We start from the raw sequence: 72,089 nt of genomic DNA on the forward strand, positions 1-72,089 counted from the left end.
TATACCACCCGAGAGTATTTCAGTTCATCTCATAGAGGAGTGCTCTGGTAGTCTGCATATTTGTTGTGTGGATCCTAGAGCTTTAAAATGCACTTCTTTGAGAGGGAAAGTAAAATGAAGGCAGCAAGGAGCAGAGGAGGTAGAGATGTAGTGATTTACCAAAGAATTCTGGATCCTTTTGGAGAGGAGGAGAGAAAGGACTGTCTGCATTCTTTATAGCTGCATGTATATCTAACTAATGGCAGAATGCCCAGTGCTTTTGGAAAACACTTACATACTCAAAGAAATAATTCATTCTACAGTAGATCCCTAGCAAAGAGTCTGTTATCTTTGTCAGAATTTAGCTTGATTTCTGCCTACATTTTATGATGTGATACATATTTTAAGCCAAGATCAATGGGACAAAAAACAGTTTTGTAGATCTACATCTGGTTATACATACTACATCTTGAGCCTGTAAAATTAATCCTCTACAATTGTGTAGCATGCTTTTGGTGTGTCCCAGGTTTATTTACCAGAAGATTATGCTCACTCTTATCTCTGGTGCAATTAGATTTCAGAGATGTCCAGCAAATATTATAAAGGTCCTCTATGCCTTCAAAATCTATTTTGAAGTCAATGAGTAACTCTGTATGATAGGTTAACTATTTCTACAGCAAGATGGTGTGACAGACTGAAAAATCTATTCTTTTTCCAAATTAAAAGAAAAATAAATACAGAACCATAAATAAGGTGGTGAAGCATAACCACTTAGTGCATTAATGTATACTAAGCAGCACTTGATGGAAATGTTTTACAATTCCTTTCCTGAGAGCATTACTGACCTGTGTAATTTTAAGTATGCAGTAAAACAAAGACCTCCTAGACGGATCTGGCAATATCGGCTCACAGAATGCACTGTGGAACACCTGGATAATTGAAAAAACAGCTGTAATTATTTCTACAGGTTGCTTTTCAGATGTATTTTCTGAAAGTTTGAATTTTTATTTCCACTAAGAGGACATGTAGATATTTGAAGAAAACCCTGTTTTATCAGAAGCTGGAAAACTCCTTTCAGTTTTCCTTTCAGAATGATGGTGCAATTTTGTCAGCATTTTCTGAGAAATGACAAGCAAAAATGTTGCTTCACTGAACTTGAACTTTACTTTTCTAGCCATCGTTGTCATGTAGTCATCATCTTTAAGGGTTCTTCTCTACCAATCACTGGTGTTCAAGGCCTTTCTTCTTTAGAATGTGGGCCATTTCTGCACAGTCTATCAAATCTCTCTAATTTCTAACAATGTTTAAGTGTCTTCTAACAAAGAGGCAAATAATCATAAAAGCTGACTTTCTTGCACTGGTATGATGACTCTTCATTGAATTAATTATTCATCACTGTTGGGCTTATTACTAGAGTTACTATCAGAGTTATTATTAGTCTTTCAGATAGTCAGGCTTAGGAAAGGCAATCAGAGCCTATTGGCACCCTTGGCAAGGCAAAAGGACGTGAGCTCCTGCTGTGGACATCCCTTGCTCACAGCTGCAATGAACAATAGGAGACTACTCTTTTTTTAATATTTTGTTTTAAACTCTGAGTTTTTCTGGTAATATCTGAATAGAGATGTTGACGTTTTGGCATTTCTGAAAATATCTGTCTCACCTTTGCATCTGCAGCAAATCTCAGCTCTAGTAAAAATTTGTCTGCAGGTCTGTATATAAGGCATACATAAGGCAACTTCCATTGTGGATAGCAAGAGCTCTGCTGTTAATTTATGCAAGCTGTGTTATTTCATCTACTGTTCTTCTTTCTGTTAGGCAAATTCTCTGTTTATTATATCTATCATGGTAATGTTTATAGGTCTTAGTCAAGAACTTGGGCCTCTAGTAACTGCAAAAAATAATTACTACTTATTTCCTTTTTTAGCTTGCTTTCTTAAGGAAACACGGGTTATGCTGTCATGCTGTTTGTCTGGCAGCCTGCTTCAAATATCTTTGGAATCTTTTAATTAATTTAGACCAAAGTTTACTGTGGGAGTTCTACCAATTTTGTGGAAACTGGCTACTGGCAATAGGAGAAGGTCATGCAAATTAGGATTTCTGCTGCAAGGAAGACTGTGTTGTGAGCTCAAGTTATTTAGTTTCTGGGAGCAGGCATGTGCTGGCTGGCCAAGCAGCATAAATATAGCTCTTATGATGCCTCTTCCCTATTCAGTAATTAGGAAATACAAGAGGGAGGTGGCTGCACTCTGTCCTCATTTTGAACAAGAACACAAGAGTGGAGGGAGGTTGCAAATAGCATAGAGGTAGACTTGGATATATTGAGTGGGGATTTGGGAAACCGTCTTCATTAGCTCTGCTGCTCTCAGATTAACTAGATTTATTTTTTAGTGTACTTTGGAGTGCAGATATTCACTAGGATTTTAATGGGAGTCTTCCTAAGGAGGACTAGGAAAATCCATGGGAAATCCTAGAAGTGATGATGATGACATTCAGGACTTGTGTTGGCAATATCATTTTCGTATGATGTACAAGTAGATCATTCAAATTTGTGCATATTTTACAGTTCTGATATATATTTCTCAGAACTAGTGGTGTTTAGCAGCCATTGGTGTCCATTTGCATTAGTTTTTGGAGAGATTTTTTAGTATGTGTAAATACTCATCTCCTTAATTTTATTCTGGAATTAATTTAATCATTTACAAAGTCATCTGAAACTATGTCAAAGCTAGATAACTTTTCCAAATTTGTAATAAAACTCATGAGCATCATATGTTTAACTAGGATATTATCATGAAAAATGCACCCCAGAGAACTTCTATAATATGTTTCCTTTTCTCTGTCTTTGGATCCCAGTGAAACCCAGGTTGGAAATCATAGAGGTTTTACACTGACATTGTAAAAGGGTAAAATGGCCAAGAAGTAAGAAACTCTTTTTTGATTTGGATTCTATTTAGTTAATTTATTTATTTACTTATTTAGCAATTTAATGTTAAACTAGTGTCCTGGCTGAACTCCAGCACCTGGACAAATTCCAGCTCAAGTAATTGCATTCTAGCTAATGAAATGCCCTGTCTGGCATTAATTGAAAAAGCTATTTTTCAGTTCCTGTCCTAACCTGGTCTATAATGTTGTGTGTTATAGGTTACTATGATCAATCTTGGAAATGGCTGCCTGGTAAATAAATACATGCACACTTGTGAGTTTAGGAACAAAGCAGTTAGTCAGATATGTCCAACAGCCATCTTTTGTGATGCCCTACCTGGAATATATGAGTACTGTCCTCTCAAGATAAAATTATTCTTAATCAAGAATTTGTAATTACACTTTTATATGATGATTGAAAACCTGAAAAATAAAGGAGATATATAGGTTGATTATACTAATGGTATTAGAAATATTCATTTTATCTGGTGTATCAAAGATGCAGAATGAAATGCTCCAGATTTAATACAAAATGTCTTAGGGAGACTGTACAGGAAGTGTATGTAAATGTGCAACTGGCCTTTTTTGTTATTACAACTTTTGGGAGAAAGACGAAACCTTACACAAAATAAATTGAGAATTCTTTGCTACTGTTTTTGCAAATATAAATTAAATTTCACTAATCTCAAGTCATATTTACAATATAATTTTCCTATATATATCAGCCTCAGCATCCAGTATAACTAAAACTAGAAAACCTGCTTCTGTTACTGTTTACACACTCTCATAAAGTCTTGTGATTTTTTGGCCATATTGGCCTCATTTTCTGAATATGTCTTTCATGAGCTACATGTTGAATTTAAATATGCAACTTTCATTATTGAGAGCATTTTCTTCAAATATCTTTTCTAAGGTATTCAGACTTCTACATATGAGGAAACTGAAGAAAATTGATTTAGGAATGTTACACTCAGTTAAAATCTGCAAGGTGTGGGACCATTTTCTTGAATGTACAAGGGCTGTTCCAAAAGTAATATGGTCTGTGACTTCAGAGATGGATGTTGGTGCTACAGCAGTAGAAATTGAACCTTTCCACCAGTATTCTGTTACATTTTGTTGTTGTGTGACAAGCAGCAGAAGGGCAGTTTGACTAAATGGTGACTGACATGGAAGTGCAAATGAAGCAAAGGTGTGTCATTGAATTCCTCCATGTGGAAAAAATGCACCCTTTGGTGTACATGGATGCTTGCTGAACGCTTATGGAAACAAAACAGTGGATGAGCGCACAGTGAGGCAATAGGTGGAGGTGTTTCAACACTGGAGACATTGAAATGAAAGGCAAGACAAGTTCCAGAAAGCCGTGCACAGCTGACACACCACAAAATGAAAAGCATATTGACTAGCTCATCCGTGTGAAATGGCTAATGGTGGTGACTATGCTGAAAAATAGCGTTTTATAGATGATAATTCTCTCTGTTAAATAGTGTTATTGTGCTCTTTGCATCTGTTGAAGTCTGCATGGAAGTAAATAGGAGGCAGTATTTACATGATTATACACAGATATACAAGATTATACATAGTAGTATAATCTTTCAACTTTCCCAACATCTTTCATTGTTATTGCTGCAGGTCAGGAGGCTAGTATATGAAAAAATAGTTAATTATTTCATATGTGTGCACGTTACATTTCACAGACATTTTGAGAAATGAGATTTGATTATCACCCACAGTTCTCAAAGCCTCACTTGATCTTCTGCCATCATGGTAAAGTCATTTTGGGCTAGAGACCCAAAGTCTGATTTAGAGACTTTCATGTCACAGATGAATATACTACAAACCTACTCTCCTACTAACTATTCGCTCTATTGTTAAGAATATGCACTTTATTTCTATGTTGTATTGGTATTGCTTTATATTTTAACCACGCTGTTTTATTACACCACATTCTTGCTGTCTATCAAGATGATCTAACATCTGAAATTTATTTCCCACACTAAGCCTTCTAGATCAATATATTCCTCACAGTAAGGGAAGTACACAACTGCCTTGCCTAAAGATGAAGGTTATCGAAACTGATAATCACTTTACCTCTCAATAGGTCTTCTGCAGTCATATAATTAAACTAGACCTCTGGCTTAAGGTCTTTAAATCTAAAAAGCTGCAAAATCCAAAGATTTGACAATTCAAAAGTTCCAGAGTGACTGAAGAGAGTGCCAAGTTAATGGAATCTGTACTTTCAAACAGCTCTTGAGGAGCTTTTGAAAGAAGGTTTGATCTTCTAACTCACTTCGACACATTTAGTATGTTGCTCCAAGTTGTAGTTTTATTATTACGCAGCAAATTATTTCTGTGTGCTTGAAGTATGAATCATGAAAAGTCCAGGAGCTCTAGAAATGAGCTAAGACTGAAATCTAGCTAATTTTTTTTTTTTTTCCCCACTCAAAATGCTCTATAGACACTGAGTTATGAGGAGCATATACTTCTTATTAAAGAATTAGAAAATAGAGGCTGTTTACTGCTCACTGAGATGGGAATGAATCGGGACTGAGTACTAGCATGCTTCCTAGTCACTTCCATATCAATTGGGAAAATTTAAATTTATATTTAATGACATAGAATCAAACAAATAAAAATATATGTATACCTTGTTCAAAAATATCTGGAAAGTTGTCATTCAGCCTTGAGAATAGACTGTTATGGAATACTAAATGTATAATTAAAGTGCAGTCTTAAAATTTTGCTAAGTTAAACAGCAAGACTAACCCTCAAACAGACTTGCTTAATCACGGCTAATTTTGTGCACAGTACATACTCTGCTTGTATAAGTTGGCTGACTGTAGATCAAAACTGGAGTTTTTACTGATTGAAGTATCTCAACACTAAGAATTAAAAACATATGCCTTAACTCATTTATCTAGTTGAAAGATATAGGTTCCTATTACTTGCTGAAATAAGAGAATGTCAGCTACATGAAGTTCTTTACATGAGGACAACATGACTAGAAGCTCCTTTGAAAATTTATCTTATTGTCTTGAAGAAGTCCAGTCAGTTTGTGAGCTGAACTACTGCATCCAGGTACTCTCTTCTCCTTCCCTCTGATGGATATTGAGCTGGTTCTGCACCACTGAGCAGGTTTTTCCTTTTTTTTTCCTTTTCATTTTTTAAACTACTGTTTTGTTTTACCTTATTTTGTTTTCATTTGCTAATAAAATTGTTTCTTTTCTTTTTTTTTTTAAATTGCGTTCTTCACTTAAAACACTCTAATCATTAAGAAGACATTTGGATTTCTATATAACACAGAATTTGAGTACAGCAGCATGAGAGCTGAGTGAAGCATTAGTATGTTCTGTGGGAGACTACTTAGAAGATGTCAAATAGCGCAGACTCACTTAATTTTTACTGAACACAAAACAATTCTGTTAGCCCTAATTGACTTAATGAAAGTAGCCCTCCTCTATCTTTTCAAACATCATAATTTTTTTAATGAATTGTTGGCAGTGTACAAGCTACTTTTCCTGCCACAGACTAACTACTATAACCTACTCATTTCTCTGAGTAGACAATTGCAATTCTGTTTCTGCGAGGACTTACAATTCTAATATTTTCTCTTATGTTCAGGGTCTGTAGAAGACAGTATTCTCTATTCCCTGAATTCTTCTATTTAGTGTGACTGATATGGAGAAATAAAACTTGTCTTTAAGAGTTGGTTTGGATTCCAGGATTCAGACTGGATTTCTGGCAGTAAACCGAACAGTGTCTGGTCAGAAAACCAATTAATAGAAAGATTTCAAAATGTGATTAGCTGTTATTATTTTGCAATCCATCCCAAATTTTGTTAGAAATTTGTTAAACCTTTTCATGTTTCAGTTGTGTTTCAGTTTCAACAAAGTTACATTCTAATGTAATAATATTTCTCAGCTTGTTTTGTTTTGTTTTGTTTTTTCTCCCTCTTTTTTTAGCATCAAAACCTATTTACAGAGTTAATCAGTAATAAGGCATTGCATCTCTTACTGAGTTTTGTATCACTTTTTGACCTATTGGATTTTGTTCACTTTGGCTTTACACTTTATTGCTGATGAGAAAATTCATATATGGCAGGATTTTGTTTCTTCTGTCATTTGAACTTTTTTATGTTCTAAATGTTCTAACAGTCACAGTATGCTATACAAGCTTTACGGAAATAATCTGAGAAGGTGTAAGTGTTGTAGCCATTGTGCTTTCAATCTTTAGCACAGGGCTGGAAGTCAAAACCACTATGTAATACAGATTCAGAGTGACCAGCTTCTTGTTTCACTCACAGACTGAACTCTTGAGAGGAAGACAGCACAGTCACACATAAACACTATTAAATTATGCCCAAGATCTGAATTTCTCACAAACAGAGATTGTATTGGTTTCTTCCAGTATATTTTATTCATATTCTATAAAGGAGTGCTCAGGATGACTAATAATGTCCTTGTGTATGTTTTAAATAATGTGTTGATGATTTATGATCCTGTTGTGCTTGCTACTAATAAGTGTACTTCAGAAAAACTATCCTAGTATATACAATGGGATGGGCTTTGGGTCCCTGTAGAACTTGAATGAAGACTCAGTAAAACTTTCTGTGTTATTAAGTTTGTGGTCTTCATTTAGCAGCATTTAGTAGCAACCTATGCTACTGTTTTTCCCAATACAGTATTCTGCTCAGCCAAGCATTGTCCAAAAGAGTTAAGCCAGGAGACAAAATACAGTGTAAATATTCATTTTGAATTCTTATGATTAATGTCATTGATTTGTGAAGGGGTGAAATTATATTGCAAAGTTAATCATTAGGTAAAATAAGTGCCTAGAGGATGTAAGCTTAATATATTGGGCTTTTCTTTTCACTGAGTCAATATAGATTGACAAGCCATCTTTTCCATTCAAAGAGATGTTAAATGTGTTTACAGATTTCATGAAAGACTCAGAAGACAACATCACTTTAACAACATTTTCTGTCAAAGACTAGAATAATAATCTGATTTCTCCTCTCAGTCATTCTGGAGCAACTGTCAGAAATGAAAAATAAATTGCTTAACTGCAGTAAAATTTGGCCCAGCCATCAAGTAGTGCTGCAAAAAATATTTAGAAATCTACAGATAGAATCACAGAATGGCTTAGGTTGGAAGGGACCTTAAAGATCATCCAGTTTCAACTCCCTGCCACGGCTAGGGTTCCCAGCCACCATATCAGGCTGCCCAGTGCCCAATGCAACCTGGGATGGTTGCACCCACTCCAGGGATGCAGCACCCACTGCTTCTTTGGACAACTGTGCCAGTGTCTCACCCTCTGAGTAAAACATTTCTTCCTATTCTTTTTTGTCCTATCAGTATCTGCCCACATAAAATGTCTGTCTGTCATGCTTATATCTCCCCTCAAGAACTGGAAGGCTGCAGTGAGGTCTTGAAGCTAAACAAGCCAAGCTGCCTCAACTAGTCTTCATAAGAAAGATACACCAGCTCTGAGATTTTGTTCCTGGCTTCCCCAGAGCCATTCCAACATCTCCATGTCTTTCTGCTGCTAGAGAAGCCAAACCTGTATGCAGCAGTCTAGATGGAGTCTCAGGAGGACAGAGTAGAAGGGAATAATCAACTCCCTCACTCTTCTAGCCACTTCTCTGTTGTGGTTTAACCTAGTAAAGTGACTGAGTACCACAAAGTCTTTTGCTCACTCTGCCCCTTCCCAGTGGGGTGGGGCAGAGAATAGAAAAAACCGATTGAGAGAAAACTATCTATTAAGATAGAGAAAAGGTAAAGGAAAATAGTTATGACTATATATTTTGATGCATATAAATGTATGTAACAAGTGATGTACATATGGTGATGATGTCATATTATATGGAATGGAATATGGAATATCCCTTTGGCAGTTTAAGTCCCCTTCCAGCTCCCTGTTAGCCCTTTGCAGATAATGGACCGGTCTCTATTCAACACTGTTTATCAGGCAACTATAAATATCAACATTGTTTTTCTCCTAGAACCAAAAACATAGCATCACACCAGACACTCTGAAGAAAATAATTTAATCTCACCTGAAACTAAGACACCCTCTTTTGGTGCAGCCTAGGGTACAACTGGCCTTCTGGGTTGCAAACTCACACTGGACACTTCATGTCCAACTTTTTGTTCCCCAAGACCCTCCCCAAGTCACTCTCTAAAGGGCTGCACTCAGTGAGTTCTTCTCCCAGTCTGTAGACATATATGGGATTGTCTTGACCCAATTGCAACACCTTGCACTTGATCTTTTGAATCTCATTAGGTTCAGATGGCCGCAATTTTAAGCCTGTCCAGATTCCCCGGATGGCATCCTTTCCTTCTGTCATATCATCTGAACCCCTCAGCTAGTTGTCACCAGAAAACTTGCTGAGTGTACACGTGATCCCACTGTATATGTCATTGTAAAGATGTTGAAAAGCACAGGTTCCAAGACAGACCACTGAGAGACATCATCTGTGACTGGCCTCCATTGGAACATAAATCCATTGACCACAACTCTCTGGCTGCAACCATGCAGTGCATTCTTCATCCCTTGAACAGCCCACACTTTGAATCCATCTCTCTTCAATTTAGAGAGAATGTTCTGGTGTGAGACCATGTCAATGAGCTTGCGCAATTACAGGTAGATAATATCAGTTACCCTTCCTATGTCCACCAATGCTGTCACTCCATTGTAGAAGGCTACCAGATTGGTCAGACACAATGATGAAGGCATGCTGGCTATCTCAGATCACGTTTTGCATGTGCCTTAACGTATCTTCCAGGAGAATACGCTCCGTGATCTGAGGTAGACATTATTTAGATCTGCCTGTTCTCATAGCTTCTCCAGGAGGGCATGCTGCGACATGAACAAATCACTGCATGGAGCAGAAATATCACTAAAATGTGCTAATGCTTTTGGCACAGCATTATTTTACTGCAAATGCTATTGCACCTCTTTGATGTTGCAGGGTTTGTAAGAGACCTCTGAAGGCCATGTTGTCCAACTCCCCTGCATTGAACAGGGACTTTCACAGCTAGGTCTTGTTGCCCATCACCTGATCCAGCATCAACCACATCACTGGGCAACTTGTTCCAGTGCCTCACCACCCTCACTGTAAAAGATTTTTTCCTTATATCTAATCTAAATCCTCTCTCTTTTTTCTTATTATTATTTATACTAGACCTGTGCTTATTTATATGACGTCTACTGCTTAATGTTTTCTGGGTTGCCTGTGTTGAGTAATAAGATTTTCGTTTCAAAATAAGCATACTTTGATTGCTTGTTTTCTATTCCTCATTTTGAGCAGAAGCAGAAGTAAAGTATTAAAGAAAATGATAATTTAGTACACATACGTTGTTTTTATTATTGTTGTTGTTGTTGCTATTGTCATATATGTAACCATTAGGAAAAAAATCAAAATATCTCTGTTAAGTTTTGAGTAATTAAATGAAGTCTGTAATACTTTGGCACTAGGGATTATTGTTTGCTCATGTGCTTCAGGGCCAGGTTTGAATGTGGAGAACAAACTTTATTGGAAATAGATTCTATATGCTTAAAAGAAAGCTCTATATCTGACAAGAAGCAATTTACTACCAAGTAAAATCAGCTGTCTGGAATAGCTCCATCTGGTGAGTCACTGTAGAAAGCAAAGCCTACGTCTTCTGTCTCGTTAGTTCATTGACACTAATCTGGATCTGCAGAGAAGCCATCACCTCATGCTTCTGTCATGTGGAGATCTTATTCTAAAAACATGAATTATTTGTGAGCATTGCGTTGACCTGAAGGACCATTTTTTTGATGTTTCTTGAGGTTATTTTTCTAAATTTATTCTCCTCTCTTAATGAGGAAAAACAAAAACAAATCAAAACAGAAAAAATTACTTTATTGTATTGTATTCCCCGGCCAAAACAAATTGAATTATATCTTGAAATATATAATCAGATCTTTGAGATCCCAGAGCTTCTCAATAGAGAGCACTTCTAAGTGTAGATGCTACACCAACCCAATGAAGATGTTTATTGACTTAGATTTGTCAATGTTTAATTAAGCACTATTACAGAACTGTATTATGTGAATTAAAGAGAGGAATGTATGAACAAAAAAATATTTGCTTCAGAGGAACTGCACGCAGAGCAAAGCTTTCAGCTCTGGTTTTTAAAATGGAACAATTTTACTTTAATTGTAAGAAATTTTGCTTACAAAAAGAGTACAAATTTGTTTAGAATGAAGAAATCACACATTCAGGAGCACAGATTCTTGCGTTCTGTGCCCAGAAATCTGCCTACATAGAAATGTACACATATCCACTCAGTAAATATTATCAATTCCAAGTATGAGTGTGAATAAACACCTGAAATAGTTCTTAGCCAAAGGAAAATGTATTGAGGATGACTTGAACCTGAAGTGACCTGGCTCCCATTGATGTGACACTACACTGCTGACATAGGACTCTTCTGGGACTGAATTAACTTGAGAGAAGCCCCAAAACAGGGGCTCGGCATATAATCAAGTGTTTAAAAATACAAGAGAAAAGAGAAGTAGCTCATGGTATTAATTTTCTGGCATATACAGAATTTCTGTTTATTCACAACCATAAGAAAGTATATAGCTGACGGTGGAGACTGCCAAAATCCACATATATCAAGTTCACTTTTTCTCAATAGTATGCAGTATCTTCTTTCGATTGAATTTCCAAGCATTCATCTCAGTACTACAATCTTAGAAAATTGTAGAATCTTAATAATAGAAAGTGCATCTTTTTTATAAGAATTGCTTCTGTCTCCAAAATGTATGTTATGAACAGTAGAAGCTTCAAGACCTTCTAAAAAACCACACCACTATTAAGTCTTGCAAGCAGGGTCTGAAGATATGACTGGGGAAGATAAGGGTAGCAAGGTTGCTTCCCACAACAGCTGTGGATCAGGCTGTGTGAGCCTGATCTGGTTTTGTATGAGTGCTGTGTAGGACCTCCAAAGGGCTGAAAACTTCTCTTACTGTGGGTGTGTGTTACAGGTCTCCATTTCTCTGTGGCACTCCTTATTTTCTATTTAATCTTTTGTTGACGTTTAATAGGAGAGATAAACCCTAGCTGTAGTATGCAGATCTGAAGACAAGCATCCTTAAATTACTAATGTATAATTTATCTTTGGCTTTAATAATGGAATAAAAAGGAGGCTAACACTTTGAAAACCTTGTCAGAGCTCCAGTTAGTCAATGGGTATCCAATCTTTTCTCTTGCCTGGGACATACTCAGTAAGAAAATTTTTCTTGGGCCACATATAAAATATATAATAAAGTTAACACGTAAGTGACAGAATATAAGTGACAGAACTTCTTTTTTAAGAGATTGTTTATTAAAGCATAAAAAAAAGGGCAACAAAATATAAAACTAAGGATTGAACATGCATGTTAGTTAACGCTGTTGACTTGCTTCTTCTAAAAAATTACAAATTTAGTGATTGAAATTTCAAAAATTATGGGAGAAAGTTGTCTTACATTTGATCATTTTATTTTTTTGCAAGCCATTGTTCTGCTGATATATTACAGTCAACCCATTTGGTGCATCATTGAGATATTTTATTGTAATACATTAACACAGCAATGGTCATTGATTGATAACAGGGGAGCAAAAGATCTTTCTGTATGCTTTGCTTAAAATAAAATATATAAAAAATATTACAAAACCAATACCACTTCATTGACATCTGCGGAGTATCTCCAGAAGTCAGGTGATATGTCTAAGAACTGAATTTGTCTTGCATTTGTACTAACATCCAATCAATATCCTCTTTTCCAGGCACATATTCTAATCTTAGAAGCTTTGTTTGTTTTTAAATGGGAATTAGATATACAAGCATAATTTGGGCGTATAGAATGATCTTCATAGTTTTCAAATAGTTTGCTTTTAAACATGTTCACATATGTATATAATTCTTTGAATACTGAATGAGTAAAGCACATAATTCACTTCCTGGAAAAAAAGTTCTTATTCAGAAATTATTTTGCTTATTTTTAAAATATATTTTTATGAGGAATGGTTTTGTTTCAGAAAGACCCATTTCCATAATAATTTTATCTCATTTATGATCTGAAGGATCAATTTCCACATGAAATAGAAAAGTTGCTTAGTCTTTAGATTAATTGAATCATTGTTCTCTCTGCCAAGGTATGGCATGTGACCTTCATGGTCATTTCATTCAAACCACTACAGGGTAGAATCTCTCTAATCTGAACCCAGTGGGACTTTTCTACTCCCTACATTAGCTACAGTTCATGCTACTGCAGTGTTGATTGTATGCATTCTGGAAGTTCATGGTTCAAGATTTTTTACATGATAGAACTACATCAAAGCCTGTGTACAAATGCATGTTGCATTGCGGAGGCTGGAGTGGCACTGGCAGATCTTCTTCTGACCAAAGCATTTGGGACTGTGTGGTCTGGGCTTCCATACGTGGATGAATGCACTGGAAAATATGTACAGTATTGTTTAACAAGTGTGAAATCAAATTTTTGTTATGTGAGTTAGGAATTAAAACTTAAAATGCAATAATGATAAAATATTTATTCTGTTAAGTGACACTGAAGTCCTAGATTAGACCATACCTAAATTGTGGAAGTTGGTTATTTTAATTATTCTGTATAAAAATCTGCATCTGCATTAGTGCATTGTTCACATTAATTTACATATCCATGCTAACTCTCAGTTCTCTGAAGATTTTTTAATTCTTTCATTTTCTGTTATGAATATATGGTTGGTTTTACATTGTCTTTTAGAAACTTTTTGTTTGTTTGTTTGTTTTAGACTTCATTATATGTTTGAACCACAGGGCTGTGTTAATTTTAGAGGGCATAAGAACAATAAAGAAGGTATTAGAACCACTTCAGTGTAATTCAAAATAGTCCTCAAAGAAACACTTTTTTAAAAAAGCCACTCTTCATAAGACATCACAACCTACGTTCAATTTCTTTAAAGGAAATGATCGGTGGTAGAGGAACTTCGATGCTGTTACCCCTTCCTTTGGAAAGATCCTGTCTTTTCAGTAGTTAAATATACATTAAAAAATAAGTGATTTGAAAGCAAGTGATGAAACTAGCTAGAACCAAAATTCCCCTCTTTATTTCAGGGGAAAACATTTCAGCTGAAGAAGATGTAATCTATTTAGTTCCATATAGTTTCTAGAACAATTGTAGTTCTGATTCATCATACCCCAGTTTTAAAGTGAAATACTCTTCTATCCATGTTCAAGAAACTACATCTTATATGGCATGTAACATAGCCTTTCTTTTGGAAAAGAATTATAAAGACTAAAGAGTTTGGAATGTACAATCACATACACAAATCATATTAGATTAAAAAAATGCTTGAAAGATGTCCTGCACAATCAATAACGAGTGGCATCATATTAAAATACAAGTGTGTGGGTATTAATATATATATGTACATATATATTTATAGTTATTTGTTTTCTAAATTTAAAAGAGTTGTTTTTCATAGAAAACTGCAGCTTACTGCAGGGGGAAATAGCTTAGCCTAGATTTATATTTTGGCCTTGTCTATTCCTTAGCTGTAGTTGAAATCTGTGCTTTCAGACTTTTACTTATGACATTGTATTTTATATTGCCTGTTTACAGAGAAGAGAAGGTTGTTGGTTATTTTTAAGTAAACTATCACTTCCTAACTTATTAGTTCGTGCTAAATTGGTTTTGGTTTGAGTTTTAGCAGGGTGCAGTTGTCTTAGTGCTTGGAAACATGCTTCACTGAATCATCAATCACTGTCTTCACTATGATGGTGGTTTTATTTATACAGCTTCATGAAATGTTCACTGTGAAATATTAGACCATATTAAGGTCTTGTGGTTTTGTGCTTAGTTTCATATTCTGTCTGAATTTGCTGAAAAGTTACACTGTCGTTCATAAAGCTTTAAGTACACTTTGTCTTCTTTTTGAGTTAACCTAGACTAATTTGGGGAAGATTGAAATAGTTGTGTTTTCAGTAGGTTAACTGAATGGATTTAATTTCTCTTTTTCAGAGCTTGCTTGTAAATGGCATAGACTTTAGCAATATATTTGCTACTCAAAATTACTAGCATTTACTCGATTGATAAATTCTTGCCTTTGTTTCATTACAGATTGAAAGTAGTATTTCTTACTTTAGTTTTTGTTCTAATTGATGGCTCATTTTCTTCCTATATATTTAATCCTTGATTTGATGAAATTACCATTACAGAAGACTAAATCGAGTAAATACAGACACATCTTTTAGAAAAAGGTAAGTGGGGCTCAAGTAATTGAATTAGGATACATTAACCTATTTTTATAAATTACCTAGCAGTTTCCATTCTAGCAATGTTCACAAAAACAATTTAAAAAAAAATGTTTTTACTTTCTTCTTACTGAGAGATCATGATGTAAACTGCTGAATGTTAGAATTTTTTTTGCTGCTTACAGCAAATGTTTACATTTAATTTTCTCTTGCTACATTGATGTCACAGAATAATGCATGTGATACTACTTCTGAAAAATTCAGTTAGGTTTCTGAATAGGTATTGTTTCTGTGCTGAATGCAGCTATGACTGTACTGAGCGGCCTGAAGTGCACTGACATAAAGCTACCCATTTGCCAATTTCAAATTAATAAATTTGAATTAGTGGGAGGTATCTGTCCTGAGCCTTCAGATTTCTGTGAGCAGAGCTATTTTTACATTTACACAATTATGTAGGGACTATTTACAACAGTACATAGTTCTTCCAGCACGTATACTGTTCAGATGTGAATATCCATTATTGCCCATCAATTCAAGCAAGCTCCCCAAATTTCAGCCATTACAATTCACAGGGAAATGAATAAGGAAAAGAATTAGAATAGAATCCAACTTCAAAGTTGGTGTAATCTCTCGCTATTTGCACAGCTGCAATCATGAGACATTCATATTTTTTTGTGAATATTTGAATCTCAATATCAAAGTGAAACTTGCAGAATGCCACCCTGTTGCCCAACATAATAGAAAATATTAGTACAAATCTTTCAAAGCCTAATACTTGAGCAGACATGAATAATGTCTTATTGAAAATAATCCTTGTTCAAAGCCACAGTGATTTCTGAAATGTATGGAGCAATCAAATCAATGGAGCCAGGCTTGCATACACTAATAGTAATTTGACACATAATGCAAATTCTTTTATTGGTAGTTTTTAAAATGGAAATTAATTTCCAAGTATCTTTATTGTAGTAACATGATCAGGTCCCTGTACTAGGTATGTGTGTTTTGTCCTAATCAATCAAGAAACTTTCCAAGCTCTGTTGTTGTTATCCATTGTAAAAACAATGATATTGAAATAGTTGCCTTGGTGTAATATCCCTATAGAGAACAGCTATAGGTAATTTTGCAGTGTACAAGACTTCCAACAATCTTATATACCTGCAGTCTGCTTTCACTAGTTACCTACAGTGAAGTTAAAAAAATTACTCAAAAATATTTCCAGAAATCTTTCATCCCCTGTAATACTTTTCTATCAGTGGAAATTTTCCTGTTTCCTTGTGTGAAGAATTGGCACTGATTAACACATGAAAATCTGTTTGGAAAAATCCAGTCAGAAATACAGCAAAACCAGAGAAGTCATACTTGACTCAAAATGTTGTGTAAAAACAATGGCTTTTTTTTCCATCAAATATTTATCGATGTTGTAATTCAGCATTTCACAGAGAGATGAAAAAGAAATAAATCACTGCCTGAAGGAAACTGAGGATAATGACCATCAGTGTACATTATATTTAAAATCCTGAAAATAAAATAGGAAAAAGAGATAAAAATTAGAACACCTAAGTATTAAGATTGGTATAAAAGATTTGTATCCATTCACCACCTGTCCTAATAAAAGAAAGATTTACTTTAGAATCTTGATATGAAAACCCTATAAAACACATTGAAGAGGTAGGAAATTAAAATATTAGAAGGAGAACAGAGGATTTTATAATGCATGCCTAGATGCCAGATGAGAATAACTGTTGGTCCTGAGAACTAATAACATCATTCTTCACAGGTCAGGTCCTAAGTTTGGGACAACTGGAAGAATTTTCAGTATACCACTGTATTTTGATGTTACTACCCATCATGCCATGAAATTTTTTTTCAACCTTTCTTAATTGGAAATGATAGGGATTACAAAGATTGCTAAGTAAAGCAAAAGAGTTGAGAAACAAAATCTATGGACAACAGAATTGCCAAAGTGACTGTAAAATATGTCTAAAATAAATTAAAACCTACAAATTAATCATTGTCTGTCTGTATACTACCTGATACTAACAGAACCACAAAAGCTATGTATTTAAACCTACATTTTACAAAAGCTCACTGGCAAAAATCAATAGAAAGCTTTAGTGGGCAGAATGTGTGTAATAGTAACAAGTAGAAAGGTTAGTGTAGAAGTTAATGGTTCTATCAAGAATAAAACAGTTAAAGTGTGAAGGAAAGATCTACCACAAGTGGTTCATTAACCTTTGAGAACTCTGGTGTATCTTCAAGGTAAAGATTACAACAAACCTGACTGAATCACTAGTAGTACTTGTTAGCTCTTTGCTTCAGAAATCAACAGCTTTTTCATTTGCATTATGAAATTATCATCACAAAACTTGCATTTCACTAAGATGACTGACCCTACAATTAGATTAATTAATCCAAATTACATGGAACAGTGGGCAGGATGGTGAAGACTTGTCTAAACTCCACAGCTACACAGTCAAGTAGCTAGGAATTTCATAGTAAAGTGATCAATAGTGAACAATATTCATAATTCAATGACATTACAATACTTGACACCTAATACTGCACTAATGTGACTAGAGTTCATTTTGATCTACTCATCTGTTTATCATTGCAGTCTTCCTAAAAGAAGTAAGAATGATCAGAATTTTTCTGCTTTCAGTCACACTTCTATATGTATGTTGGACAAGAGGCCCAATATGAACCTCCATGTGTCTTTTCCTCAGCAGCAATCACTACTGGTGGCAGCAGTTCTTTGTCCTCATCCTCCTACAGCTCTTCCACATCTCTTTCCTAGCCATCTGATTACCACTCAGTTTTCCTGGCACAAATATTTGTGATGCTTCATAGTTAACTGAATTACTGAAATGATCTTGAACAAATAGAAAAGTTGTACTTCCAGTGGGGTTGAAATCTGTAATTTAGCCCATATGTTTCTGCCTGTATGACGTGAATATGAACTGGAAGATAGAACTCTGTAAATCACTGCTCTGTCCAAGCAAACAAAACATTTATAGAAGTTCATAAATAGGTGTGTGTAACAATAGTTTCCAAATCAGTAAAATATCTTATATTTCTGTGTTGTACACTGGAAGTAAGCACAAATAAGTTCTTTCTGAAACTGCAATTAGTGGAGTCTTGTTTGAACTTTTGGAAAAGAGGCTTAAAATTAAGTCAAACTATAATTTTACGCTGGAATATCCAGACAGGAAATTTCAATGGAAAATGCTGTAAAAATTAGAGTTCCCACTTTGCATAATATGTCTTGAAAATTATGGTGCTTATTTGGGTCACATTTTTGAAGTTCAGTCTAAGCTTCTGCTGACATTTTTCTGATTAAGGAACTCTCCAAAGTCAGTGCACTTAGCTTCACATCTCATATCAATCTGTAATGATGCATGTATCTAAAATCAAATTCGCTTACTGATATGCTTGGCGTGGTTTGACATGGCAATAAAGAACTTTTCATAGAAATTCAGTTTCATATTTTACTTTGGATAGACCTTTTCCAGGTAAACTATTTTCAGGATGAAATGATAGGGTGTGCACCCTATCAGATAACTTTTTTCCACTTTCCATTGTAATAGAATAACAATTCATTTAACTATGGCCATAGTTGCAAAACTACATTCAATTTGCTATGACAAAAACTACAGGGAAAGTTGGTAACTGTCAGATGCATTATGCTGTAATGACCCAAAAATAAAAATGATGGCAGCCAAGGGGACAGTTGGGACCAAGAACCATTAGCTACACATTGACTATTCAAATGCATTTGTACAGTAGCCAGTTTATTTCATTCTGCAGCCATTCTATTTTTTTCTCATTTCACTCTTTCCATCTTCCCTTACCTACTGCTGTAACTTTTCTTCCAGCAAGTTTTAGGGTAGAAGTTTAAATGAGCATCTGCCACAGCACCAATGCCAATGCTAGCTGGCCATCCACCAGCAGGGTACTCTTGCATGGGATGCCTGGCTCCCCTTCAGAGACTGCACTTAACCTTTATGACATACTCAGATTCCACCAGCTTGGTACCTCAAATCCCACATTCCTTTTTCTCTCCAAATTTTCCAGTTGGTAACTTATCCTGATGGGGAGACACGCCTCTCTGCCCTTCATTTTCCTTCGCATTTCCTTTCAAGTGAAAACTAAAAGTTATAATTTTATTTCACAATATTATTGCATTCGTTTTTGCATTAAAAATAGCTACGAGAGTGGGGAGGATTCAGTTTATAATTAGGGGAGGAGCTGTTTTTGGACTCAGTCCCCAACATGAAATCTGTTATAAATGAATTCTGCCAAATTGCTGAACAGAGTGCAAATTTGTAATGTGCCAGTTTTTTAATAGGTTTAGTTCTTTGGGCTCCCTTTGCAAGTCCAACCCTTGTGTCATTTCACTGACACTTTGTCCTTGAAAATCTTGTTCTGCAACCTCCTTTTAAAACAATGTGATGCGCATGCTTCCAATCTTTCCAAGCTGTGACAGCTGAGGACAAAAAATTCAGGCTAGGTTTTGGCACACCTATGGTCTTCTTAAAGTAATCTCATTTGTGCTTGTCCTAGAAATGTTCTTATTAGTCAACATCCTTATCTCATAGCCCCAGATGATGATGGCATTGTGGGTTCCCAAAGCGTGGTTACTAGACTGGCTAAATGGACATCCAGATCTTAGTTACAGCAGACACCATTTTGGAATCAACTTCGATGCAAATATTGTTGAAGCCCTTCATCTGTTCTGTTTCCTTTGCTTGAATGATGGGTTAAACAGGCATACTTAAGAGTACAATAGCTTCAGCCATTTGAAATGCTAATTTTCATCTTGGCAACAATATGTTGAGCATATCAATTCCTTTTATACCTTATTGGTTATGAAGATAATGAGATTCTTTTAAAAGAACTGAATAAAATTTGTGATATCCGGTACTCAGATTTCCTCCAAATCATTCTCATGCATTCAAGGACTAAGATATGAAGCACAATTTATTAAGATATTCAAGCACAAATATATGAAAATATTGTTTAGAAGTATAGCAGACTGTTAAACATTAGTACTATTATTGCTGTAGCATTAGCATATCTAGAAGCATATCTTCACACTGTATAGAAGCAAAAACAGTAAACACTGAAATGTGTTCCTTTCTTAGAAGGCCTCTGTTGAACTTTCTAAAATGTTTTTCTTGGAATTAGATCTAATGAACTGAGAATATATATACTTGCCATATTTTCAGACTAGTAGAAGAAGAAGATATCACGGAACAACCTTTTTGGAAGACCAGTTAAACAATAAAAACAAACATGTTGTTCATCCAGAATGTTTGCTGTTGACTCAATCTGTGCTTTGTATTTTCCCGACTCTAGTGTAAATGTTTCCAGGGATGGATGTTGAGACAGCTTTCAAAACATCTGATTCTAGTTCCAATCATTTCCAATGATACTTTTGAAAACAGAGATATACTGAACATACTTTTTTTAGGCAGATGTTTTTGTTCATATAATATTCATGCAATATACTGACCAATACAGCAAAAAATTTATTTCTATACTGATAAGCAGTTATTATTTCAATACTTGAATATACATGCTGATGAGGGTTGCAGCAGAAAAAAAATATGGTTTTAAATTTTCAGATACCTGTCTGAGTTGACAAAAATATTGGCAGTTTATAAGGTTATAAAAACATTTTCAATGGAAATGAGTGAGAATGAAAAAATATTGTCATGAAATACCAAATGTAATCTTTTAAGCTTTATTTCTGCATTTTTAGACCTTCTAAAGATCTAAAAGATATCTTCTGATATAAACTGAAATGGAAATGAGTGAGAATGAAAAAATATTGTCATGAAATACCAAATGTAATCTTTTAAGCTTTATTTCTGCATTTTTAGACCTTCTAAAGATCTAAAAGATATCTTCTGATATAAACTGAAATTTCAGATCTGAATTTCAGCTCAAGTAGGCATTATTGGAAGTATTTTAGATAAAGACTTGAATATTCATATTTGCTGAAAAATGTTTCAGAATTTTTTATTTAAATAAAGATAAAAGGTAAAAATGATGCTTTAAAATTGTCTTTTGTAAAGAAAAAAAATGTTTACCTCAAGATTTCAGTTATGCCAGATCTCTCAAAGAACTACTCTAACAGAATAATAGAATTGATCAGGTTGGAAAAGAGCTTAAAGACCATTGAGTCCAACCACAATCTAACTGTGCTAACCTAACTCTAACAACCCTCTGCTAAATCATGTCCCTGAGCACCACATCCAAGTGGTTTTTAAACACATCCAGGGATGGTGACTCAAACATCTCTCTGGGGAGCCTATTCCAGTGCTTAACAACCCTTTCTGTAAAGGAGTATATCCAACCTAAACTTAACCTGGTGCAACTTGAGGCCATTTCCCCTCGTCCTGTCACCTGTCACCAGTGAGAAGAGATCAGTCCCACTCTCACTGTAAGCACCTTTCAGATATTGGAAGAGAGCAATAAAGTCTCCTTTCAGCTTCCTCTTCCCCAGACTAAAACGCCTCAGTTCCTTCAGCCTCTCCTGGTAGCACCTATTCTCCAAGCCTTCCACAAGTCTTGTTGCTCTTGTTTGGACCTGCTCCAGCACCTCAATGTCCTTTCTGTACTGAGGTGCCCAAAACTGAACACAGTATTTGAGGTGAGTCCTCACCAGTGCCGAGTACAGGGGCAGGATTACTTCCCTAGTCCTGCTCACCACAGCATTCCTGATACAAGCCAGGATTCCATTGGCCTTCTTGGCCACCTTGGCACACTGTTGGTTACTATTCAACTGACTTTCCATCCGTACACCAAGGTCCCTTTCCATCAGGCAGCTTACCAGCCACACTTCCCCAAGCCTGTAGGGTTGCCTGAGGGTTGTTGTGACCAAAATTCAGGACCAGACACTTGGACCTATTGAAACTCATGCAGTTTGCCTTGGCCCATCGATCCAGTCTATCCAGGTCCCTCTGTAGTGCCTTTCTCCCCTCAAACAGATCAACACTTCCTCCCAACTTGGTGTTGTATGCAAAGTTACTGAGGGTGCACTCAATCCCCTCATCAAGATCATTAATAAAGATATTAAATAGAAGTGGCCCCAGTACCAAGCCCTGGGGGACACTGCTCGTGACTGGCCGCCAACTGGATTTAACTCCACTGACCACAGCTCTTTGGGGCCGGCCATCCAGCTAGTGTTTCACCCATCCAAACCATGGGCAGCCAGCTTCTCCATGAGAATGCCGTGGGGGACAGTGTCAAAGGCCTTACTGAAATCCAGGTAGACCACATCAACAGCTTTACCTTCATCCACTAAGCAGGACACCTTGTCATAGAATGAAATCAGGTTTGTCAAATGGGATCTACCATTTGTAAACCCATGCTGACCGGGCCTGATCCCCTGGTTGACCTTTAATTGGTCCTTGATGGCTCCCAAGACTATCCATTCCATAACCTTCCCCTTAGTACGGAGAAGTACAAAATGTGGCCATAAATTGTTTAAGAAAAGTCATGTTTATATTGGAAATTAATTAATTGTTATAGCAGGTGGTCTTTTTTAAGTCTTAAGTCTTTTCTTCCTGACTCCCTGTAATATAGACATCCATATTTCTCACATTTGTAACATCATGTAATATTCCACTTAGAGCCTGTAAAGAGAAGAATTGGCAAATTCACAAAAGAAATTATTGTCAAAAAAAGTATGGTGTTTAGCACAGACCTATTCACAGTCACTGCAGTTAATTCTCAAAACTTTTCATGTGTAACTTAGACTGCCCAACCTGGCAGTAGAGAATGTCTGTGGCAAATGGTGAATATATAGATAGACAGATAGATAGACAGAAAGATTTAGAGTACATAGTTCGCATTGGAAAAACAACTTCGGAAAGACATTATAATTGACTATTGCATATAAGAAAGTTATTCTTCAAATATGAGTGACAAATGAGTTAAATAAGTCAGCATTATTTTGTTTGCCCTAAAATATGGGCGGCTAGGAGGAGGTGCTCTGGAGGAGATTTTATGTAGTCTTTCCAGAATTAATGAATTGCAGTAGTGGGTACAAACTCTATCTCAGAGTATTTTTCAGTAATGAAATTACTATCTACATTTAATGGAGGATAGAGACTACTTTTCCATAGTATATAAACTTTGAGCTGGTGCAGGTTTTAGTAAGAACCATGACTCTCAGTTGCCAAGGGCACTTTCTGGCTGAGGGAGGTTGTTAAAGCTGGATTCCCCGGGTTCTGGGAAAATACTAATCCCTCCCCTCACCCGCACTTCTGGTCTTCACTCAATATGTTTGTCATCACATCACCTTGTAATGATTTTTTTAAACACTGATAGTTCTCTCTTTGTATCAGTACAGGACAGAGTTCTGGTGCTGTTTTATTTTTAATCCTTTTTTTTTATTATTATTATTTTTATTTTTTTTATGTTAACGGGGTCTCTGCAGGAAACTTTAAGCAATATTTACCTTCTACTATCTCACAGTGAGTTGAAAAAGAAATATTAAAATTAGCTTTTGTGTGTTAATCATTTGATTATTTATGGAAAAGTTTGTATGTGCACCTTAGAAGCTGTATGCTAATCTAGAGCACTGTGAAGGTGCCAGAGTGAACTGGCTAGTTAAACTGCATTTACAGATGCTTTGCATTGGCAAAGCAATACAAAGCAGCTGGGTAGTATGCCTTAGTTTTCCCTTTACCTTCTGTCCTCCAGGTTCAAGCTGTTTCTTGGACCTCCTTCCTGTTCCTCTCTCTTCATCTACAGCTTCCCTGTGCTTACTTACACTTGTGTATTCACACGTTTGCCAGGCTTCTCTTTCTGGTTCTTCTCATATTTCCCTTTTCCTACACTGTAGTCATATGTTTAAATCAGAAATATATTTAGGAATTGTGATTTTGGCCATGAATTTTCACGAGCCAATAGAAACTCTCTTCTCCTTCAAGTTCCTCTCACCCTCAGAAGGGCTAATTACTTTCACAGTTATAAGCAGGATTAAACTTGTAATTTCTGTCTTTAAAATAAAGAAAGAAAGAAGGAAGCCCTTTCAGTATCTTGTGAGAGTAGTGTCAGTGTTGATTTTAGCTACAGGATTTTACAGACATAATTCAATGAGAAACAGTAGAAGATTTATGTTCTTCCAAAAATGGTCTCCAAATTTTTAGTGAAACAGGAGCTAGTACAATCATGAGAAGCAGAAAATCAGTCATTTGGAGCAGACTTCAAATTTATCATAAAATCTCCACGAGTCCAGCACTGACCTTGCAACATCACTAAGCTAAATAACTTGAAACAAGGAAGTTTTCTATTAAACACACACAAAAAATATTTTGTTTCAGTGTTTGGATCTTGCTTTTTTCAACTGTTATTTTATTCTGAAAGAGTACATCACATTTTTAGTTCTCTTTTAACAAGTCACAAATGTTTAAAATGCATTACTCACTAAATTAAAGATGATTTTCTTCACAGTCATGTGAGTCCTGGAGGTCATGAAATGTACAGAAAGAAATAGAAAGAAATGTTTGTACATAATTTGGAGGATAATTTCTTTGTTCCTACTGGCAACTTATTTATAAAGTTGAGTAAAGCTCAGTGTAAACACATTTCAAGACCTAATTAATTAAAATAAAATTACTAAAATCCAGAATTTTAATGGAAGGTAGAGGTTTTCTTGATTTTTTTTCTAGTGGATAAAATAAAATGGGTTTCTTGCTGCTGTAATGAAATAAAATGCTAAAAGTAATAGAACTAAGAAAATGAAAATATGGCATTTCATCTAAAGAAACTGGTGAAACTGTTTCCAACTGAAGAATGTTTTTGATCAATTTGAAGCATTTATTTAGTAAGCATCTTAGTTTGTCAATTCTTCAATATGCAAAATGTAAATGAATAAAGGTATATACAAATGCTGAATATCATCTTTCTTCTTATGTACATATAAATTAACTCTGTCAGCATACTGCTTTTCATGTAGTTGCATGCATTGGCCTTTTCTTTTTCGCTGAAAAAAAATTTATCAGAAAACCATTTAGCTATGAAAAGAAGGATCTAATTATACTTATATCTCAGAAAAGCAGAATAACTTTATGAAATTACTTTTATTTTTCAGATTAATTCTGTCTAACAGATATCTTCCAACAGCAGCCAGTTGCCAGTGGCTCTGACTTTGTAAAGGAGAGCTGGAATTTGTCCTACTGTGGCACACCACTATGCTCCTACTGAAGCCAGAGTCCCTATTTTCTAGGTTGGGTCAGAGATCTTAAACCAAGGAAGTCACGTCCATCCTGACAAGGAAAGGAAAAGTCCAGGTGTTAAGTTCATATTTAATTTTATCTTCTTTATTCATAAGTTCCTTTCAGATGAATTGCATGTACAAAGATCAGAACTAAATTTTATGGTCTCCTGTATTCTTAGGATACAGTGTCCAAATACCCATAATCTGCATATACATTCACTATCTTAACTAGAGATCTATAAGTATCAGTAACATAATGAGTATAATGTAGGAAATGGAATGGAAGTATCACTTAGTAATGTACACACTGAATTCAAACTTTTAGAAAAATAGCTTTAGGAAGCCTGATATTTGAAGATACAACATGTTTAACCAAGGTGTCATTGAGTAATAAGGCAAAGGGACAAATTTCAAGATCTATACTAACATAAAGTCAATAAATGCATGTGCAGTCCAAAGATGTGACAGACAGATATACTGTACAAAAAGGATTTCTTGGACAGATTCTGTCAATATAAATATATTCTGTCGACATACATGTGCCTTGTCGTGCAGCCTTGTCATAATTGCAGTCTCAAGAGCTTTAATTATCTCCTTAAACCATCGGTATTTACATTTGGTTTGTCTCATGGTCCTTCATTGCTAATGTGTCACAATTTTTTCTCCCATGTGAGGATGACAACTGGTCACTCTTCATTAATGAAATGACAAGTCTCTTATCAATGTTGTACTTGCAGCAGCCTTTAGAAAGTTAAACTTTACGAGATTAAATTCCCTCTGTGGGTATTCTACAGAACACACATTTCAACATAAAGTGTCTATAAATCATTGTTTTTCTTCTGCCAAGACTAAACTCTGTTTTCCAAGGCTGAGTATAGTTGAGATGAAAACAAGAATATGACTCTCAGAATTCTGTAGTGAAACAGTGACATTTATGTTCAATCTTTATAAACTGTAATGTGATGATGAGAAATACATTCCTGGGAACCTTATCAGTCACTTTGCTAATGTGATAAGTATAAAAAGTGTTCTATGACATTATATTTTAGAGACTGCTTATGAAATCTAGTAAATTAAGCATCTGTAGTGAAATCCAGCATTATCCCTAACTTTGCAGGAAGATTGAAGCTGGAAGGAATCTCCAGAGATCATTTTGTCCAAGCCTCATGCTCAAGAAAGGTTACTTGCTACTGGTTGCCCAAGCCATGTTGAAACAAATCTGGAGTATCAATAAGGACAGAGATTCATCTGTGTCACACTTCTGTGTCCACATAGGGAGGACGGTGTTTCTTCATTTCATTAAAATCTGTGACAGTTAAAGATTCATAGTACTTAGAAATGAGGGACCTTCATGACATTGTAACCAAAATAAAATTAAGCACAGTGTCAATTTAGGGTTCCCCAGTCTCTTTCACATGGGTGTGTTTCTTTTCCCTCCTGAGTTGAATTCACTGTATGATGAATTGTGAACTACTGGTTTCAGTTTACCTTAAGCCTGTGATTCTGGACACCCACTTTACATCTGATGAGAGCAATGATTCTGTCTCTAAGTGAGTTTCCATAAATTTAAATTGTAAGCTACCTTAGACAGTGGCTATAGTCTTCCTGAACATACCATCATTCAAAACTTAAAGAAGTAGAAAGACTGTCACTGATCTGCAAGAGTTAAACTGTTAATTTAAAGGGGAATCATAGAAAGCAGATGGTGTTTTCAAAATACAGAAACACAAATCCTATTTATGGCCACACCTGGAACATGAGATTATTTAAGTTCAAGCTTTGTGAACAAAGTTTTTCACTTTGTGAAACAAGAGACCAAATGGATTTGTGCAATCACGGTTGTTGCATAGGCCAAAGTTAGAGAGGGATTACATATAGCTGTGGCACATACAACCTTTCCGTTGAAAGCAGGTGATGTTAAGAGTGAACTTGGTTTCAGCAAACCTCAAAAGCCCTACTTTGGTTCTCTTGTAAGTATACCCTTGAAGTACTTAGCTTAACTTAACCAAGTGAAGTAATATAAGTAGTGAAGATATAACATTGGAGAGAGCTGAGCCAGCCTCCCTGGGAACCCTGGGCCAGTAGATGCAGATCAGCTGCCCCAAAGGACATGCCATAGAACTGCAGATCCTTTGCAAATATTTTCCAGTAAATTAATCAGGCTCACTGCTCTCTTTCCTAGTAGAACTTCACATCAGTCCTATAAGACCACAGTTTGTGTGGCTGCAGACATTTTTTGGCTGCTTTCCCTTCTTGTCCTTTGCTAGATCTAAATCTCTTCATGACTTCTCTTGCATGGGGCAGGTCAGCTTATGTCTCTGAAATGTGCACACACACTGGATCACACAGTTTTCTCTGAATGTTTGACTGTGTAAGTTGATAAGTATTATTCATGAGGTTAAGAATTCCTGTATTTTGGTAAGATAATGGGAATAGCTAGGCATATGACTCTGCAAGTCATAAAGCAGCATCTTCTTTCAGAGTCTGTCTTCTTGACCACTGTAGAGTGACTTGGCCTGGCAGGTACAAGATGATAACCAGTTCTCAAGCCACGCCATTATGGTTATGCAGTTGCTAGTGCACGAGTTAGGTGTTTAGAAGGCTAGTTTGAGTTTTCCTACAGTACACTGCAGTGACTGCAGCCTAAGTGTTGCACAAGGCAATGAACTACTCTGGCAAATTTTATTCTTCTTAAATGACTCTCCACAGAAATGGGGTGTTTAGGCCTAAAATGAGGATATGTATGGAAGAAAACTATCACCTCTGTCCAGTGGGACGAGTTAGAATGAGGATTAGTCATAAAACTTAACAAATGCTGAAGACATTTACAACTCTCTGCTAATGTAATGGCACCTATACCAAATACTTATATTAAATTGCAAATTTTATGTACCATAATACTATGCACAATAAATTAGCAAAGCCTGTATCAATCTCAATGTCAATATGAAGACATAAGAGAAAAATCATGTTTATTGTTAAGGATAAATAAAGTAAAACACTTTACTACTCAGTGACAAAAGATTATAAAATACTTTAAAAAAACAGTCACGTTGCAGTTCGTATGAACAAAAGGATTGTCTGATTATGGAAAAGACCTAAAATTCAGTGGGAAGGGAAAAGATGAGGTTTAATGGTATTATTTGGTATTAAATCTTATCTTATTCCAATGAGAACACAATAAAAATGTTAAGAAATCAATTACTAGATTAAAAAAAAGTTCTTTTTGAAGGTTACTAGTGCTGTAGTGAAAATTGGTGGCTTATTTTGTAGGAAAACATAGGATTTAAGTTTCAGTATTTCAGTTTATTTTCACAAATGATGGGATAATAAATCCCACTTTCTATTCTCCTTTTTTACTTATGTAATGAAAAAAACCAATCTTTATTATTGGAAGAAATGAAATAAGAAGCAAAACACTTTACAATTATATTGAACTTTTCATTCTGATTGATCAGCTGGGGGCATTACTAAACACAGAAGAAAAATCATTTAGATTTGGTTGTGCTGCCTTCAGGCAGCATGGCAATGCAAGAAAGTACGTATAGTGAAGTTGGTCATGCAAAAGCATGATAGGTATACTTTGCCAGCATTTACTATATGTATCACTGATTTGACCTTGGGCAAGTGTATTAGGCTTTTATCTCTAAACTGAGATATGTCAAAGCAAAGTGTATGTGCTTAAGTACCTCACTGGAGAATGCAGTACCTCTTACTATATTTTATGATACCTCTATAGGTACAAGAAGGCCCCAGTCTTATTTGCAGTCTCTATGCACTACTGTAGCAAATTAATGAAACCTTTCTCCCCATGTTTTGAACTGACTTGCATATTTAATATAAAGATGTATGTATCTTTCTTATTCATGTATTCTTAACTACAGGGGGGGAAGGCCTACACACCCTTAAAGCAGAATGTGGTTGGGGTTTATGTTTTGAGCGCTTTCTGATGCCACAGATGTGAGTAAATATAGCTTTAGTTAATTTTCATAATCTTTTAAATATTTAGCAATTTTCTACTAAAAATAGAAACAGGGAAATTGTGCTTTGGAATCTTACATAATTCAATTTTGTAAAGATTAACCAACCCTGAAGTTGTATAATAAATGGAAGAGATGTTTGGTATACAAATGCATGACCTCTGAAAAGAAAGAAAGAAAAAAAGAAAGAAAAAGAAAGAAAGAAAGAAAGAAAGAAAGAAAGAAAGAAAGAAAGAAAGAAAGAAAGAAAGAAAGAAAGAAAGAAAGAAAGAAAGAAAAGAAAGAACAGGAGAAAGAAAGAAAGAAAGAAAGAAAGAAAGAAAGAAAGAAAGAAAGAAAGAAAGAAAGAAAGAAAGAAAGAAAGAAAGAAAGAAAGAAAGAAAAAAAGAAAGAAAAAATAAAGAAAAGAAAGAAAGAAAGAAAGACATGGGGTTGTACTTTGTTGTTTACTGTGGCTAGATTTTCATTGGAAATAGTAGAACATTGATTCAATAAAATATTCAGCAAACTGTCCTTTTTCAGCAAAGCACATAAATATTTGTCTAAGTTGTTTAAATCACACTGAGTTCAGTTCTACGCTGAATCAGGTATTATGGAAAATGATGCTTGAAAGGAAGGGATAAATTTAAGCCATCTGATCTTCTCTACAATTTGTTTCTTTCTCCCACTACTTTTGCCACTACCTTAAATCCATCTCTAGCTGTTATCAACTGAATATCTACTCTTTTTAATATAAAAATTATTTCTATCCTCTAATACAACAGATATAGTCGTATGTGATGAGGTACACATCTACACATATAGACTGTCTGTTAGTAGGTTGGAACTTTATGCCGAGCAGAGAGGAAAAATAGAAAAAGTCAATTCAAATAAGTTAAATCACAGTCATTACCCTTTGCTTCATTCACACGATGGATTCTTATTTAACATTAATTTGTTCTAGCTTCTTTTCTGGCATATCTTTGATCTCTAGGCATGGTGTCATGGGGACTGCAATGAATGTCTTTGCTTCAGTGGAAACTTCACAGCAGCTCCTACCTGGATTTGTTCCTTGGGTTGACCTTAGTATCCAACAGGTTGGTTAGCAGCAATTCTGTCTCAAATAGATACAGCTGGTTATATGAAAGCCAAATAGATACTAGTAAGATTATGAACAACACGCATAAATTTGCTCATAAATCCAGCTGGAGGAGGGCTGCAGCAGATGCAATACTTCTGAATTTGCAGAGAGGACAATAGTCAGTTGGAAAGGCATATGTGACTATTGCTTTGGTGTACTTCTGCATAAGAAAGAAATAATGTTTGAGTTACATTTTTATTTCCAAGAGTCTTAATCTGAAAACAGCCTTTTGTTTCTGTTTCTCAGTTCTGATCACTTTCACTGTTAACTGGCAATTATATTAAAATAAATACAACCATGGAAAAGTATAGTCTAAGTCATTTATTTGTTGTCATAAGAGAACTGTAATTGGTGATTGGGTTATATTAGATCTAGAATTAGTTTTCAGAAGTGGTTCACTCTTTGGTGATTAGCTATTTTCTGGAAACTGGGTAGTTTATACAAAATAAATATGAAAGCACTTGAGAAACCTTTTAATAGCAATCAAATTCTAAAAAGGAGAAGCTCTGGAAATTAATGATTCTTTTTACAGAGAACAACACGGAAAGAAGTGAAGAGGGAGGGCCAGGAGGAATTATGAAGATAAAACGTTAGAACTTTTTTTAACATCAAAGTATAAACTTATTTTCAATGGTATTAGAATATAAATACTGATAACTACTGTATTTCAAAATGGTGATCCAGACTATGACTGCCTAAAATACAAAATGGTAGATACTGTTTCTATGTGTACAGAATAATCACCACATGATAGCATCCTTTATCAAAAAGCTACACAGACTTTCATGGTTAAAGAAGCAAATGCCTCTGAAGGTTAATAACTCATTAAAAAAATTAACCAAAAAAGTAAGTTTAGTGAGTCTTTTATGTCCTACCATAGCAAAAGTGAGGAAATAAAAGTTTTGAAACTTTGTCTGAAGATATTGCAATAACATAATCTCATGAATTTGAGGCAATTGCTCTAACAAGAACAGGAATAGAACTTCTGAGATATTCATCTGATGCACTGCAAGTACTTCTTAGGCAAAAGCAGAATAACCATAGCACAGGGTTTAATGATAATGGAGGTTCAACAATGGGAAAATGGAGAGATACCTTCTGATCATGAAGATCCCTCCCCTTTGAACATAAAATGCATAAAATATCTGAAATATTAATATAATTGTACAAGGTCCTGAAAATCACAATGAAAATATTTTATGAGTATCCTTAGTGTGCCTGTGACCTATAAAGATCATTAATTTAAAGCCTAATAGCCTACCTGATTTTGTACAACTTCCACAACCTGATTTGGCAAGAGTGTATTATATGTGTAATACTGTTAATAATGTAAAACATAATAGAATGCCACATAATATTATAGAAAACAGTAGGAGTAGATAATTATTGGTATTATGATATGCTAGTAAGAGATCAAAGACTATAAATGTTATATGGACAAATGAAAGGCTGATGATGCAGTAATTTCCTTTTAAAGGAAAGATTACACCATTAGAAAAAAATGGACACAGTTCCAATAGCTTTTGTCTTTATTAAAAAAAAAAAAAAAAAAGTGGAAACTCAGTGCAGTAGATTTTTCTCATTTAAAAATATAATTTTAATGATTAGAAAGCACTGTAATTTTTTCAGATCAAGGATACTTGATTGTCCTTATCTTCTGTACTTTTTCTACATCCCAGCCTGATATACCTCCTTATCACTTAACTAGCTAATCAATCACTAGACTTTCCCCTACATTTTAAGCACTGAAAGAGTGTCTTTCTAGAGTATGAAAGGTGGCGATGTGCTGCACTTATTCTGAGTCACCCTTGTTCATTTCAACACCTACATCCTAAAGTTTAAAATAAAGTGATTATATATATATATATATATATTCAATGGGGACTTTAAGAATTGCAGAAGCAATATTTATTAAATGTTCACTTTATTAGAATTAAGATTGCATGTATATGTAGAAAAAAAATGATTTGAAAATGATATATTATAGTGGTCTGCATAGGCAAAGCATGCAACTAATCGGTCAGGGCTTTGCTTACAATGCACAGAGCAGAAGTGCAGAGAAAAACTATGAAATCCTTGTCCAACTCACTTCGGAGAAACGAAACATGTCTGTCTTAACATGCTGGTACAACCTTATACCATCATTTGAGACAGAGTGCTGTGACACCAAGTATCTCAAAAGGCAAAAATAATTCCTAATTTTTCAGCACCCTCAACCACTTCCCTTTTTCCTACTCTGCACATCAGAAGAACATTATTAAGTACCAACTAGTTTGCTGCCCCTCAAGATAAGAGGCTTGTATATTTCAGAGAGAAAAGATGACTGTATAGGAAGATCAAATAATATGATGAAACCACCATGACTTTCGTTCTGTTCTTTTTCCACCAAGAGATCCTATTTCTAAATGAAATTGTACACGTGGTAGGTTTTTATCAGGAAAAATATTGTTGCTTTCTTAAATTTCTATTGATGTGAAGTAAAATTTACTAATTCAATTTAGATTCAAAATCATACACACACACACACACACACACACACACACAAAGGATGGTGAACTGCATTCTGCATTTTCAGGATGAATTTTTATTGTTAAATCACAAAATGACAGAATTTTAGGGGCTGGAAAGGATCTCTAGAGATCATCTAGTCCAACTCCCTAGCCAAAGCAGGCTCCCTAGACCAGGTTACAAAGGTAAGTATACAGGCAGGTCTTGAACATTTCATGAGAAGGAGATTCCACAACCTCCCTGGGCAGCCTGTTCCAGTGCTCCATCACCCTTAAATGGACAACTGATGCCCTGCTCAACATTCAACATTCCACCACCCACAGACCAATGTCCAGGTGTTCCCCAAGCAGCAGGCTTAACTGGCTCTCCAAGGCTTTTTAGTCTTCTGCATGATGTCAGATGAATAACCTCTTGCCTAATTCGGGCCAGCTGTCCTGGCTCTTGCTGCCAAGCCATAAAGGCACTGGCTCTTACTTGCTGAATAGCTTGAGTACTCTCATCACTCAGCAACAACTAAAACATTGTCTCAACTGAAATCAGGACGCTGATGCTGAAAACACATTGCTGAAAATTTTGCATAAGCAAAATGAGGAGTCTCAGTTATAGACTCAGGGTTGGCTGAAGGCTGAAAGTTGATCAAAGTATTCAGTCTGACAGTCAACATGTTCTTTAAGAATGGTAAGAATAAAAAGTATTTAGCATACTTCTTTGGAACTTACATGTCTTTTCTTTCTTACTACATACTTGTAATTATGAAGTTATGAGTGCCCTATCAGAACTGAGCCAAAAATATCTCTACTATATTCTGCTTATACACTCGTAAACGTTAGAGCTGGCACTGAAGTTTGTGCAATTCTGACCTTGTAAAATGTTCTGTGAAATTACTGAGTGAGATCTCTATGAACCACTACATATTCCTTAAGACAACCTCTTACCTTTCTTTTTCTGTTGCTTTCTTATTCTACTGCTGCTTATTCTGAAATAATAGAAAATTTCATAGTTTTCCATGACTATGGTATAGCAAGAAGCAACTGTATTTTTTGACATGGAGCTATTATATCTGCTTGTATTCATATTCACACAAGCTCAGAGTAAAGCACTTGATGTGACATATAATTATGAAACAAATTTATTTGATATCATATTTTGAACAATAAACTTAGCATGCATAGATTATCTTTTTCTTCTGTGTAGGCATAATGCTTGGAACAGCTGAGTCATTGCTTCTCTTCCTATGACAGTAATATAAACAAATATATATTATATCAGCATCATAGAATGACTTGGGTTGAAAGGGATTTTAAAGATGATCTAGTTCCAATCCCATGCAGTGGGCAGGGTTGCCACCCACCAGATCAGGCTGTCCAGGGCTCCATCCAACCTGGCCTTGAATGCCTTCAGGGACAAGGCATCCACAACTTTCCTGGGAAACCTGTTCCAACACCTCACCACTTCCTCAGTAAAAATATTCCCCCTAACATCTAATTTAATCTCCCCCTGCTTCAGTTTAAAACCATTCTACCTTGTCCTGTCACTAACAGATTGTGTAAAAATCCAGTCTTCTGATAATAAGCTCAAGTACTGGAAGTCTCCTCAGAGTTTTCTCTTCTCCAAGTTGAATCAAGCCCAGCTCCTGCAGCTTTTCTTTATAGGAGAGGTGCTCCAGCTCTCTGATCATCTTTGTGGCCTTCCTCTGGATCAGCAGCTCTGCATGCTCTTGTACTGCCCAAGACTTGGATGCAGTACTCATGATGAAGCCTCATAAGGATAGAGAGGGACAGTCACCTTCCTTACCCCATTGGCCACCCCTCTTTTGATGCAGCCCAGCGTATAGTTGGCCTTCTGGTCTGCAAGCACACCCTGCTGGTTTGCATCAGTCAGTTCATCCACCAGTACTCCCAAGTCCTTATGGCAATGCTGCTCTCATTAAGTTGTTCTCCCAATCTGTATGCCTGTCTGGGACTCCCTCGACCTAAGTACACCACCTCAAATTTGGCCTTGTTGAATCTGATTAAATCCACACAGGCCCAATTTTCAGCCCTGTTCAGGTCCCTTCCTTCTATGGTGTCACCTGTAGAGGCCCTTCAGAAGGATCTAGATAAGCTGGATTGCTGGGCTGAGGTGAATGGGATAAGGCTCAACAAGGCCAAGTGCTGGGTCTTGCACTTCGGTCACACCAACTGCATGCAGCACTGTAGGCTTGGGGATGAGTGTTTGGATGAGTGTGAAGAGGAAAGGGACCTGGGAATGTTGGTTGATGCTCGGCTGAACATGAACTGACAGTGTGCCCAGGTGGCCAAGAGGGCCAATGCCATCCTGACCTGAATTAGAAATAGTGTGGCCAGCAGGAGCAGGGAGGTGATCATCCCCCTGTACTCAGCACTGGTGAGGCCGCACCTCGAATATTGTGTTCAGTTTTGGGCCCCTCACTACAAAAAAGACATTGATGCCCTGGAACGTGTCCAGAGAAGGGCAACGGCACTGGTGAGGGGTCTGGAGCACAAGTCTTACATGTGTGGCTGGGAGAGCTGGAATTGTTTAGTCTGGAGGAGGCTCAGAGGAGATCTCATTGCACTCTACAACTTCCTGAAGAGAGGTTGTGACAAGGAGGGGTTTGGCCTCTTCTCCCAGACAACAAACAGGACCCGAGGAAGTGGCCACAAATTGCACCAGGCAAGATTTAGATTAGACATAAAGAAGAACTTTTTCTCTAAGAGACTGGGCAGGTTCTGGAATGGCCTGCGCAGGGAGGTGGTGGAGTCACCGTCCCTGGCAGTGTTCAAGAGGCGTCTCGATGAGGAGCTATGATATATGGTTTAGTAGCTTATGGTAGTAATGGTGATGGGAGGACAGTTGGACTAGATGATCTTGTAGGTCCTTTCCAACCTCGTGATTGTATGATTCTGTACCACTCATCTTGGTGTCATCAGCAACACTTAATCCCACTGTCTATGTCTTTGATAAAGATGTACTTTCTTCCACAAGAGCTAGATACTCTTTTTTCTCCTGGAGCCTCAGGAGAGATATAAATAGAGGCAGGGAGATATAAAGTGTCTTATCTTAAGTCACAAACAAATCACTGGCTGACAATAGATTGCTGTTTACTTAACTAAGTTGCCTTCCCACTGATGCTGGAATAAAGAAACACTAAGTCTTTTCCTGCAGTGCACATGGTTATTCATATCTGACCCAAACAAAAAATCAGTAGTGGTTAAAAGGCTAAGCTGAGCTTGAGGTGTCAAGGAACTTCACTGCATCTCTTTGACCTTCAGAACAGAAAGACCAGTATGAAACTGAAAATATCAAAACTGTTTCTTTCATAAGGACTGTGGTAGAAATGATTTCTGTACCTCTTAATCTATGTTAACTGGTTGTGGAAAGTTATTCCTGATGCTACTTGATGAGTAAGACATGCATAATTTGATATGATTTAGTCAGACTTAGTTTCCTTCTATATTTGTTCCTCAAGGCTGAGAGAACTGGTTCTCTTCTTAATTTCTAGCTGATCTCTTGACCTTTAAAGTGAGAAATGATTTAAGAGTTTACCTTTTGTTATAATTTCTTCACATTAGCTGAGTGAATTTTCAAAATGAGGTTCCTTTTCTAAACTCAGTATCTTAATATTTCAAAATCTATCAGTCATGAATTGTTTGTTATTCACAGGCCTTCTATTTACTTTCATGGAAACTACAACAGAAGGAAAACAATAACCCTATTTGATAGAACAAATTCTCAGCTACAATACACTCATTTTCAATTGTGTCATGACCATTAGCTATGCACTTTCACCATCAATGAACAAGAGCCTGTATACCATGCTCATAAGAGTCTGCATGGTTGTCCAGAATGTCACTTGTCTTTCATGTCACTGTCACCACTGCTGAAAAACACCACTCACCACCTCACTGTGCTTGCATCCACTGTTCGGTCGCTATCAGTGTTCAGCAAGCATCAACAAATGTCAGTGGGTACAAATTTTTCGGTTACAAATTCAGTTACAAATCTTTGTATCAACCTTACTTCCATATCAGACATCATTTTGTCAAACTTCTCCTCTGCTGCCATCTGTCATTCGGCAATAAAATGTGATGGAACATTGGTGGGAAGGTTAAACCTCTACTGCCGTACCACTGCCTCTGATGCCATGAACCAACATACTAAAATAGGAGGCATTATTTTCAGAGCAACCTCATAAAGTAGAAGGCCTTTCTTTTGGATCAGACCTCGAATATAATTATCTTCGAAGAACATACCTTCTCGGTTGCTCTCTACTGTGAACAGATGTGAAGTTTCCTCTGTAAAGAATTTATAAGAAATAAAGCCCTATCTGCAGGTTCAACCAAATTAGTTTCCCACCTTCAAAACCAATTAAAAAAGTATTCTTTTCCCTCAGACAGATCAGCACTGAGCTACTCCAATAATGCACATTGCTTGTTCATTTGTAATCAACACTCAATGTCTAATAGAGAATTAGTTACAAAATTAACAAAAATTATTGAATAAGATAGTCTATTGTACCTGACAAATATAAAATACTACAATCTAAAATATACCAATTTAATGAAGACTTAAATGACGACAGCATTCAGTAGAAATCAGGAAACTTTAAGGGGAACACTGAAAAATCGTATATGTTCATATTCTGATTATTTAGATGTTTTCATAGGCTCCCATGCTTTGTACATAAGGCAATATGATCTAAAAGTTACAAATGATGATTTTTCTATTTTTATCTACTAATATCCTATACGTTAGTACACCAAACTTAATGGTAATATTTTATCTACAGAGGTTATCAGTTGCTAATTACTTTCCTTCATGCTATCAGTAGCATAATGGAGAGCACTATATTTGACATTCTGGCAATTTCTATTTTAATTTCAGATTTAGCCTTTCATTATTATCTTTATGCTCTTTTTAAATTATCTTAGTTCTCTTTTATATCCAATTATATCATAGTGATCAAAAATTTACCTAATGATGTGGAATAACAGAAAATTGAGGGAGATTTATATTTCTAGTTTCAACAAAACTTCAGCTAGGCAAACCAACTCATTTTAAGATCAGTCCAGCCAACAGCTTGTCTGTTTTATCTACTATTTTATGTAATTGTTAAGTATTTTTTGTTCAAATTCTGTAAATGAAAATATTTATATTATGTTTAATCAGTGAGATCCAGTATGTTCTTAGCCTTAAACACAATTTACTGTTTCCTAGAAGGCTTCTCATTGTTGTCTTTTCAAAAGTATTACTTCCTCCTTTGTTCTTGTCACAAAGATTTTTAGTAACTGTTTGCTTTTGTCTCTGTATTCTGAAATTGTCACTTGGGATGTGCATGGAAAAGATATGTATTACTGTCCTTACTCTGGTATTGACCTCATAAGCTCTCAGGTGCTGCTCTTTCCCTTTAATTCAAGAAAAATAGCAATTGACAATAAATCTTGTCTCCATAATATAAATACATAAGGAAATGTTTTCTATGATAGTATCAGTTTTTACAGTCTCAAAATGTAGGCTTAGATAATTATGGTTGCAATATCCCATCAATATTTGTGGAACAGACATAGTTCATATTTTCATATAGGTATAGATTTACCTATCTAAATGATGTGGTATGTATATGCAAGTTATCATGGCTAAAGCACTGAGCCTGCAGAAACTAAGTCATTCATTACGACTGAATTGAAAATACCTTTTATGGGATAATTTCTGTACTTGCTAACATTGTTCATCACATTTTTGCATGCACTTGCATGATTTGATCCAAGGATAGATTTTTCCTAAACATTTATTTTCTTACAGTACTTGCAGTATTTGAACTGACAGCTACCTCACACCAGCTACAGATTGGACCTCTTGACTTGTAGAAGTTAGAGATGGAAAAGATCTATTATGTCCTTTACTCCATTCCTCTGCTCAAGTGAAATTGTTCTGTGCAATCTTTTTGAGAAGATACTGCGAAGTATAATCCTGCCTAGGCAGAGGGATGGACAGATGACCTAACAGGTCCTTCCCATCTGAAATATCTCTTGTGCTATGACTAACTTCACGCTCCTTGTTATCTCCCACTTATAAAATTCAAGGACTAGACATCTTCATGGGAACTGCTCAGGACATAGGCTCTCAGTGCGGCAGTTGTTGCTCTCTCTTTCAAGCTTCTTCAAGCGTGAATTTCATTTTGCACAATATTTTGAAGCTTCTATCTGTTGTAGGTGTATAGTGAAGTGTGACTTATATCACTGAGGCGATGTATTTTGCTGGTTATAGCCATTTCTACTTGGTAAAGACTTCCTTTTTTCTTCTGCTGTCATATACTCTCAGAGCTGTAACAAAGCAATGCATGATAACTTTCATCCTGAGTCATACAGATAATATCAATGAAAGGATGTTAAGTCATCTACATAATTAAACAGCAATTGGCCTTAGCCATTACTCATTATGGTGTAGCTTTTTGTCATTCTGTTTGCTGCTAAAGGATGTTCAGCTGCTTGTAATTGATAGAGAGGTTTAATCTGCAGTGGTTTCACTGTAATGAGCCAAGCATGAAACTATTTTTGATTTTAAAAAGGCAAAGAGACCCTTGTTTGGGTCTAAGCATAGGAATAATACTTGGGGTTCCTCAAATCCCAAATACAGGAAGATTTTCCTTTATATTAGTTGTTTTTCATAAAGTGCTAGTTGAGGAGAGATTGCTTTTTCTTCAGATGTAAAAATGCAGACCTATTCGCAACAATTGAACCACACTGAATCTATTGGAATAATGTGTACTAATCTAAGCACTCCAAATAGCTGAGCGATAGAAAGAAGTGATGAGAATTTTGCCAGAAATGAGTCAGGAAAAGAGTTTTCCTTACTTCTAAAGATACTACAAATCTATAATGAGGCTGCTAAATTTTTTAAGACAAAATGAATGGAATGTATTTGAATAGCAATGAGTATTATGCAATTGGTTTTGGGGAATGCTAAGGAATATTCATAAATACCAACTTTGAGGGGAAGTTCAAAAAAGAGTTTCAGTTATTGGTTTTGTTTTGATTTTTATAGTAATGTCTCTAGCAAAGCAATGACCATAGCTTGTAGTACTATTATGATTCATTTTACCTTAGCTAAGTCAGCAGCAGAAACATCTAGCTCAATTTACTGAAGGGTTTTGATTAGCTGTTTTTGAATGAATATTTGCAGTGGTTTAATATATTAACCAACTGTTCGAAACAAACCTATTACTGATAATTTTTGCCTCTTTCTCAAGGGCAGCAAAAATAGATGACATTTAGTTACAACTCAGATGTTCCAATAAAGTGTAAGTATGAATTCATTTTATCTGTGGTTTGAGTTTTAGTGTTTTAGTAGCTAAGGCATAAGCACACACTTTGTTTTGCCAGATCTGAAAAAGAGCCAATAAACTATGGCTGAGGAGTAAATAGGACAACTGGGACATAACTACACCAGCAACAGCTAGTCAGTATGCCCTAAAAAAATAAAAGACAGAAGAACTTTTAATCCAATATCAATGATTATCAGATATCTAGTACAAAGAATAGACACTAGGCACTCCTTTTCCACCTTTCCAAATTACTCCTTATCAATGAGGAAGAACTATTCTGAGAGGAATAAGTCAAGACAATGGGAGACAGAAAGTGTAAGAGATACTAGGAGCAAAGAAGGACCTGAGAGGAAAACAACAGAATACACTGCAGAGAAAGCAAGCTGCTTGCTCCTAAGTATTACAGAGTCGCAGAATGGTCAGGGTTGGAAGGGACCTCAAGGATCATGAATCTCCAACCCCCTGCCACATGCAGGGCCATCAACCTCCCCATTTAATTCTAGACCAGGCTGCCCAGGGCCCCATCCAAGCTGGCCTTGAACACCTCTAGGGACAGGGCACCCACAACCTCTCTGGGCAGCCTGTTCCAGCACCTCACCACACTCTTGGTAAAGAACTTCCCACTGACATCCAACCTAAATCTCCCCTCCCTCAACTTAAAACCATTTCCCCTTGTCCTGCAGTTATCAACCCTTTCAAAGAGTTGATTCTCTTCCTGTTTGTAGGCTCCCTTTCGGTACTGAAAGGCTGCAATGAGGTCACCCCACAGCCTTCTTTTCTCCAGGAGTAAACAGACTGATCAGAAAAACATTACACAGAAATCATCTCTTCCAGAATGTGGCTGCTCTTATTGCCATGTATAATGGAGACAGAATAAAAAGACCAAGAAAATGAAACTAGAAACCCATACATTGATAATTATAAGCATATGATATGGAAAAAAATCATGCCCTCAAAGCATGGGTTGCTGTGCCTATGGAGGAACTGTTTATGGCAGCAGAAATTGATTGTAATGTAGAGATGCATTCTTAAGCTTAGGAGAGCTATTTGATAGACTTAAATGAAAGAAGACTATGGAGAAAAATACTTTGGAAATCAAGAAAGTTATTTTGGTTTTGTGCATAAAATCAACATGAATATGCCTTGCTTGTGGTGGTTAAAAGTTTTGAATTGATGATGACTAAGTCTTAATGTAGAAGAGAATTTGTTGCAGGAAGAGATTTTAAAATGTTCTGAGACTGTGTAGACTTTCAAATGACTGCAAAAGTGGGAAACAAATGTTTAGCTCCATGGAAAAAAACTAGAAAGATTGATTATGTTTTTAAACATTTTATTAAGGAAGAAAAGCTCAAAAGAGCAATGCACTGATATTAAAACAGAAAGAACAATAGGGCTTCTTCAGCAACATAAAGGGGAAAACATTACTGTCATTTAATATATTACATAAAGTTGTGCTTTATTCTGATTTTCAGATAGAACTTTGATCCTAAAATAATCATAATCATGAAATAAAAGGCAACACAATTGTTGTCAAATAGTGTCACTGGAAATGAGCAAATTTTCATTCCCTGAGAAAATTCTGGTGTTGCAAAGTTTGTTTTAATTTCATATCAAGACATAATATTTACATTTTAAATTTTTTTCATCATAATATTTCAACTTTTCCCCCAAATTATTTTTCAACATAAAAGTTTCAATATAAACTTTGAAACAAAATAATTCAATAATATTCAATATAATTTTCACTTAAATTTATATATCCCAGTGAAATATATTGATATTATAAATTCTTTATTATATAACATATGCAAATGTGTTCCAATCATTAGCCTATTTTTCAATAACAGTAAAGGAAATTCCTGATCCTAAAAATCATGCCAAATTCGTCTTGTAATAAATTAGGAGTTTTAGCATGGGAATCACTGAGGACTCAAGGCAACTTCTGTAGAAAGAGTTCTGTAATATTCATCGTACCCTAATTTTCTAATAATTGTTAATTTGCAACTTCAAACAAACAAACAAACAAAGCAATCTGTAATGCTTCTCTATTATTCCTTCAGAACACAGATCTGTCATTCTGTAGTTCTTTGTGAGTTAAAGATCCAGGGACATCCCCTTTACCATGCTGTCTGTGCAGGGACAAAGCTTTTAGCTTCTCTTTAAGACAAAAAAGAAAGGGAATTTCAAGATCATAACAGGGAGATATGATCTATCAGATGACTATGTCCATGCTCCTGTCAGTTCAAGCTATGACCTATTAGATGACCAAGCCTGTGCTCCTGCCAGTTCAAGCTAGTCCTACTAAGCAGGTATTAAACTGTTATTATAATTGATCTTAGGAGATAACTTAGCCCGTAAAATTTTTAGAAGGTCATGAAGAGCCTCTGGGGATTCAGTTAAACTGGGGACCTCTCAAATATTCTGCATTCTACTTTTTGTCTCTGGTTGTTATGCTATTGTGCAAAGCTCTGTCTGTGCAGTCATACCATGTAGCAATCCTTAATCACTGTTGTCCTTATATGGGACAGAATGTGAGCATACACCCACGTGTCAAAAACTTCAAATTGAAGAAGAAAAGCTTGGCTGTTGCCCCTAAGTGTGGAAAGAAGAGGAAGATAATGTAGGCAAGGGAAATAAATAGTCACATCAATTCATACAGTCTATAAGGCGAGTGCTCTGAGCTTCACCTATCAGTTATTCTTTGGACTGGAAGACATATATAAATAACATGGCAGCATTGCAGTGCCATAGAGTTCTTTGGCAAATTGCATAACTTCAACTGACAGGAAGAAAAATTATTTGATTTTGTCCTTCAGAAATAAACAAAAACAAGAAACCAAAACCCCACACTTCACTGCTCTTTCTGCTGCTTTATTGCCTTTCAATATAGACATTCATAGTAAAAAGAAAAATACCATACAAGTTGGAAATCCTTAGGAAAAAAAACCACTCTGAAAACAGAATTGAAAGAAAGGAAAGTATAGGTAAGATTTAGAGACAGCTACTTTCATGCAGTCTGCAATAGGGTCAACTACCTAGGTTTTAGGCAAAAGAGATATGTGGCACATATTACAGTTCCAGAGTTCTCTCTCTTTCTCTCTCTCTCTTTTTTTTTTTTTTTTTTTCAATTTCACATGTAATATCTTTTTCTTTCTTCAAATATTTTTTTGGTAACCCCCTATATTAATTTGAAAAACACACTATAGATATAAAAGGGAGATGTAAGATAAGTGTCAGAAAGAGATTGCTCTAATAAGACATTCACGAGCAATTTGATTTCCCCTGCTGTTGCTGTCAGTAGGTAAAATCACATTTTAGAGTCTCCTAAAGGTTTAGTTCTATTCGTGAGTAATATTCATGACATTGCTACTGTAGTTACGTATGTCCTTTAATTTTTCAGGAAGAAAAATTGTTGTTTCTGTTTCAACTAGAATACTAAAAAAAGAGACAATGTATGTTAATAGAAGGAATTGACTTTAAGAGCCATTGAACAGAATGTTAATGCTGTTTCTGAGGCTGCTGAAATTGTAGATGAGAGTGGTAATGATTTCAACCCAAAACTCACTGCGTCTGAACTATTAAGTCCTGGAAACTGAGATCTACTTTTAGACCCAAATAACCTCAATACTCTTTCACTGTTTATATTTGTATATGCCAGATATGCAACAACGCAGGTCATATGCAGTACTTCACTTATACTCTTCGACAGTATTTTCCATTACCAAATAACGTATGTGAAGATTAATGTTTTGCTGTATTCCACTACCTTCTGCAGCTTTGTTCAATAAATTATTTACCAAATAACATAAATAGGTATTTACTGGAAAAGAGATGACAGAAAGAACGCTAGAAATGGTTAGGTTTACATCCAAATCCATTTGAAGTCTGTCTGTTGACTTCAAGCTAGCCTTGGTCCATATGGGAAAAAGAGTAGATCACCAAGGCAGCTGAGGGTGACCTTGTTTTGAGTGCATTTGTAAATAGGTGATGGCAGACAACAGCTGATGGCATAAAGACATACTTCATCAAATAATATGTCCGCTTCTGGTATTAAAAAACTAATGCATTTGTCACATGCAATTGGTCCTAAAGCAGACAAAAGCACTTCACAGCATGTCTTCAGAGAATTGTCATAAATAGAAATCAGAAGAAATGCCAAAATCTTAAAGACACAACAGCAAATTATGCTTTAATTTAGTGGACATACAAAACTATGTGACATCTAAATGGATGTATGTCATGAGAAATTTCTCCTTCTTCCCTCAAATATTCCTGACAAAAGAAGACAAGTACACAAAACTAATTGCTTATTTTAATTCAAAAAGCAAAATTTGCATATTACAGAAAAGATTGTCTTCAGGACAGAATCCCCATATCAAAGATGGATTTGTTAGCAAATTGACAACAATTTCATTTCAAAGTGAAAATTGATTCCTATTCTACTGTAACCTTAGGATAGACTGTAGTATACTAACATCTATAACCCAAGACTTTTATGATCCCAAACTTTTACCTCAGGATTGTCCTGGTCCTTGTAATTACAATGAAGCAGAAGGTCAAACTCTTAGAAAGGAAATCTTCTTGTTTTTGCAAGTGCTACTTGTGACAAAATATTTTTGTTGATTCTCCTAAAAACCTAACCACCAAGTTCTATGCACTTCTAAACCCAGAGCTATTAAACAACAAGTGGTACCTGACAAAGCTGAAGGGATGTAAATTGTGCTCCAAATATAATAGCTGCATTTGGGATGTTTTCTGACCCTTAACCTAGGAAGGTACATTGAAATGAGCAGCGAGATTTTCTTGAAAGGTTTTCAAGCAAAGCTGCTAGTTCATTTATATGCCTCCTGAACTATTCCTCACCTTCATTTATAATGAACAAACTCCAGTCATCCTGTTTGCATGGGATCTTAGGTTCTTTGTTAACTTTTCTTTTTTATATAATTAGGTATAAATGCAGCATGTAAGGTTTCTTGAAATATCTTGGACTCTCTTTATTAAAGATGTTATAGCTACATACATAAAAATTATTCAGATAAGACTTCACAACCATGATCATAGCAACCCAAAGTTTATGATAAGCATTTCATTCGGTGCCTAGATTGTAATGATGTTGACTGAAGTTTTGGTATTTTGGTTGTTGGATATGATTATTCTCAAGTATGATCTTTTTTTTTTTCCTTATTGACTATCACTGACTCTTATATAAATATCATTCAAACTAGTAAAATTTTGGTTGAGGAAGGTAGGATTCAGAGATCAGTGTAAAGTTCTGCCACCTCCTCAGAGACAGGAATCAAGTGCAAAAGTATTTCTTCACAAATCTGTTGCTCAGGCTCTTTTTGTTTGTAGTTGTTTTACTTATGGCAGATTGACACGTCTTAGAAGCGAGAGCCACTGTTTTCCTATCTGTTTTCTTTTGTCATGGAGGCCCCTGTCTAGAAAGACAGGACACATTAACACAAACCATACTAATGTTTTTTTCTCTTGGTCTCTTGATAAAACCTAACCTGAAGATCATCCACAAAGTGAAAAGATGAGCACAAGTCCTCCTGCATCCTTTTCTCTTTCTGTTACCTGTGTCTAAATAATGTTCAGAAAAGCTACAAAGTGGCTAAAAGAAATTATGATTTTTCAAAAAAGGTAAAAGCATGTCTTTTCTACAAACTGTTTATATATAGCATTTAATTAATAGCTCATATAATTATCAGCATATTCTATATAACACAGTCCAAAAAGTGCCCCAGCAAGTTCAATAACATATGATGCTCCCATGTATGCTATTTCTGTGATACTGAACAGAACTCCAGAGCTCTTCAGGTTCAGTCCCCTTCCATGACACTTGCTAACTCCTATACTCTGTGTAAGAAATGAATATATTTTTAAAAAGTAATGTATAATATTTTATGCCTCACTGCATGTATTACAAAATCTCAGTCCATCCGCAGTGTTCTAGAAAACCTTCTTTAAAGATCATGCTTATATACATTTCCTGATATATTTTTGTCATGATTTTTCTCAGAAATATTTCAAAAAATCTGTTTCTGGTTCTCATCTAATGTTGTTATAGCTTGTGTTTTTGTCTCAGTGTGGTTTTAAATGAAATATGTTTCTCTTGTTTATTAGGAGGAAAATGAATGGTCTTAAGATGAGTTTCTGTTTTTAAATGAAAGAAAGACATTTAATTTTCCAGATTCTGGGAGATAGCTGTTGCAAAAATGTGAAGACATCGGAAGACAGATTTATAAATTTCACTTTTTGCCGGTTAAAATGTGGGTGCTTAGTCTAAGGAAATGATCTGGATTTATACTCAGTGAACAGTGACGGGCTATAGAAACCTGAGTCAGGGTGGGAGGAGTCCTTCAGTGATTCTCACTTTTTCTTTCTGATTGTGTCTCATATAATGGTAAAGAAAGTTTAGAGTAAATGCATTCAGATGTTAGATAAAGTAAGTCTTAACCATCTTTGGACTTGTTCCTGAAAAATGACAAGCATGGTAACAACTCTAGCAAATCATTTTCACTCATTTGAAATTTTAATCTGTACCTAGTCAATGAGGTTTTCATATTTTATTCCTAAACACAAGCATAATATCCTTCTGTGTTCAGCTAAAGAATTTATAACTTTGCAAGTCTCAGGTCTGTCTTCATGCCCATTCCCACACCCTTAAATAGTTTCTTTTCACTTTCATGACTGAATCATCCAGGATTATATATGTTCACTGTGTATTTGAATAGTAAAATACTTCCAAAATTAAGCTTCCATTTCAGTTTTAGCCCTAAGATAATAATAACATACAAGTAATAGATAAAAACAAATATGATATAAATTCCTAACATGCTTCTGGAGACAAATAAGTCCTGAGCAGTAAGCCCAAAGCCTGTGTTGTATCAGGCTCAGATGAGACTCGCTTCAAAAATGAGAATAGTTGTCTCAGACCAGAATCCAAATTTACAAGGGATGTCAGAGCTAGTTCTTTACACTACATGTTGCAAATACCTTTGAACTCACTTCTATGAAGCAGAAGTGCTTTCTGAAGAAAAAAGTTGAAAAGATAAGTGGCTTACGAGCTACTGTAATTAAAACCTAAAAGATGCTTTCCCAGCTGTTGCTTTTGAAGTTATGCTTAATTTCTGGCTAGGTTCCAGCATTCAATTAGAAGTATGCATTTTTATTAACAGACTATCATGTGCTATATTATGTCAATAATTCCTTTTAAATTAATTCTTTTTTATTTCTTGAGATAGTCACAGGTGTCCAGGTCATTAACTATTAAAATAGGCCCCACTGACAATTGTGCAACATCGAAGTTTGTTTGGTGTTTTATTTGCACTTCATTTGAAGTTCAGAAATTAAAGTAACTCTGAACTTGTAGAAAGGAGGGTTTGTCCAATATGAGTTAATGCCTGCAGGGAAAAAAATATCAAAAAGACAGATGCACTCTATGTGTAACTTTTTTTTTGGAATTTGAGTTTCTAATTGCTATGGTTTCATCTACTTACTCATCATACGCATGTTGAAAGTGGAAGCCTCATTGTTTTTATAGATTTCCTTAGATGCCAAAGTTGCAGGCTGGAGCTAGTATTCTGGGGTGGGTTTGATGTTTGTAGACTGCTAGAGGTGTAAAACTGTCTGTCAGGGTCGTATAAGAATGACTTTCAACAGATCTGATCTAGTCTCTCACAGCATTTTATTCCAAGATTCACCCAGTCTGACTTCAAATAGCTGCACTGTGAACACGTTCATCTGAGCTTGAGCTTGCTGGCTACTTTTTTTTTTTTTTAATCTGACTACTTTCAGCAACTATTTGTCCGGAGCCTGAAAACACCTTTTACTCTTCCTCAGATGATCACAAGAACTTTAAGCAGCAAAGTTGGACAGAGTACCTAGAAGGCATCTGAAATTAGGAGAAACGATCCCAATCCCGTTGTCTTAATTCATGGCTGAGATCCTAGTGATCCTAGCCAGTACAGAAAGGACTGAGGCATATTTACTTTTTTTCAGGGTGTCAGTGGAGATTTTGACAATTGTTTGAAAATTTAAACAGCATATAATGTTGTGCTTCCTCTTCTTTGTAGCTTAATTCAGTGAGAGATCGCAGGCTTCTTGAACAGAAATCTCCAGTGTGTGGAGCAGCAGGACTGTCGTCTTCCGGTACTCGTTAAGCATGAGGACCACTTCTGACACTGAGGAAGCTACTTGGCCTCTGCTCTCAGTCACTTTTAGGTAATCCTTTAGATACGGCATTTGGAGTAAGATATATTGCACTAGCAGCCTGGTTGCTAGCTTTCTGTCATTAACCACACTCTGGAACCAAAGATACAAATACTCTACTACTTATTATATAATGATTATAATGTAATACATATCCAGTTAATAAAATTTCTGTAATTCATAATATTCTTCATTTGTGATAAGCGTGTCAAAGAGCTTTGTCAGTATATTTTAATTCCTTCTTATATAATATTTAAATAAGTAACCACCTTCTCCATTTTACACATAGAAAAGTTATTTGTCTATGGTCATGTTGGAAATATGCTAAAACTTATAAATCATTACTATTGCTGCTTCAATAGCTCCTATAGGCTTGGCTGGTGAAAATTTATTTAGATCTACTGGAATTAAGAGATCTAGGGAAGCAAGTAGTATATATGTTTGCCTACCATCCCATCACAGTCTCTGATGAATAGGACAAATCTCAAATAAGACCAAAGAATAAAGGTAATGGTTTGGGGGGGGGGAGGGGAGAGGAAGAGAGAGAAAAATTTCAATGACAGAATAGAATAAGCAAAATTGTTTGTTGGTAACAGCTCTTCTAAATAATTTATCTAATTATAAAATACAGCTGTTGATTTGACATGTTAGTCACTTTCACGGAATCATAGACTCTCCTGGGTTGGAAGGACCACTGAGTCCACCTCCTGACTCCACACAGAACCACCCCAAAATTCAAAGCCTATCCCTGTCTGAGAACATTGCCCAAATGCTTCTTGAACTCCAGCCAGCTTGGTGTAATGACCGTTGCCCTGGGGAGCTTGTTCCAGTGCCCAAAATTTTTGGAATGCAATTCATTTTTAGCCATCTACAAATAGCTTGTACATGCTGAAACTTTACGTGTTTTATAACTGAACAGCTCTTGCATTATGGTCAGAATTTTCACATAGATTTTCATAAGAGCTGATGTTTGTTCATGACATGTCCCTGATATCTCTAAGATCTACCTTCCTTCAGGAGATAAATCCTTTCCCAGCATTAATACCATCTCTTCCACTGGTTACTAGTTTATGCCAACGACAAATTATGACATTAGATTCATTGTCCAGCTCTTTTATGGGAAAGAAAATCAATGTGTTTTCTACTCATCATTTTTTTCCGTCCCATCACAACTGTCCATTTAATCCAGAGAAGGCCAGCACCATCAGATTATGTAAGTCCAATAACCTAAGACTAGCCTGAACAAATTGGTGACTTGCAAACCAAACCCGTATCCTGATGCACAGTTGTATGGGCCAATTAAAAATTCGTGTATAGACAAAGTGATGGATTGTGGGATGGACTTGGAAGGATTTCAGTTTCTTTGGATATTCCATGGTCTACTTATATGTCTCTCTTGATAAATTAAGTAAAAAATGTTTTATGCCTTTCAGTGAAGGTGCTGTTTAGTCTGGCAGTAGTGCTGACAATTTTAGTGATGCCCAATAGGAAGAAGCTGGGATTATTTATTCATTTTTACACAGGTCACTAAGAACCTGAAAGTCAATTTTTCTTTTAAATTGCTCTCAATCTGCACCAAATCCATTCTGAAGGTGAAAGGTTCCAGATATATACTGTTACCAACTATTATTAGAGTCTTTTTTAAGTCTTGCAATTTGTTTTTCCTTGGTTTGTCCTGAGAATAACTGTATTAGGAAGAACATATAAACTGTACGTGCTCTTTAACTTCTGTTTTCAGCTCAGTGTGTGATTTCATGTTTTAGTTCTTGGTAATATATTTTATTTTATTACAGATGACACCAATCACAGTGAAAAAAGATGAGAAAGAATTTAGATTCTGAGTCTGAAACAATTGCTCAGTGACTCAAGACTCAAATGTAATGAGTAAGGAAGAATTGCAAGAAAGAAAGATTTACACAGCCATGGATAAAGATAAAGCTGAGCAGAACTATCCATTTTCAGTTCACAGGAATTTCTTCAAACCTGTAATTTGACTTTTACTTTGTGAGAAGACATATGTGCTGACTCTGACATTTGATGAAAGTCAGAGCAAAAGTAGTAAACTTCAAGGTGCTTTATGTCAAAACTATGGGTCTGAATCATGACCTTACTATCATCAGTCTTTAGAGGAGAAAGGAAGCAAAATGAAACTTTGATGTTGATCTCTCAAGTGATAACCCTATACTCCTGTGTCTTCAGATGTTGTCATTTACACCAGTACCTTGCTGGCTTAGCCCATAACTGATTCTCTTTCATAATCCTTTTTCAGAGTTATGGATGACTAAACAAATCCAAGACAATCATGTACTGCATCTTATTTCAAAATTAAAATAACTGGAAGAAGTATGGAGAAGAGCTTCTCTAACTATACAAGTCTACAAAAAGTACTTTACTGCAAGATGCTAAAAATGCAGTATTAGCTCTTTAAAAGGAAAGATCAAAGAATATTTGGTTACAGCATATAAACTCCTTCTTGAAGAGACACATGTAATACTGAAATAAGAGCAACAAGAACTACAAGACCATTGGCAAGAAATTAAATCCACGTATATCTATATTAGATACATAAGCAGTCCTCTAATCATGGAAATTAAAACAGCAAGGATAAAAGTGGACCAGAGCTTTTACTCCAAGCTTGTATATCTCATGTAATACAGCTTTCAAGCAGAAGCTGGCTGTAGTCTAAAGGTAGATGAAATAATTTCTGTAATTGGTGGTATGCAAGAGATCAAACTGGCAGGTTTTTGTGATATCTTTGGGTGCTAAAGTTTTTTTTTTTTCTTGCCAGTGCTGACTTCGTCCTACCTCTATGTTTTGATACAAGGTTTTGGAGTCCTTCTTCCATTTGGAAATCTCCAGAAGTACACAGACCAACTGTCAATATTAAAAGACAGGTTAAAAGATGACTTGAAATGTTCTAGGTACTCTTTTTGTGAGTGGGTTCCAGTTTTAGTTCAGTTAAATTTGCACTTACTTTATTGTTAGACTGATCAGACATGCAATTCTGTTGCTACTGTTTTTTGTTTTAGTAATTACAGCCTTCAGTTATCAGTACGAGGCATGCAAGAGATGAATGGGAAATTAAGACCCTTCTATTATGGTTTTTAGACCTAGGAAATTTGAGATTTGAAAGTCAGGGATACAATTTGTTGGCAACTTTCTTTCATAAAAGTAATTTCTCTTTAAAGGAACAATTTCTATAGGATAAATTTATTTCTCCAGATGGTTATATTTTTTTTTGTTTACATCAAGAAATTCAAGCCCAAGTTATTTAGTTTGGGGTTTGTTTGACCTGTAAAAAAAAATCTTAATTTGTTTAAATGGCCAAAACCAGTTAATAATGAGCAAGTTCCATATTATTCTTTGTTTTGCTGCAGTGGTATCCCTAGGGATTTTCTGTTTTCTAACTCATTTCCATTCTGTTCTGTGGGCCAGATTGATTATCTGTATCTAATACAGCTAGAACTCCTCTGGAAGCAAGAAATATGGTGCAGTGTGGAAGTTCTTTGGTGTCTTATAGAAAAGTCAACTCTGCTGAGGGCATAGGTACATGAGAAAATGCGTATATTCCTAGATCAGGTGGAAAAAGAAATAGCATGCCAAGGACCTATTTTTCAAGAATATCTGTGTTCAGGTCCTTATGATTAGCTGAAATATTGTGGAGAGGAAAAAATCCTAATAATCTTCTTCCCTCCACTACTATCATCTTTTATTTTATCTTTTCTAAATTTTATTTTCTTCTTTTATCAGTCATGTTGAATGTTGGTAAGAATCTGCTTTATTCAACCTTAGGCACTCATTTTCAGGAAATTAACTTGACATCATAATAGCACTTAACATCTGTGACTCTCAACTTAGAAATAGTTGACTAAAGAGACTAAGCAGTGTTTAAAAATGTTGTCAAATAAATTATTGTTTTTTTTTAATCTAGAACTTAACAGTCTGTTTCTTTCCCTTTGTTACATTGAATGCATTTGGGCATAAGAATAACAAACACAAAAGGGACAGAACACATTTTAAACTGCAACATAGTTCAGAGAACAGACCAAAGTAGAATATACTCATATTTCCAGATAAATCCATGTATTTACTAGTATTAAGATTTTTTTTTGCTTTGTTTTTATGCAGGTGTTGATAAACCCTTGATGTGAAATATGAAAATTTTTCAAGCAGATAAGAATGCTTGCTGCAAAATAGCTGTACAAGCTGTATGCTGCTTCACTCTCCCAGCTCCCATTCATCATTAAATTCACCTAATTTACCACTGGAAAAAGAAAAAAAGGGAGGAGACAAGGGGAGAGGAGAGAAGGGAAAAGGAGGAGAGGAGAGGAGAGGAGAACTAAAAAGCTACCAATCAACCATATTTTACAGAATTGTAATCTTGTGATGAAATACTTCTGTTGTCAATGAAGATACAAGACAAGTAATATCAAGTGTAGTGTAACCCTGTGACCTACTCCTGGAAGAAAGGAGGCACACTCTAAATCATCGAATTCAGTTTTTTCTGTTTTTGCATCTTATTTTTCATTCCTAATGTAATGTCATATCAATAGATTATTTACTTTCCACATACTATTTCAGATAACTGTTTTTCCTTCATGGTCTTTCAGATCTTCAATTTATTTTATTTAAGTTTATCACTTTCAATAACAACCAAGCCTTGAAGAACTTTTCTGCTTTTTTATAATTTTCCTTTTGTTTCCCTCTCTTTTCTGTTTTCTTTCTGTTATCACTGTCTTCTAACTGAAACTAGGAAACAAAAAATGTATTTGCTTTTATATCCGATGAGAAATCTTATTGTTTATTAATCTGGATGTGTTGTAGCTGCTAGTCACACTCAGACACAACCTGAACTCCATTCCAGATCCTGAACTTGAGATGTTTTTCTTCTTTCAGTTTAAATAAAATAATAATAATATTAATAACAACAAATAACTTGGCAATTCTCAATTAGCAATTCCGGATTAGCATGTTGAAAATTAAACCCATGCTAGGTTTTCCACTTAAATTCCCACCACTTAGCTGTAATTTGACACCAGTTTCTTAGAAATAAATAAATGAATAACTTGGCTAAACGCATTCATATCTACATGAAATTGCAACCTAGCTTTCATACACAGACTTCGATATCAGGAGGAGAATTGTTTGGATGATCTTTAAAATAACTATATACTAAAATTTCTAAGCAACCATCTTAAGAGTGACTATTCAGAAATTTTAGAGCTGAGGTGTTAAATTTTAACCTGACTTTTCAGAAATGAAAGAATTGACAATTCCTAGTGAAACTACAGAAAAAAGCAGATTTACATACTTTTAGATTCATATTTTTGAAATAATCGGTTCAAATCTGCAAAGGTTATAAAGAGACATCACACAGTGTAGCTAAAATATCCCAATACTAAAGCAGTATTAAACTGGCATGCTTCGGTGTTACTAAGGCATAGTATAGTCAGTACTTTACATGTCGATCTTTGGTATACATTTCAATAATTAGGTCAACAGAACCTATTTTGAAACCATGTATGAGGCTATTCGAAAGGAGAAATAACCAGTGTTTAGAAAATTTCAAGTGTAAACCTTCCTTCTCTCTTTTTCTGAGTAGTTTTATTCAGCACTTACATAGCATTTCTGCTATACCAGCTCTTTCTTCTAAACTTAAAACTTGTCTTTAACCACCTAACTTTAAAGTCTTCATGCTTAAAAGTCATTATTTCTGTTACTTCTAGTATAGAAGATCAATAAGCCCAAAGTACTTTAAACATCCTTCTTAAGAGCTGCATTTCCTACTATTTACTTTTTGCCTTTTGCTGATGAAACAAGGCTGTTCAATGATTCATCTGTTTCAAAGTCATTGTAATCACAGTTACTTTTTGATTTAAAGGAAGAGATATTTCTATTGAAATTATTTCACTTGTGGTTACTTTTCCCCTCTATCTTCTCTCTCAGAGAGAAACTTACCCAACTAACTAGACATGAAAACTTTTAGAACCGGGACCTGACCTTACCTCATGACAACCAGGACATCTGTCCTGCAGTACAACTCACTTTCTATATGACCAGGCTCTTGTGTTTTGTTTATAGATAGCACTCTGATGTTGCTACCATTTCTATGAGCCTGTGTTTACTAGGAGCCTTAAAAGCCCTCTGGGATACCAGCAATTCTACTCCTACATTGTCTAACTTTTTAATTAGGATTTATAATTATCCTATACCATTTATGTAGGATACTGAGGTTAATGAATGAAGAATTTGACTTCTTAATATCTTTATTAAAACAGACTGATTTTAGAAGTTTTTAATTAAATTTTCTAAGCAGGAAGACTGTATTGGTAAATTCCCATTTGGAAATGTTTGTTGTTTGTCATAGTTTGTTGTTTTTCTTTTTTCCTTTCCTTTCCTTTCCTTTCCTTTCCTTTCCTTTCCTTTCCTTTCCTTTCCTTTCCTTTCCTTTCCTTTCCTTTCCTTTCCTTTCCTTTCCTTTCCTTTCCTTTCCTTTCCTTTCCTTTCCTTTCCTTTCCTTTCCTTTCCTTTCCTTTCCTTTCCTTTCCTTTCCTGTCCTGTCCTGTCCTGTCCTGTCCTGTCCTGTCCTGTCCTTTCCTTTTCCAGATGAACGTGTGGCTTATGGAGAAATAAAAATTTCAGGGAGGAAAACTGTAACATGAAATAAACAAAAAAAAACCACTGAGAACAAATGCCCTTGATATAAAAGAATATTTCACCTCAGGTCAGTTTAACCTATATGAGCTACAGTTGAGTGTGTTTTTTTCACTTGTTTGTCCTGACTGTAACACTGTCTTGTAGTTTGGTGCAATCACTTCATTGTATAGCTGCTGCTCCTCCTGCCTTGCTAATTGCTAACAGCAGCAACACAGACGGAGTGTCACAGACACCAGAGAGCAGTGGCAGTCGACAGAGACATCCATTGTGCCCCTCCTGTTCCACTGTCACAGTTTGGGATGTTCTGCATGACTCAGCAGATGCTGGTGAGAGGGATCTCATTGACTTCTGCAGTCCTTGGGTTTGTCCTGCTCTGTTCCCTTGCGGGAAGAACCTTAACCTTCATTTCAGGTTTTGATAGGTACTGTACTTTTTACTAATCAGAAACAAAAGAGAAGTTAGCATTTTCACCCTTTTTGCTACTTTCTTTCTGATAGCACTTCAAATGTATTTAATTCCTCCCCTAAGAACCAGTTAGCAGGTAATAAACATTTATTCTCTGGTATAATTGTCAGTCATTTGGTGATCAGTACAGTATAAAAGCCAGAAAAGAAAAGATTGTGCTTGTAAGCAAGTAGCCTAGGGATTTAAATTTTCCCTTTTCAGCTTTAAGAAAATCTTGTAACCTGTGTGGGCCATCCTTTTAGGTCAATTTCATGCAGACTATTTTCTCTTTTTCTATATCCTAAATTAATACAGTAGGTGCTCTGCTGCCAGCATGGTTTTGCATTGATCTTGGCCAGCTTGTTTACAGTGTTTTGGCAAGTTGCTGATGTACTTCTCCCTGGGGATAGAGCAGGGGTTAATTGCTGTTAAACTCTCAGTGCCAAGTAATGGTTCAGACTCTGTGCTACATTAAAGATGACACTAATAAGGAAAGAGTGCACTGGATTTCTCTGTGTTGAAAATTGGACTTGTGGTGACAGAAACTTGGAGCAGAGCTGATGTAATAGGGAGGCCATAATGTAATTATAACTGCTGAACATGTGTCATACCAAGTTAAACGATACATTAATGAATCAAAACAGGTGATGGAGTGTTGCTCTTTCAGCAGATAGAGGTGTTTTCAAGGTTAGATTGTCATTAATTTAATAATCTGTAAACTGGATATTCTTCAAATTATAGCCAAAATCAACTTTATGTTTTGCTTGTTTGTGTCCATTTCTTGTCCTGTACTAAAGGGTGAAAAAAACAAAAGACAATATTCAGAGTATAATTTGTTAATCCATCCTTCTTTTATTACATCTCTATTATCCCTAATACAATATGTGTGTACCTTGCATTTTTCAGCCAGGTATACATTCTGTTTCCCTGCACTCTGAGCAGGCTGAACACAAGCCAAGACGTGTGCAGACATATTGAAATAGCATTGAAGCAAGCAAGTAAGCTTTGCTGTGAGATAGTATACATTGCACAGAATAAGCAAAGCAAAAGAAAAGTCAGCTCAAACCACGAACAAAGCAAGATCACACTTTCTTAGAGTGAAAGTAAGCTTAATTTATATTAGTGTACAAGAATATTGTGAGTAGTATCATCTATGAATCTCCTTTGCAGCAAGTTAGAAGACACATCTAACCTCACATGGTTCCTTGTTCAGCTCCGACAGAGGGTGAAATTCCTCTGTTTTAATTCTAGAAGTATCTCCAAATTCAGGACTTAAACAAAGTCTTCTGTTCTGGATCACGTGTCAATCCAAGGCAACACTGTACAAGTGATACCTAGTTGCTTGACATGACAGTATTCATCTGACTCTCAGCAAGTTCATACAGAATTACCTTTATTTTTGTTTTTACTTTCAGAAGACGAATGTATTTTTATTAGTAGCTTTTATTGAGAAGTTCACACCAGATCTCATGGAACAAAGAATACAGTTATTTTCAAAAATATTCTTTCTCAAATGTTGCAGTTCTTTCATTTCTGCTGGGCCCAAGAAATTCTATTTATTTCACATTTTGCTTGCATTCCCTGTTTCTAATTTATCCTTATGACAGTAAAAGCTGAAGTAAGAATATTTTAAAATGGTCTTGTTGAATGCAGTTCTGAGTTTCTATTAAAAGAGATATCTTAATGCCTAAATCAAATTACTTGTTCTGAAAATGTCACGCTAAGATCAAACTTTTACTTTATTTTTTTTAATTCTTAATCCTTGGGTTTTTTTTGTTTGTTTGCTTGTTTTTTCAGAGCATGGCCAACAAATAAAAAAAAAAATGTTTGCAAGTTTGCAACAAGATCTTTGATAAATGATGCATCTGCATTGTCTTCTTCTTTGGTTTCCCTTTTTTGGGAGAAGAAGAATTGAACTTCTTGTGTTAGAAAATGTTGGATTCTACCTTATTTGCCCTCTGACTTCATCCCAGTTAAGGGAGACTGGCTTTCACCTTTGAGAAAATGGAAAGAGAGGGATGTAAAACTACTACGCCTTTTAGGTCTCAGGAGGTCTGCTAGAAACCAAGGTCCATGCCAGCTCTGTACAGCAACATATCCCATCTCACAGCATAGTTCATAGTGTAGGTAGGGCAACTCTGAGTCACAAATTTGAAGGATACCTGAGGTAGAGGGAACTGTTCACATATTCTTTCTCAATTGTCCCTGTTTCCAATCACCTCATCTGCTCCTCTTCTGCTCTATATTTTGACAAAAAAGATGATAAGCTGTGCAGATCAGCAAGTATGCTGCAAGGATGGACAGAAGAATAGTGGCCCTCACTCCAGCAAATTGATTCTGATTTGCTGTTTTGCTTCCAATCACATTTGTGCAAGACATTTTTGTTCTTTCCCTGATGTCCAAATATAACTTAAGAGCTCTTTACATACAAGGATTATTGAAATAAGAGATTTATCTCCAAGAAGGATCCTTGGGAAGGACCGGGAAAGTAAACATTTCCTGAAGGGTAATATCCACAGAAGAGATGTCAACGCTGAGGTCAAGAACAGATTACAGATTTTTCCATGTCATTTGACTTCTTTGGCCCTTGAAATACTGCCTGTTCACTTCTGATGGAGAGAGGGACAAGAAAACACTGTTTTCATGGTGCATATTTTAAGTTGTCTGCTTCATGGTCAGTTCAGCATATTTTCTAAATAGAATCCCTGGATTCTTTTGTTTCTCTGGAGATTTTATTTCAAAATAGAATCCAGCTTCATGAAAATTGAATGTTGCTCATACACTGGGAGCATGCATTTAAAAAACTGTAGCCATCATTCCTGCAGAGGCTTGATACCCCAGCACTTTCTTGTTTGGCTGGTCAGTTAACCAGATCTAAGAATCATGGATATTTATTATGGTTGCCAAGACTAAATTTCACTGTTGAGAGTCGTAGCAAATTTCATTGCCCATTTTATTTATCACACTACAATATTAGAAAAGAATGGCTAAGCACTGTAATACTCAAGATGACATTCTCAAAGAAAATTTCTTACCTTGTAAGGGATAAATTATCTAGAACATTTCATTATGAGGACTTTCTGCAATACCCAGAAGTTGTACGTGTTAGGGGGAACTCATTGATTCTCCAAAAAGTAAACTGCTGCTTCTTTCTTTGTGGAGAAGAACAGAATAATCCCTTACCATGAAGCAAATCTGATAAAAAATTTTACATTGTCAACATTGAAATATTGTGTGGGAATATAACACATTTGTAGAGGCATTGTGGGGAAAAATATATTTTATTTTTGAATGGACCATTTAAACTTTTGTATCTGAAGCAATGTTTTGTGTCAGGTTATATTAGATTTTGGGTTGTTAACCACTGTCTATGATTTAAGACATCAAGATTAGACTACAGGATTTTAATTTTATAGAGGCAGAACCCTAACGCAAAATTAATTTTCCTCACACACTTTTGCTTATCTGGAATAAAGTAAATGAAGAAATGTTCTTTTTATGATTGTATAAGTGGCATAATAGGAAGAGAAATGTGAACCAGATCCAGAACATTTGATGTCCTATTCAGCAGATGCTGGAAGCTTTTGTTCAGAAATATCTAATTCCTGGTGCTTCCTGGTCCTAACACTTTAATACCTGTGATGAAAGTAAGCAATTGTATGAGATTCTTCAGTCTTTTGCTTACATGTATGCTAATACTGATTCAGAAGTAAAACATCTTAAGAAAAATTGGTATTTGCTGGAAAAAGAAAAGAAATTACAGGTTTTAAAACAGAGTTTAAAGGGCCTCCTGATTCTTTTACCTATACTGAGACAACCATCCAAGGCAATCTCCCAGTTTTTGGTGCATGTCAGCAGGGAAATTTCTTTTTGAGTCTTTATAATTATGAAGAAAAGCTCACGTCTGAGATGTTCCCTCTGTACCATTACTATGTTACGAGTATGACATCAAAGATAATAAAAACTATGATCAGGAGTAAAATGGCAATGTCATCAAATTGAGCAGAGCTTCTTTCACTTAACAGCAGTGGCAGGTTTCCTACCCAGTACTTAAACAATACAATAGCAGGGTTATTTGCATCATTGCTATCCCCACATAAAGCTTATATTGCTTATTAAACATGGCTTCACATAATACAGAACTTCTATTCTATCAGGTAAAGCCATATGTTACCTTTCATACAACCTAGTAAAATCTCCTTGGTTCTCGAAGATAAACAAAGCTCAAGGAAAAAATTGCGTGTCATCATATTTATCTACTTTTTTTTTTTTTTTTTTTTTTTAAGCTCACATGGATGTTGAGTAATACTCCTGATAGAAAAATTCTTTTGAAATATATTGAACTGTGTAATATAATTCACAAGAAATTGGAATTGAGTTATCACCTGTTACTGATGACCACAAAAAATGCTCAAATCAGCTATTTGAGGTTAATGTGCCTGAAACGCTATTTAAATTTCTCTGGTTGGGCTGTAGAGTGATTAAGTTCTTATGATTTGGTCAAATGGATTTTTAAATTTCTCTCTCCAGTAATCAATTTACTATGGTCTGAATGCTGCCCATTTTGCTCTAGGGCACAGAGGGAGGAAGAGTATACTGAAACATGCCTGAGCATAGGTAAAATGAACTCTTTTATGGTACAGATACTTGAGTTCTGTGCATTGTCAACATCTCTGGCATCACACTCTCTATATATTGTAGCCAAAATGAGATTTCACCTTGCAGACATCTGTAAAAATACAGGACAAAAAGGGTTTCCATCCCACAAATTTTACAATGTAACATTTTAAAAATTAAAATAATACTTTGAAAAAGACAATGGTGGAATTCAAGCACAGAAGACAGAACAAAACCGTAGCAATCTCAGCACTGCTGGAGTCTAGGTTGTGTTTGCATCACAGAAGCAAGTTTTAAGAAGATGAGTGAGGAGGTAGCTTTACAGATGATAACAAGACACTCCTGTGAGACCTATCTTCAGCCTGTGTGTGTTTTGAAGTGCACATCTTTTTTCTACCCTCTGTGGCCTGAGCGTGGAAGAAAGAGGAAGAGATGCACATCAGTAACCATAAGATGGTGGGCACTTGTCTCAGATATTGATTAGAGATCAGTATTACATTTCACTGTGCTTGTGTTTGCTTATGAAATTATGCAGAGAAAAAAATGTTTGGAAAAGAAATGTAGACACAAGGACAATGACCCCACAGAAGGAAACTGTAAGAGGATAAGGAGGATTTGCCAAGGAATATGTTGTTGGAATGATTAGAAAAGAAGAAGAGTGGGAAAGAAAAAGTCAGTAAGGCCTGAAGAGAACGCAGTTTCAAGAAGAAAGTGATTCACTGTGGCAAATAACAGCTCAGTGAGGGTGAGAAAGGAGGCATTGTTCTAAGTGCTGGTAAGCGACCAATCATTTCAAGCTGAGAAGAATGACTTCAGTGCACAGAAGTAAGCAACAGAAGTATTTTTAATAGGATTATAAAATGGATAATCAGTGAGTTATCACATGAAAAGAGGCAGTGGGTAGTTACTATAACCAATGTGTTACCAATTGTGGGTCAGTGAGAATAGTTACCAAAACCTTTTTGGTTTTATTTTCAATTTATGAAAAAAAAAAAAAAAAAAAAAAGGAAGGTTTCCTTATCTTCAATGCTTTATTTCCTGGATTTTCCCATTTTGTCATGAGTTTCAAGCCCTTTTCCTTTTTCTTTCTTTCTTTTTTTTTTTTTTTTTTTTTTTTTTTTAAATTTGTTGAATTGTTTTTACTTCTGTTCTTGTTTCTTTACCCTGCTAATTTAGAAAATGGAAGACTATAACTTATTGCTTCATTTAAATGATATCTCTGCTAACTGTAATCTTAATGTGACATGATTTCTTAAATTGTTTAAAGAACCAATACCAAAATTATTCATATAAATTACATAAAGAATTTAACTCTAGTGCAATCTCCTTCTAGTCTAGACTCAAATCCTTCTTTAAAAATGATATTATCAACTTTGCTCTAGTTTTTTCCTGAAAATATCAATTGTCAGGTGTATATTCCTTCCATTTTTCACTGTATTTATTTATTACCTTTCTGCTATTCTGTTAGATATGTACATTATCCTCTTAGGATGACTTTTTGGAATATTTTAGCTAGATTTTACTGTGATGTTTTGTGTTCCATATCTTGATAAAATATAATTATTTTAAAATTTACTATATCATATGCTGTAGGATTAGGAACATAGATCTGAACATTCAAAAGAGGTTTTAAATTTTTGCCACTGCTACAGGGAATCATTTAACACAGAAAATGAAACCCTGCATTAATTCGTGCATTTCGGTCTTGCTAGAGATTCCTTCTGATCAAGGTAAAGTCATTAAGGGCATCAGTTTCATAGTTTTCATAGTTTCTGAAAATACTAACTCCTTCCCATTTTCTACAGAATCCCCAGCCACAGCAACCTTAGCATTTTCCAGGCTGCAGGAATGGGCCTGAAAATGTTATATATCTACAATATTTAGTATTTATATATTAGAAACTGGGCAAGTATCTTGTTCCAGGGGAAAAAAATATGAAGAACGTTCCCCTTCAGAGTGATTATTGCAGCAGAGACACAGCTAATACAGTTTTTTATATTAAGGAAGTTATAATTTGCAAGTGGGATCTCAACAGGCATCGTTAGAATAAGACAGTACTCCTTTCCCCTCAGTACCAGGACTAATTCCCTGGTAACCTTATTGAAAATGTGCATGGGCTACAAAACTAAAGATTAACTATCCAGGGACCTTTTTCCTGAAGCTTATTTGAAGATTAACTCAAATGGCAGGCAATATATATTTGGTAATACAGCTTTGTTTCAGACTTTTCCAATCTAGTGGCAAGTGTAACAGAAGAATCTGACACTCAAAAGCACTAAATGGGTTTTTCTTTTTATTTGAAAATTTCTTGTGTTTCTGTTCATGTAGCAAAATTAGAATTAATGATTTATCTCCTCATGCCTAAAGACCTGTTTTACTTGACAAATATCAGAACAAGAGTTTAAAGAGAAGGAATAATATCTACTACTGCATTACGGTGTTCATTTAAACAGAAAGAGAAACACATACATTGTTTTTTAATTCAGTGTTTAGACTACGTATTAGTTAAACAGATTTCTGTCCAGCAAATTGGATTGAGATGGATGGAGATGTTATGCTGTTTTAAAAAACTGTATTTAGAAGGCACGTTCAAAGACACTGAAAGTGCGATTTGTCCTCGTAGCCGACATCTGAAGAACAAGTGACATTCTTACACAAAATCTATATTGGTGATGTATTTAATTACAGAGCTGATTGAAATTGACAGCTTCAATGACCTATGAGTGCACTGTTACTGACTGATGGATGCTTCAAATCTGGTTACTTTTAAACCAATTCACATACTGTTCAATAATATCCTGTCAAACTGCAAACTACATTTTTACATGTATACGGACTAGGCAGGCAGAGCACATCTGAATTTAAAAAAAGGTAGAGATGAATGATGTTTAAAAATTGATGTAATTCTTAAAAACGTAGTCACTATGATTTGAATAAGAGATAAAGAACTCTCAGTATTATTCAGGCTGGCTGTATTCCTTAAGAAACATATATTTTACTTTCATGCTCACTCATACCAGCAAAAAACCTTTCAACACAGATTAGCTCTCCATCCACCTCTGCACATACACGGGCAGTTTCCATTAATAGCTAGGGAGAGTCTTTGAGAAAATGATACCTGAGTTTTCCAAAAGCATGTGACATCTGCTAAAGAAGACTCTAGAAGCTTTGCAGCCAACTCCAGTGCAGTGACCAAGTCTCTTGATGCCAAAATATGATCTCAGCAGTCACTCTGCTCAGAGTTTCTGAGCATTAATTACGGTCTTAACTGTAACATATTTCTCATGTCATTGTAACAGTAGAGTCAGCTGGAGTGCAACTACCAGCCTGGGATCAGCAGTGGGCAACACTTCTTTGCCTCTCTGCATCCTTTGCTCCTTCCTCTCTGTTCTTGCTTAGGCTATGTTTTCCTCATGATGTTGAATATTGATTTGAGACTGTAGATGGTAGTTGTTTCTCTGTAATATCTAGAAATATAACTTGTTTTCTGGAAGAGTAGTCAATAAGGTATTGACCCCTGGTTGAAGAGATCATATTCCAAACTGAAGCCAGGAACACAGCATGAATTGTGAACATGTATTTGAAATGTCAAAAGCTCACAGAATCACAGAAGCACAGAATCACCAAGGTTGGAAAAGATCTTCAATATCATCCAGTCCAACCATCCACCTATCACCAACAGTATTCACTAAACCATGTCCCTCAACACAACATCCAAACGTTCTTTGAACACCTCCAGGGTTGGTGACTCCACCACCTCCCTAGGCAGCCCATTCCAGTGCCTGACCACTCTTTCAGAAAAGTAGTTCTTCCTAACGTCCAGCCTAAATCTCCCCTGGTGCAGCTTGAAGCCATGAGAGGTCAACTAAACTCATAATTCCATTCTGTTAATTTGTATCTATGTCCTGGTGGTAATGGTAGCAGAAATAAATAGGGAGCCTTTCACTTTTCCCAGATTGATCACAGTGGTAATTTTCTTACTTTCTGCCAAATTACATTACAGTAACTCATTATGCATGCCTTAATCTAGAAGTGAATATGGCCAGAATGTGCCAAATGTGTCAGTTCACCTTTTTATTTAGTTAGATCATATCTCAACAGAGCACATCAAGAACTATGTGAATACTACAATTTCTATAGATTATATTTGTACTTAGTGAAAAAAAGAATAGCAAAGGTTGCGATCCTATGTGAAACCAAAGTGATCAGGGTGCAAATCTTCTGCCCTTACATGTGCTTGTTCAGTGTAGCTAAAAGAAAGAAGAAAACAGTGAAGGGAGGGCCATTATGAATTACTATTGCATAAATTAAGCAGACTTTAGATATTCCTTCTCCTTACACATATAGTTAGTTATCAGATTTTCGAATCATTTGCCCAGATATAGAAAACATGCATACCTTCTGCGATAAATGACTTCGGTCACACCTTAGGATTTCCTGTGCTGTGCTTCTGCAATTTTTTTTTTATATGCCTGTACTGTACATTGTCAGTCCAGTAAGCTGAGGATTTCATGAGAGCTATAACAGGTTTTTATACATAAAGCATAAAAATGGGAAGGCAACAAACTTAATGTCATGTTTACTGCAGTCTACATCTAGGAAACTCCAGAATTTTTCTTTCCATCAGGAAGGGAACATGTTGGAGACTGCTAATCCTACATTAATATTTTACAACGGGAAAAAAAAAAAAAAAAATCAAGCTTCTTTACCAGGCACATTTATCTCTACTGTAAAGGGTCACAAAAAAGGCCTTGTCATTTAAAAAAAAAAAAAAAAAAAAAAAAGTGTTTTGCTGAGAACAGAGCAGAAATTACAGGAATACTCGTTTATTTTTGCCTTACTTTTAAAAATATTACACTGGCACATTGCTCACTATTTCTACCTAGTTATGCCTTCTTCTCTGCACAGCTCACCACTCTTCATATTTATTTCTTATGGGCAGAGAACACGTAGCTTGTGTACTTGATCTGTGAGCTGGACATGTACAGCTGTACAAATATCAGATATTTCTGACCCTTATGGCAAGATGTATCTAGATGAACTCTAAGCTTCTTCTCTCTGTTTCTTCATTGTGTTAAGTGCTAGTGCCCCATAATATTTTTGGCTTGGACATGTTTCATCAGTTTTATGCAACCTTCTTTTCAATGAAAGCTCCAAAGTGCTTACATTTCTGTCCACGTGCTAATGAAAAAAAAAAAAAAAAAAAAAAAAAAAAAATTTTAGATAGATAGAGTAGATATGCCTTTAATTGCTTAACTAGTACTTTGTAGTACATGACCCCGATTTCAGTTGTTTATAATTCTTTCAGACTTTAGAAACAAGGGCTGAAATTTTCTGGGTTGAATATCTGCCTCAGGCTCAATAGGCTTTCAATTGTTTCTGAGAACAAGATTAGGAAAAAAGACCATGTTTCCTCATGTTATAAACTATTATTTACAAAAGGTTTTAGAGAAAACCTTGATAGTATCTGTGTTTTAAGGACAAGAGGAGTTGGGCAGTCAGATCTCTGAGTCGACAAGAAAAGTCAGAAATTCAAAGCACAGAGGTTGCTTTGTCCCTTCAGTGTCTTGCTTTATTCAACACCAGTCAGGGCGTTTGGGTAAAGGCTAATAGAGGAGCAGGAATTCCTCTGACAAATCCCAGTTGGATTATTCCATTACAGGACTGGTCTGATTTGATCACTGAGCCAGAGGAGGTTAATGATTATGCAAGCAACATCTGAACCCTAGAGAGCAGGGCCTGGCCAGAAATTGGTTTAACTGCTCTACTTTCCTTTTTTATTTTTTAATACACCATCCTCTTTAACCACAGTGCCCTCACACTATCATGTAGCATTGAGAATGGGTAGAATGTATTTTCTTTCTCATCAAGATAAACTGAAATTCCTTTTTCTGATGTTATTTCCTTGTCAACCAGTTACAGACTACCTGTGGTTTCTTGAGACTGGTGAGTGAATCCACAGGTTAATTATGACTTTATCACCTGAACTACCTGAACTTTTCTGGATTATAAATTGCATTACAAGTGCTTGGTTCACAGTGCTGGAAACACTAGCAGGCTGTGATGATTTGCTATAAATCTGCAGTTTATTAAATTTTCTGAATATTCAGGACTATTACCCTTCTTGAATGAACTCTTGTTTAGATATTTGAAATTCCTGAGAAATCTTAACTCTGAATTAATTTTTACATTTATCTTTTCCCAACTAAACTAAGAAATACTAGGTCATTCTGAAAGTAATGCCTCCTATTTATTTCCATGGAAACTTAATCATAAAAGAGATACAAAGAACACAATATCTCTATTTGATAGAGAAAGTTCTCAGGTACAAAACACTATTTTTCAACATAGTCACCATTAGCTAAGCATTTTCACCAGTAGTGAACAAGAGCCTCCATGCTGTGCTCATAAAAATCTGTACAAGCAAAGATGAACCTCTGTTTCAGAGCTGTTATGACAGCACTGTTGCTAGGAAAATGTTGCCTATGCAGTCTACATTTCATTGGCCCAAATAGATATAAGTTAGAAGGTATTAAGTCTGGAATATGTGTTGGATGTGGTAGGAAAGTCCAGACAAGACTATCACTGCACTCACAAAATAATGAAATTGCAGGTGTTGGAAGGTACCTCAAGAGATCATCGAGTCCAACTCTCCTGTTAAAGTAGGTACACTGCAATACATTGCACAGATAGACATCCAGACAGATCTTGAATATCTCCACAGCAGGAGACTGCACAACATCTCTGGGCAACTTGTTCCAGTGCTCTGTCACCATTACTGTAAAGAAGTTCTTTGGCATGTTAGTACAAAAATTCCTATGTACAAGTTCTAGGTCATTACTTCTCGTCTTGTCATTACACAGCACTGCGAAGAGCCTGGCCTCATACATTTGCCTCCCACCTCCTTTTATATCTTAACGAACATTAATAAGATCCTCCCTCAGTCTTCTTTTCCTCGGACTGAACAGACCCAGGTTACTCAACCTTTCCTTATCCGGGAGATGCCCCAGGTCCTTTATAATCTCAGTGGTCTCCTTCTGAGGTTCTCCTTCTTTTTGAACTGGGGAGCCCACAACTGTGACATGGCATTCTTTTTAAAGTACCTCAGGATATAAGTATCCCGTATAACCGTATAACCAGTGATAGGACTAGAGGGAATGGTTTCAACCTGCGCCAGGGAAGATTCAGGCTGGATATTAGGAAATACTACTTCTCTGAAAGGGTGGTCAGGCACTGGAATGGGCTGCCCAGGGAGGTGGTGGAGTCCCCTTCCCTGGAGGTGTTCAAGGAACGTTTGGATGTTGTGTTGAGGGATATGGTTTAGCGAGAACCATTGGTGATAGGTGGATGGTTGGACTGGATGATCTTATAGGTCTTTTCCAACCTTAGTGATTCTGTGATTCTGTGATTCTGTGAAGTGATCTTTCTGAACACAAGGGCACACTGTAGGCTCATGGCCAACCTGTTGTTCACCAGGACCACCAACCACATCCTTCTCTGCAGAGCTCATCTCCAGCAAGTCATCCCCCAACCTGTTCTGATACATTGCTCCCCATGCACAAGACATTACACTTGCTCTTGTTAAACCTCATCAGGTTCTTCCCTGCCCAACTCTCCAGTCTGTCCACGTATTGGTGAATGGTAGCACAGCCTTCTGGTGTGTGCTCCACAGTCTTCAATCTGGTATAGGTATTATCCCATTACAAGCAAATGTTTGTCTTGTCTGGCTTGACTTTGGAAGTTTGAAACTACAGCTTAGACAGGATCACAATATACCAGTGAGAGCTGATGGTTTGGATGGGTTCCAGGAAATCCAGAAGGATCACCCCTTTCCAATCCCAAAAGACAGTGCACATCACTTTACCCACTATTCTGCATCTTGAACTTTTCCTTTGATTGGGAATTTGCATGTTGTCATTCCACAGACTGCTGTTCTGATTCTAGTTCAAAGTCTTGTCACCAGTAATGATATAATCCAGGAAATTGTCACCTTCTGCCTCTTTTCGGTTCAACAGGTCCTGACAAACTTGCATATGCTGTTATTTCTGTTCCGATGTGAGCACTCATGGATCCACCTGGAGCAAACTTTGTGATATTCCAACATTGCCAACATCATTTCCAATGCACTGAAGTCGATATTCATTGTAGGTCTCTTCTCACTGGTGACAGGTGACAAGATGAGGGGAAATGGCCTCACGTTGCGCTAAGGTAAGTTTAGGTTGGATGTTAGGAAACACTTCATTACAGAAAGGGTGGTTAAACAGTGGAATAGGCTCCCCAGGGAGGTGGTTGAGTCACCGTCCCTGGGTGTGGTGCTCGGAGATATGATTTAGCAGAGGGTTGTTAGAGTTAGGGTAGTATGGTTAGGCTGTGGTTGGACTTTATGATCCTTGAAGTCCCTTCCAACCTGAGTAATTCTATGATTCTATGATTCATCACATATACCGTTCCCTGGTTGTAATCTGCTGAGTCACACAGATGAGCTGATCAAAATCAAGATGCTCTTCATCTCATGGTATGAAAGCTGTACATAGCCATCTAGAATGTGGTTTGTATTTCATGTCATTGTTGCCACTAATGAAATGCACCACTCACTGTCTTGCTGTGCTCACATTCACTGTCTGGCCTCCATAAATATTCATCAAGCATCAGTGACTGTCAATGGGTGCCATTGTTTCTACACAGAGGAATTCAGTGACACACCTTTGCTTCATACACACTTCCAGGTCAGACACCATTCTGTCAGTCTTCCCCTCTGCTGCCATCTGTCACATGGCAACAAAACGTAATGCAATACTGGCAGGAAGGTTCAACCTCTACTGCCATACCACCAACATCTGCCACTGATATTGTATGCCAACATAATAAAATAGGAGGCATTACTTTTAAAGCAGCTCTTGTATTTAAGGAAATTCTGATTAGAATAGTCAAATGTTAAGATAAATCTTTTTTTTTTTCCTCATCAGCTCATTCACTTGGCTATAAGTGTAGTATAAGACTAACCCCTGAATATCAAGAAAAAATAAAATAATATATTATAGAAAATTCAAGCTGAATAGCAGGCTTAATGTAGTTTTAGTAATTTTTCTTTTCATTTTCAACTTTTTTACTTCCTCCTCAGCATATCTGGATTGACAGGCCGAGACAATCACTATGAATAGTATGCAACAACAGCCTTCAGCAGGTCAGTTAAACTTCACCATATCAGCAAGTAGACCTAAAATATTTATAGAATTTCTATTCACGAGAGAAAGAAATTGTTAATTGGTGATTAACATAAGAAGGTAATAATGAACTCAGATACATGTAGTACAGTTTTTATTACTCATTTTCTTCAGGCAGGATAAAAAGAAAAAAAAAAAGAAATGAATTTTCATCTACAAGTAGAGTAGATAACTGATTAAGTGTGTTTTGAAATCTGATGCTATTGTACATATCCAGATTCATTTCTCTGATCTAGTGAAATATCACAGATACTCCCCCCAAAAAGGGAGCTCTATAACAAACAGTAAAATCTGTAACAATTGTTTGTTCATAATAACTCACAAGCTTCATATTTAATTATGTCTGAATGCAATTTCTGAATTTTCAGCTACTACTCAATGTATTCCTAAAAAAAGTTTATGGATGAAAAATTCAAATACTTTAATGGATTTGAGGCTGTCATGAAGATGTCCATACAGTCAGAAACAGTCAGAAAATACTGAGTTTAGAAGTATGAAAATAAGTTCAATTTGTATAAAACAGACAATTGCTTGAAAAAGGCAATGTTAGTTTAAGTGGTCTTCACTTAAAAAAAAGAAAAGCTGTAATGACATAAAAAATTATATCCATTGCTTGTCCACCCCTTGTTTGATTTCATTTTAACTTTAAATAAACATTTCTTTACGTTTAGTAATCGTGAAAAAGGCTGTTCTTAGTCATTTTGTATGATTAAAACTACATTAGCAGTATAGATGTATTAATTTACAGATACAGATACTAATTGCTTAAATATTGAGTTCAAAATTAGACACTAGTACTGGGAAGGGATAATTGGTTCTTGCTGTAGAAAAAAACTATAATAAAGAACTTGAAAGTGCTGTCACTTTTCACATAACAAGCAAAATCTCAGAATATTTGAAAAATATTCTGAAAGAAAATGTCTTGGGGCTTTCTTAATGAGAATGAATGTGGTTTGAAAAGATCAAATAATATCCACATATGTCAAATACAGGTTCTAATAACAGTTAGAGATAATGAATAAAATTAAAGTAGGTCATTTTTAGTCATTTAGGATCCAATAGGAGGCATTCCTCTTTATAACTGCTTATTAAAATATAAATTGAAGCATTTGCTGTATTTACAAAAAATGTCAATATCAAAGATTAAGAAAATAAAATTAGATATTTTACCATTCTTTAATTTTCTGTTTCTGTCGTATTAACATTTGAAATGTAAATGACATCTAAATATGTTAATATTGTAATAAGTGGCACAACACAGTCAAAACTGTAAGTAATAAGGCAACTATGCATAATCTGATAGATGGCTTTTTTTCCCCCTCTTTTTTTTTCCCCCCCTTCTTCTATCTGTAGTGGTTTATAGCAATCCAAGTGTCTGACTAAATATGGAAGCAAACATACAGAACCATGTAAATAAGAAACATTCCAGATCACAGCATTCTTTGGACACAATTTTTGTTGATGTCTTTTTTTTTTTCTTTCTTTTTTCTTTTTTCTTTTTTTTACTGAAAATCTACACAAAGCCTTAAAGAGAGAATACATAAAAAAAGATAAAGACTCCGAGAAGTGGATAGAAGAGAGCTGTTTTAGTTCAGTTGAATGCAGTGCACATGTTTAACACTTTTCAGCATTTGGCTTAAATTTACCGAGTGCATACTGGTCATCCATCCATAACATTGATCCTTGGAAATGCAATGGCTTGTCAGGATGTTTGTTTTGAAGATGGATTGTGCAGACACCACTAGATTCTGGTTGAACACCAGAGAAATTATGCATAGAAAGAGTGTCATTTATGGCTCAAATTGTTCCTGATTCAAAATGCTGATTTGTGAAATCAAATTATTTGCATCAATTTTTTTAAGCTTTATCATTGTGTAAATTTTCATTTGGAAATTTCCAAAATGAAAGATCTTGTTCTGCATGATTTTTTCTTTAAATTTTAAGTACACAGAGCATAGAGCATAGCAGGCAAGGAAGGTGCTGAAAAAAAAAAAAAAAGATGAAAAAAAAATCCTATAAAAAATCCTATAAATATGATGGAAGGCTGAAAGAAAGCAGGACAAGACCACTTGTGAGATCACAAAAAGAGCGAAAAGAGTCAAGAAATAAAAGCAATACAGTTTTCATTATAAGCCTTGATGAAGATATCCCCACAAATAAAGTAAGTCAGTGGATTCATGGGACACCCTTTGAACTGAATAAGGCCAGTACCTACTTACTACAGGAGAAGAAAAATTGTTACCTAAAGATGTATTCCTCTGACAGCTCCTTGGAGTCACTGTGATCTCAGATGAGATGTCCTGTTGACCACTGTACTGGACTAGAGCAACAAGAACACTGACATGCACAGAAAAGAAGGCCTTGGGCATCTCATTGGGAGATATAAAATAAAGTAACAAAATAATGCTCAATAAAATACATAACATTTAGTATTTTGTTGTTTACTTTCTCTGTGACATCTCTAAGTTATGTCTTTTTATGCTCAACTGCATAACTAAAGTCTCTGATATTCTTGCCTTCTAGAACCTCAGGCAGTGGCTTTGACAAAGATTTTTTTACCCAAATTATAGAACTCCAGAAGCTGTAGCAAGAATGTCTTCAAAGCC

This window comes from Phasianus colchicus, chromosome 1 (assembly GCF_987193195.1).
Source record: "Phasianus colchicus chromosome 1, bPhaCol1.hap1.1, whole genome shotgun sequence".
Classification (NCBI taxonomy): Eukaryota; Metazoa; Chordata; class Aves; order Galliformes; family Phasianidae; genus Phasianus; species Phasianus colchicus.